At 46.1% G+C, this 70,099-nt stretch overlaps 3 protein-coding genes across 11 annotated transcripts in view; all 3 read left to right on the top strand.

Moving 5' to 3' along the window:
- The window catches only part of FCGR2B (Fc fragment of IgG receptor IIb), a 20,621-nt gene extending 13,560 nt beyond the window's left edge, over positions 1 to 7,061 (top strand). For 2 of the 6 annotated variants that reach the window (XM_038586275.1, XM_038586271.1), the window contains 5 exons: positions 1,522 to 1,776; positions 2,466 to 2,588; positions 3,883 to 3,939; positions 6,382 to 6,419; positions 6,502 to 7,061. In XM_038586275.1, coding sequence (XP_038442203.1) covers positions 1,522 to 1,776; positions 2,466 to 2,588; positions 3,883 to 3,939; positions 6,382 to 6,419; positions 6,502 to 6,582 — 554 coding nt within the window. In that variant the 3' untranslated portion in view covers positions 6,583 to 7,061. Of the gene's footprint in view, positions 1 to 1,521; positions 1,777 to 2,465; positions 2,589 to 3,882; positions 3,940 to 4,798; positions 4,929 to 6,381; positions 6,420 to 6,501 lie in introns of all 6 variants that reach the window. The other 4 variants (XM_038586273.1, XM_038586272.1, XR_005385809.1 and 1 more) reach the window with 3 other exon arrangements.
- Positions 7,062 to 25,191: 18,130 nt separating this feature from the next.
- Positions 25,192 to 31,878, top strand: FCRLA (Fc receptor like A). Its single transcript, XM_038585925.1, has 6 exons — positions 25,192 to 25,327; positions 28,396 to 28,452; positions 28,695 to 28,847; positions 29,633 to 29,899; positions 30,364 to 30,648; positions 31,524 to 31,878. The coding sequence occupies exons 1-6, from the start codon at positions 25,195 to 25,197 to the stop codon at positions 31,820 to 31,822; spliced, it is 1,194 nt and encodes a 397-aa protein (XP_038441853.1). The 5' UTR covers positions 25,192 to 25,194; the 3' UTR covers positions 31,823 to 31,878.
- A 6,239-nt stretch (positions 31,879 to 38,117) lies between these two features.
- Positions 38,118 to 44,492, top strand: FCRLB (Fc receptor like B). Of its 4 annotated transcripts, none has more exons than XM_038585923.1 (8): positions 38,118 to 38,284; positions 38,377 to 38,473; positions 39,354 to 39,418; positions 39,740 to 39,760; positions 40,078 to 40,332; positions 41,864 to 42,130; positions 42,690 to 42,968; positions 43,481 to 44,492. In XM_038585923.1, exons 3-8 carry the CDS (start codon positions 39,388 to 39,390, stop codon positions 43,894 to 43,896), a joined length of 1,269 nt encoding a protein of 422 aa, XP_038441851.1. In that variant the 5' UTR covers positions 38,118 to 38,284; positions 38,377 to 38,473; positions 39,354 to 39,387; the 3' UTR covers positions 43,897 to 44,492. The 4 variants fall into 4 exon arrangements, with proteins under 4 accessions (XP_038441851.1, XP_038441852.1, XP_038441849.1 ...); XM_038585924.1 differs by having other exon boundaries at positions 38,361 to 38,473; XM_038585921.1 differs by lacking the exon at positions 38,377 to 38,473 and having other exon boundaries at positions 38,135 to 38,284.
- Positions 44,493 to 70,099: the final 25,607 nt, after the last annotated feature.

The following is a 70,099-nucleotide window of genomic DNA, read 5'->3' as shown; positions in this document are numbered from 1 at the left end:
GCTTCTCTGCAAGGCTTCCAGGAGGCTGCAGAGGAGTTTCGTTCCCAGACTGATGGATGCTTGAGGAACATCTCATGAACGAATGCCACGAACATTAAGCTGGCCCCTGTTCTCAAGATCCGCGCCAAGACAGGTGTCCGCGGGGAGGACTAAGGGCTAAGGTCGCACAGACCAGCCGAAGGCAGACACCCCCATCATCCGGGTTGTAACTGGTACCAGCAGAGACTTTGCAGGGAAGGAAAGAGCCTTCTGATGACCCACGTCTTCTACTGCGGGATGGCCGAGGCGGAAGAGAAGGGCAGGAATTGGTTGCTGGTGCTACGTGGCAACTTCGGCATCTTCTTTGGGTTCTCCCTCATTTATTCTTTTAAAAGATTTTATTTACTCATGAGAGACACAGAGAAAGAGGGAGAGAGAGAGAGAAAGAGAGAGAGAGAGAGAGAGAGGGAGAGAGAGGCAGAGACAAGGCAGAGGGAGAAGCAGGCTCCATGTAGGGAGCCCGACGTGGGACTCGATCCCGGGTCTCCAGGATCACTCCCTGGGCCGAAGGCAGACGCTAAACCGCTGAGCCACCCAGGGATCCCCTAATTCTTTTTTTTTCTAAGATTTTATTTATTTGAGAGAGAGAGGGAGAGCGAGCATGAGTGGGGGGAGGGGCAGAGGGAGAGGGAGAAGCAGACTCCCCACTGAGCAGAAAAGACCGGACCCCCATCCCAAGACCCCAAGATCACGACCTGAGCCAGAGGCAGACGCTTAACCAACTGAGCCCCCAGGTGCCCCCCTTCTAATTCTGCTCTTGTCTTGTACCTCACCTCTCTTTCCAATTCCAGCTCAGCGCTGGCCTCCAGCTTTAGGGTAAAGATGTACATGAGCTGAGGTCAGCAGTACAAATATCCCCCTTAGGCTCTATTATACAACAAAAATACTATTTTTTCTTCCTTGGTAAAAGGATAAAAATTGGGAGGGAAAAAGTACACAGTAGGGTGATGACACACTTTCAAAGACCCTGCTGCAGTGAAACTCCACATTAACCAACATACACCCAACAACTTGTTGGATCTCCGTGACTTCCTACTCTCCCGAAAGACATGTCTCTGCTGTGTCCCCTCACCTGTCATCTTCTAGGTCAGACTGGGTCCCTCTCCTCCCTCCCCCAGGGAAGGACTGTACCCAGGACTCTCTTGTATCCTTCCTGCATGAGCCTATTGGGCAGGACAGGGCTGTTGCTGCCTTCTCCCAGGACAGGAAAGAGAAGACAGGCATAACCTGAACTCCTACCCTGTGCCAGGCACGACTGTAGATGCCTGGTATTGTTATGTCCATTTTCACAGAGGAGGAATCCAAGGCCCAGAAGAGGCCCAAGACCGTAGAGCTCCGAAACGCTGGAGCCAGCATTAGAGGCCAGAGCCACTGGATTCCAAACTTAAGCTCTTCCCTCCACACACTGAGTCCCACTGGTAAGGATGGTCTCAGAGTTGAGTCAAGACCTCCCGGGTCCTAGGGTCCCTTTGTGTCTTTCAGACTGGCTGCTGCTCCAGACCCCTCGCCTGGTGTTCCAGAAGGGGGAGTCCATCAGGCTGAGGTGCCACAGCTGGAAGAACAAGCTTCTGTACAAGATCACATTCTTCCAGAATGGAAAATCCAAGCAGTTTTCTTCTCTGAATTCCACATTCTTCATCCCAGAAGCAAACCTCAGTCACAGTGGCCACTACCACTGCACAGGGATGATAGGGCAGATGCTGCGCTTGTCACAGCCTGTGGCCATCACTGTCCAAGGTGGGAACTCTGTTGCGATGAAGGAAGGATGATGATCAGGGGTCGGACAATTATGGCCAAGGTCATATGGGCCTACTTGGAGGTCTGAGAAATGCCATGGCCCAAACAGTTGGCCACTGAGGCAAAGCGGGGAGGACTGGGGGCCTTGAGAAATATAGGCCCTGGGCAGCCATAGGGGCTGGGGCTTGGAGCCCTCAGCTTCAGGCCACAGGTGGAAAGGCTGTGTGCCCCTGAAATGCAGGCCCCATGCTAGGGACAGGGCAGGGGTTCCTTAAGCTCCCGGGCGTTCCTGAGACCTGAGGTTTTCTTGTTTCTTCTTAGGTCTCACGTTAGGCCCATTCGCTCCCCAAGGCCTGGCATGTCCCTGACAGTTCAAGGCCTTGCGGGATCCGGTTGTGGTGCCTCCCCCTGGGGGAGGCTTCGGGTCCCCCTCCCTGCTCTCTCGGAGGGCTGACAGAAGCCCTTGCCTCCACCCCTACACCCTCAGTAGCCTGCCTTTACTAGATTAGGGGAGACACCTGTGGGGGGAGGCACAAGTCCAGTCCCAGCCCGGTCTGTGCAGGTGAGGTGGGGGAAGGACCCAGACAAGGGACAAGGGACCCGGACACAAAGCAGCTCCCAGGGAGGAGCCCTGGGCAAGAGCACGGGAGGCGGACGGTACAGCCTGTCCTGAGGTCTGTCTTCCTCAGGATCCGACTCGAGTGACTCCTCGGTGGTGATGACAATTGTGTCTGCGGTCGCTGGCACGGCCGTCGCGGCCATCCTTGCTGCTGTAGTGGCCTGGCTCCGCCTCAGGCGAAAGCAAACTTCAGGTTTGTGGCTTCTCTCGGTTCCTCTTGCTGTCAGTTCCTACTGGGCCAAGACCCTAACCGGAACATTGCCATACCCTCCTCTTTGGGCCAAGAGAATCCTTATAATTCAGACATAGCCTCATATTTCATTCATTCATTCATTCATTCATTCAACGAGGCTTGAAAACACTTGCGTATGTGTCAAGCCCTGCGCTGGGCACGGCGGCTCTCGAGGAGGCCAGTCTCCACTCGCAAGGAGCTCACGGTGCAGTGGGGGAGACAGGGGGAACACGAGGGACGCAAGAGCCCACGCCGAGCCTGGCGTGAACCCAGGGAGAAGCTTGCAGCTGAGGCAGCCGAAGCACATGTGGTGGGACCCCCCGGCCCCAGTTTAAACCTCAGCGCCGCAGCGGGGTGACCTTGGGGGAGTTGTTCAGGGTCTCTGGGCCCGTGTTTCTTCATCCAGAAATGAGGACACTAAGAGAACCCCTAGGATTGTATGAGGGCGAGTGATGCTGAGCTCTTAGCCGGGCCTGGTTTGTAAGGGACAGCACACGACAGAGCCGTCACCCTTTTGGAGGAGGTGACATCTGAGGGTAGCGGGCAGCTGCGAAGAGGCTGGAAGAGCATTGCAGGCCCGAGGACCAAGGCAGGGACGCGGGGAGCGCGGTGGCCACGGGGCAGTGTGGGTGGGGAGGCAAGGAGGGTGTGTAAGGCGTGTGCTGCAGGCACACGGGCCGGGGGCCAGGTTAGAGCAGGAGGCTGTGCTCTGGGGCTGGTGAGACTGAGGTGGGGGGACCGGGGGCAGGGGTGGGTGGGAGGAGACCTGGCTCACTGGCCTGGCACCCGCACAGTTTGCCCAGCAGCCGGAGGCACCCTGAGCTCTGCTCTCAGGGGTGCCCCGCGAACTCCGGCTCCGGAAAGCTGTCCTTTGCCCCTTAGCACCGACGTCAAGGAGCGCAGGGAGCAGGCCAGGCGCTCTGGAAATCTAATAAGCAAATTGTCACAGTTCATCGCACTGGAAAGCGAGCTTCCTGGAGACAAAGTCTAGAGATGCCCAGAGAGAGGGGGGAAAAGACCCCGCGCCCCTGAGGGAGAAAGGCCTACTCCTAGTACCTCCCAAAGACCAAGCACCTTGGCTTCGTGCACCTGCCCTGGTTCCTGATGCTCCGCAAATAGGAGATTCGCAAGGAGGGGAGGCGTGTGTGGGGGAGGGAGCCCATTGGTTCTAACCCAATCCTGCTCCTGGGCCTTGCCTGAGGACTCAGGCCTCACCCCATAACCCTACTAACCTGCTCTGTGCCCCTCCTCGTAGCTCCCCTGGGAAGCCTCGAGCACAGGGAAATGGGAGAGAGGCTCCCTGAGGCAGCAGGTGAGTGCCCTCCCTGTGTGGGGGCTGCAGGTGCCAGAGGCCTGTGTGAGTTGGGCTGGGGGCTGCGAGCTGGGAGTGGGAGGGGGCGGCGGGAGGAGGAGGGGCTCCAATCGCTTGGTAGCTTCTGAGACTAACTCCTTGGCCTGTGGCAGATAGAGAGGGCAGGGCTGTGCATTTGGGAGCCAGGGATGCTGGGGGCATTTCCAGGGCAGGAAGTCAGGGAGATTAGGGTCCCTCTGTGGGGTTGGGCAGAGCTGGCACAGGACAGAGGTTGGGAGTGGGAAGACAGACCAAGGGGATTAAGAGGAAAGAGAGGGAGACCGAGGGAATAATCCCCAGACGTGTTGAGGAGCCTGTCTCCGGGTTGATGGGGTACAGGTGGGGCATTAGGAGGAGATCTGAGATGGAGAAAATTCTAGGAGCCTGGGTGCACTAGGGGGCTTCATTTTTGGGCAAAGTCTGTCTCTGATGCCCGCGTGCATTAAGTTTATTAAACATGAGCCTGGCCCTGGCTCTGTAGTGAAGCTGGAGCACGAGGGAACCTGGAACTTTCCAGAGGCGCTCCTGGACAGCAGAAACAGAGGGACAGGAGGCCCTCGAGGACCCTGTGTCAGATGGCCGGAGTGTGACTCAGAGTGGAACCAACAGATTCGAGAGCTTGAGCAAAATGCCACTTGTCGCGCTGTGCTTTGAGCCAGGCCCTTGTGTTCTTGGCCACGTCCAGTGGGGATGGGGGCCTGAGGCCCCACCAGGCCAAATCAGATCTAGAGAAGAGCCCAAACACCAGGAGAACAGCCCCTTGGAGTTTTGGCTCTGTCTGCACTGGCACGAATACGTTTCATAAGCACTTATGTCACAGCCAGGACCGGGGCTCATGGCTTCCCATCAGCGAGCTGGGATCGTTGAGAAATGCATTGGAAGGAGAGTTCGGGAGGTGGTTTGTTCCAGAATCTGGAGCATGGCAAACAGAGACTCTCTGTGTCCAGGGGGTGAGTGGAGACACTAGATGCATTGTCTCACCCCCTCCCACCCCCGCCTGAGGAATGCTGCTTTGCAGATACTGGGACTACTTTTCACACTGGCAAAATGAATTCGTTGGCAAAAAACATGTGGGAAATTGATGTGTTTTAGCTATTTACCAGGGAAAGCCCTGGCTTGTTTGCTTGCTTCCCTCTTCCTCCCTGGCTTTCACTGTTGCACTTTCTTTCCTTTTAATGTCAGGGAGCATCACATTCTTCAAAGTGGGACAAAGATGCGCTGCATCTGGCCAGGGCTAAAGCACCCCCCATCCTTGTCTTCTCTCCCTGAAGACCATGGTTGGCAAAAATCTGGACTTTACTTCCCTGTGATGCTGAATATCCAACCCCCCCATCTCTTCCCCGACATCTCAGATCCCTAAAGCTGGCTGTTTTTTTAAATTTTTAAAAATTTTTTAATTTATTTTTTTAAGCTGGCTGGTTTTCTTCGAGAAAAAGTCAGCCAGCCATTCTCTGAAAACTGCGCAGCACAGATGAGGGACTTCCTCTGCCAGTGTGGCCGGGGTGTGACTCATTCTCTTGCACCTCCTCTCCCCACCCCCAAACCCGGTTATTATCTAAATTCATCTTATTTTTTTTTAATTTTTATTTATTTATGATAGTTACAGAGAGAGAGAGAGAGAGGCAGAGACACAGGCAGAGGGAGAAGCAGGCTCCATGCACCGGGAGCCCGATGTGGGATTCGATCCCGGGTCTCCAGGATCGCGCCCTAGGCCACAGGCAGGCGCCAAACCGCTGCGCCACCCAGGGATCCCTAAATTCATCTTATTTTTAAGAAAATGTGAAAGTTAGCCATCTTTGGTGACAGTTTCCTTTAAATCGCTTGGCTGTCTTCAAGTATAACTCGAGTCTGGGCAGCGCACGAAGCTCTTGGCCTACAGGTCCTTGTTTCATGTCTGTTCGGGCTCTGGTTCTGTGGCCTCCCTGCCAGAGTGGTAGGCCCTCTTCTGCAGTGCCCTGCAGTTCTTATTTATTCATACATTCGCTCATTCATTCATTTGAGATAGAGGGAGAGCACGAATTCATGCGACCTTGAGTGCAGGAGCAGCGGAAGGAGGGGTCGGGGGAGAGGGAGAAGCAGATGCCCCCCTGAGCAGAGGGCTCGACCCCAGGACCCTGAGATCATGACCTGAGCAGAGGGCTCGACCCCAGGACCCTGAGATCATGACCTGAGCAGAGGGCTCGACCCCAGGACCCTGTGATCATGACCTGAGCAGAGGGCTCGACCCCAGGACCCCGAGATCATGACCTGAGCAGAGGACTCGACCCCAGGACCCTGAGATCATGACCTGAGCAGAGGGCTTGACCCCAGGACCCTGAGATCATGACCTGAGCAGAAGGCAGATGCTTAACCGACCGACCGAGCCACCCAGGCGCCTCTGACCTCTGTCCTTTCCGCCCACAGCCAATGTCACTGATACCGAAGAGGCTGCCAAAATTGAGGTGAGCCACCCCAGCCATCCCCCCTTGCCCCTCCTCCCCTGCTGCCTCCACCCCTGTGACTGCTCCCTTCTGCCATCTCCAGGCTGAGAACACCATCACCTACTCGCTCCTCCAGCACCCGGAGGAGGAGACAGAGGCCCCGGATTACCAGAACCAGATTTAGTCTCCATCGACTTGCCTGAGACCCGGGGAAGAGAATCCGAGAGACGGGGATGCAGGCCCGAGTTCCCCGTGGGAAAGACAAGAGGATGCCACAGCTCCAGAGAAGGAGGGGGACCCTTCCAGGGTCATCTGCGTGAATCCTGAAGGCTCCCTGTCCTCAAAGTCACAGACTGTACTGGTTCCTTCTGTGTCTCAGCACCTCTCGCCATCTAGACTCTTCTCCATACATCCACAAAGCAGATACAAATTACTTGGATTAGGAGATCGTAGCAACATGGGAAAGGCTTATGTTATAGGTTACCTGAGAAAAATTATGTAGGTGTATATGATTCAGGAATGTTGAAACAGACTGACGTTTGCCAACAACTTAGAAGTGATGGTTTCGGGGTGATGAGATTATTGGTGATTTTCATCTTCTTTCTTTATTTTTCTGTACAGATCATGTATTACATTTTATAATAAAATACTAGAAAAACAGCATGCCCTTTGCCTTCCAAAGGCTGTGTGGGTTGGAGTGTGGACTGACCTGTTTCTTCTCAAGGATAAAAATCTTGGGGAGGTGGTAATGGGTAGGACGTGGGGGAGAGGGAAGATTTGGAGTATAGGAGAGTGTCCCTCTTCTTAAAACTGAATACTCTTGGGGCCCCTGGGTGGCTCAGTGGTTGAGCATCTGCCTTTGGCTCAGGTCATGATCCCGGGGTCCTCGGATCAAGTCCCACATCAGGCTCCCCGCAGGAAGCCTGCCTCTCCTCTGCCTATATCTCTGCTTCTCTCTTTGTGTCTCTGATGAATAAATAAACATAAAAAAATTAATACTCTTCTTCCAATGGATTTGTCTTCTGGTTCCCATGTCTTCTTCCTCTTCCTCCCATGGCAAAGAAAACAATCACTTTGTTTTGCAAAACCAGTTCTCAGGAAGCCAAGCTTCAGATGAGTCCTCCATGGAGATTGCTGACTCTTCCTGCGCCTCTTCTATTTACCAGAAGGATGTGACTTTCTCAGAGAAGCCATCCTGGCAGGTTAAAAACATGACTAACAGCTTCTCTGGGGGTTTGGTGGGTGCCCTTGGAGAAGCCTCGTTTTCCTGGGACTCTCACGACTTCCTTGTGGGACATTCTTGCTTTCAGAATTTAGCAGCTTCCTTTCCTGTATAGTTTCCGTAGCTTTCTATGATACTCACATTTTATTTTATTTTTTTAAGATTTTATTTATTTATTTGACAGAGAGAGAGTGAGAGTGAGCATGAGTGGGGTGGAGGGGCAGAGGGAGAGGGAGAAGCAGACTCCTTGCTGAGCAGGGAAATCTACTCGGGGCTGGATCCCAGGACCCTGAGATCATGACCTGAGCTGAAGGCAGTCGCTTAACTGACTGAGCCACCCAGGCGGCCCAATACACACATTGTATTCTATTTTATTTATTTTAAAAGAGAGAGCAAGAGCGTGCATGCACATAGGTGTGTGCAAGTGGAGTGGGGAACGGGCAGAGGATCTTAAGCAGGCTCCATGCCCAGCAAGAAGCCTAATTTGGGGATTGATCGCACGACCCTGAGATCATGACCTGAGCTGAAATGGAGTCAGTCGCTCAACAGACTGAGCCACCCCGATGCCCTTGTGATACATTTTATGGCCCCACAATCAGATTTCATACTCACGTATTGTTATTAGAAGGAATAAGTAATAGGTTTATTAGGTTATTGAGGGCTTACTTTGTGTTCAACTCTGTGCTTTAGAATGTCAGCCATTCATATTTCTTCTTTTGTGATTTTCCTGTTCACATACTCTTACCCATTTTTTTTCTTTTTTAAAGATTTTATTTACTTATTCATGAGAGACAGAGGGAGAGAGAGAGAGAGAGAGGCAGGGACACAGGCAGAGGGAGAAGCAGGCTCCATGCAGGGAGCCCGATGTGGGACTCGATCCTGGGTCTTCAGGATCACGCCCTGGGCTGAAAGCAGGAGCTAAACCGCTGAGCCACCCAGGGATCCCCTATTCTTGCCCATTTTTATAGTAACAATGTATACCTGTTTATAAATTACAAGAGAGCAATTCATTTCCAACAGGAAATAAAAGTTTCTATGTAAATTGTTTTACTACACTAATACTCTTTTTTTATAAAATTGAAAGGCAGATAAGCAAGAGATAATTAAGATCACCTATAAGCCTGTAAACCACAATCAACCCAACACTTAAAGCGTGCCCATCTGTGCTCCTGTCCGTAGCAATAGGTGCATGTATTTTAAAAATTGGATCATGTCATATTTTTACATGTTCATAAACACACATAAGCAGAAATTCACACTCACTGTAAGCATGTAGCTCAAATAATACGCAACTACAGGGCGTCCGGGTGGCTCAGCGATTTAGCGCCGCCTTCAGCCCAGGGTGGGATCCTGGAGACCCAGGATGGAGTCCTACATCCGGCTCCCTGCATGGAGCCTGCTTCTCCCTCTGCCTGTGTCTCTGCCTCTCTCTCTCTCTCTGTATCTCCCATGAATAAATAAATAAAATCTTAAAAAAAAAATACAGAACTACAAAGAAGTAAAAGTGAATGTTCCCTTTCACTGCCTCTGGTCTTGTTCTCCTTTGTATGGGTAACTACTGTTGAACATTTGGTGTGGATTTGGTTCTGGACTTTTTGGTATGCATCTAACACATATTTGTGGTTTTTTAAAGACCATAAGTGAGATCATATTTTACATATGGTTATGCAGTTGGTTTCTTTTGGTTAACAATATGTTATGGAGCACTTGCCATGGAATTTTTCTTCTTTTTAAGGATTGTATGGTATCCCATAGCACAAATACTCTATTTTATTTAACCAATACTTTATTTTATTTATTTTTAAGATTTTATTCACTCATTCATGAGAGTCACAGAGAGAGAGAGAGGCAGAGACACAGGGAGAGGGAGAAGCAGGCTCCATACAGGGAGCCTGACCTGGGACTCGATCCCGGGCCTCCAGGATCACGCCCTGGGCTGAAGGCGGCGCTAAACTGCTGAGCCACCCGGGCTGCCCTAACCAACACTTTAAATGTTACCAATTGGTCGGTGTTATACACAGTGCTGCAATAAACGTTTTTGGATGATATCTTTGCATGTGTGACTATTTTTTAAGATTTTATTTATTTATTTAACACAGAGAGCACAAGCGGGGGAGGGGGTAGCAGAGGGAGAGTGAGAACCAGGCTCCCCAATGAGCATCAGGGAGTCCACACGGGGTTCGATCCCAGGATGCTGGGGTCATGACCTGAGCCAAAGGCAGGTACTTAACCAACTGAGAGACCCAGACACTGAGTCCCACGTGTGACTATTTCTGAAGGATAAATTCCTAAAGTAGAATCACTGCCTCAGAGGATACTCCCATATTTTCTCTAAAAAAGTAGCTTATGTGTCCTCCCAAAGCATATCAGAGTGCCCATTTCCTGACATCCTCGTTAATGTGGGGCACTTTAAATTTTTGCCCATTTGATTATAATGGACTCTGTTCCTGCTCCTTACCCAGCATGAATTTCCTCTGATTTTAGTAACAAAGATTGCTTTTGCTTTGGCAAAACAGCTCTACTGACCTTCTCAGTTCATGTGGGTAGGCGGGCGGAGTTCAAACCTGATTCTAGAGGAGAGCGTGCATCCAAGCTGGTCAAGCAGGTGCTGGTTCCCTGGAATTTAAATCTGGAGCAAATTAGACCATGACTGAAGGCCGGTGAAGTTCATTCATCCCAATGGTACCACTGGGGTGAGACCAACTTCCTACATCCTTGAATCTGCCCTGTTTCTCGTAGTTTCTAAGGTCTGTCAACTTCCCCTTATAGTAGATAATTTAAGTTTGATAGACTCATCCTATAATATCATAGGGGATTGATACCTTTTTGGGGGGGTAGATCTTTGACAAACTTTCGTTTCCTGTCATTATTGGTCTCATTAGGCATTTTTATCTCTTTTGGAGTCAAGTTTGAAAAATCACCCATTTTACTGCTATGTAGCTGTACACTACATTTTCTTCTATTTTTTGGTAATAATTCATGTGTCTGTATTTACATCCCCCCTCTCATACCTAGCTTTTGGGCTTGCTTTCTTCTATCAGTTAGATGATTTCAGCTGGAAATAACAGGAAAGCATGATTCAAATTGGCTTAAACAATAAGGAAACGTATTATCTCACATAACAAAAAGTCCAGAGACAGGATGTCTCCAGCACATCGGGACTCTGGGTCCAGTTTTCTGCAACTCTGTGGGCACTGCCCTTGGGCTGGAGGCAAGATGATTATAGCAGCTCTGAGTATCATACCCAAAAATCCAGAAAAAGAAATCCAGAGACAGAAAAGGACTAACTACCTCTTCTACGTGCCTCTTTCTTAAGAGTGTTGAACCTTTCTCCTGCAGTCTTGCCATATCATATATATATATGGTCAGGGCTGAGTGACATACGCATTCCTAATCAATCACTAGAAAGGAGAATCACCCACCATAACCTACTGAGCTTAATCATCCTGAGGTGGAATGATTGCTGGAGAGGCAACGCCCTTGACCACTTCATCTGTTTATCTTAATCAGACTGGCCAAAGGTTTGTCTGTTTTATTAGGCCTGTCACGGATTTTGTCTTATGGGTCAGATGTTGGCCTTTTGTTTCCTAATGCATTCTTTCTTCTACTTTAGATTAATTGCACTATTCATTTATTTCTAAACTTCTATTTACAAACAAATCCACAAAGGCTGTAACTTTTCCTCCTATTGTCATTTTGGTCACATTCATTAGATTTTTCATACGTATCCCTGTCATTGTTACTTGTTTCTAAATAATCTAGAACTTTAGTTTTACTTTCTTCCTTTCAAAAAAGGTTTTACTCATTTATTTGAGAGAGGGAGAGGGAGAAAGCGCGAATAGGGGGAGGGGCAGAGAGAGAGAGAAGAAGCAGATTCCCTGCTTAGTGGGGAGCCCATCCCAGGACTCCGAGATCATGACCCTAGCCGAAGGCAGATGCTTAATTGATTGAGCCACCCAGGTGCCCCTAGTTATTTTTTCTTCTTTTTTTTTTTATTTATTTTTTTAATTAATTATTTATGATAGTCACAGAGAGAGAGAGAGAGAGAGAGAGAGAGAGAGAGAGAGAGAGAGAGGCAGAGACACAGGCAGAGGGAGAAGCAGGCTCCATGCACCGGGAGCCCGACGTGGGATTCGATCCCTGGTCTCCAGGATCACGCCCTGGGCCAAAGGCAGGCGCCAAACCGCTGCGCCACCCAGGGATCCCTCTTTCTTCTTAAGTTTGATATAGAAGGCTGTTTTATTTTCTTGGTTCATTTTATTCCCAAGAGGAATAAGCGTTATCTTCTTTGATGTTATTTTCCACATTCACTGCATGGTGATGTGGTCTAGTGATTTCTCTGTATGTAAATTTCTTTAAATGTGTATGTGAAGATAGTGCTTTCTTTCATTTTTATTTGTATTTATTTTATTTTATTTTATTTTGCTTTCTTTCATTTTTAAATAATTTTTAAAATATCCTGTTAAAGTAACACGTACACAATTTGAATTGTATAATAGAACTTAAGGCATATAATAAGAAATAGCTGGGATCCCTGGGTGGCTCAGCGGTTTAGTGCCTGCCTTTGGCCCAGGACGCAATCCTGGAGTCCCGGGATCGAGTCCCGCATCAGGCTCCCAGTGTGGAGCCTGCTTCTCCCTCCTGTGTCTCTGCCTCTCTCTCTCTGTCTATCATAAATAAATAAATCTTTAAAAAAGAAATAGCTGTTTTAGACCCTTTCCTTGCATCCCCTCTGTCCTATTCCCCTGGGGCAATGCTTTTCAACAATTTTAACCATGCCTTCTGTTAATTTAGCTCCATATTTCCAAATGACATAATCTGCTGGGATGCCTGAGTGGCTCAGTGGTTGAGTGTCTGCCTTTGGCTCAGGTCATGATCCAGTCCCTCATCGGGCTTCCTGCAGAGAGCCTGCTTCCCCCTCTGCCTGTGTGTCTGCCTCTCTCAATCTTTCAATCAATCAATCAATCAATCAATCAATCAGATCTTTAAAAAAAATCTGCTGCTGCTTGTTCTTGATTTTTCAATATTAGATAATATCCATTTGGGATGCCTGGGTGGCTCAGCGTTTGAGTGTCTGCCTTTGGCTCAGGGTGTGATCCCGGAGTCCTGGGATCGAGTCCCACATTGGGCTCCCTGCATGAAGCCTGCTTCTCCCTCTGCCTATGTCTCTGCCTCTCTCTCTGTGTGTCCCTCATGAATAAATAAAATATAAAAAATAAAAGATAATATCCATTTGATTTTCTACCATAGAATATGAAGACCACTCTTATCCATCATCACTCACTTCCCACTTTTCTTACCCACTGTTCCAATGCAGCTTTATCACGATTTTACAACTGTTTATTACTGAGACACATAGTGTTTTCTGATTACACTTCCTTTCCTGAACAATCTTTTCCTCTCTAGAGATAATAACTGCTTCATTTTTATCTTTGGTTAGTTGCTATGTGCCTATTATTAGCTTTTCCCAAAATTTTCAAAAACATTCTGAAGCAATTTAGTACTATTTCCCACGTGGTCAAATGCTCTGAGAAGTCTTTCAGCTTTTCTTTTTCTTTCTTTCTTCTTTCTCCACCCCCCCACCGCCCCCCATCAGCATAAGTCTCTTCTGGAATCCTCTGTTTTTCGGGCACCAATTTGGATTGTTTGATCTCTAGGCCTCCCTGCATTGCTGTTTTCCTGGGACTTCCCTGAATCTGTCTTTTGTATTAAACCTCCTTTTTCCTGAATCTTACATCTTCCTATTTCTTGGTTTATTTCCTTGCTTGGCTGAAGCACCTTTACCAGGGCATCCTGAAGAGGGGTGCTTGGGTGGTAAACCAGATGCCACTGATGCCTCATCTCATACCTACTCAACTCACCTGATTCCACTTGCACTTGCCAGCTGGTTCAATTTCCTTTGAGATTTTAACTATTGCGGTGGGAAAAATTAGTTTTCTGGAAATACCCATTCCTGTTAGGTACGAGAGAGGCCCTAAGTGTCTAATTTCTCCTCATACAGACTTTCCAGCTATCCTTTTATTTTCAAAGTCATTCCTGATCTGTATCTTCTGTTGTACCTAATTTCGCCCATTCCTGAACCTTTCTTGGGATCTTTCATGAAAAGTATCATCCTTCTTATCAGCATTTTCCTCTTTAGGGAAATAAACTCAACTTCCTGTAACTCAATTTTCTACAACAAGAGGACCAAGATTTATGGTTATCACATGACTTCATAGATATTAAACAAAATATTGTTGTTTAATGGTTGAATGCTAGAGACGTTGTGATACCTCTGTTTATCTTAATCAGACTTGTCAAAGGCCTATTTTATTTACTGGGCTTTTCACAGAATTAACTTTTGATGTTTTGTTTGTGTTCTGTCTTATACATTGTAATCTTTTCTATTTGCAATAACTTTTAGTCATAAATAATATCCCCTTTCTTAATTCTTTTTTTTTTTTTTAATGATAGTCACAGAGAGAGAGAGAGGCAGAGACACAGGCAGAGGGAGAAGCAGGCCCCATGCACCGGGAGCCCGATGTGGGACTCGATCCCGGGTCTCCAGGATGGCGACCTGGGCCAAAGGCAGGCGCCAAACCGCTGCGCCACCCAGGGATCCCCCCTTTCTTAATTCTAATACTTTTATATTTTTTAAATACCAAGGAGTATGTATATATTTAAAATTATCTAAGATATTTACCTCCCTAGTGCAGTCTCTATGTTTACTCCTGTGTCCACTAGAATTAAATCCTCCTTATTTCTCTTATTTTTGTAAAAGCACAATTTCATCAATGTTTAAACTATATAGTAAATGTCAACAAGATTATTTAAGACTTCTCATCAAACACCTTGTAACATATATTTCTATAACTACTCTTAGTCAAATAAGTTAAACCCATCAATTTATGATTTCTACATATCCAATGAAAGTCTCTGTCTTTTAATAGATCATGCTTTTGGTATCATGCCTAAGAACGCTTAGCACTAGATTCCAAAAAAAATTCTCGTGTATTTTTCTAAAAGTTTTGGGGTTTCACATTTTGGGTTTAAGTCCATAATCCATTTTGAAGATTTTTTTGTTTGTTTTTGTATTTTTATGAGATGTGAGTTTGGGTTGGGTGTTTTGTTCTTCGCCTTTGGAAAACTAATTACTTCGGTAACTTTTGATGAAAAGACTGCTTTTACTAAATTTGAGTTACTTTTTCTCCTTTCTCAAAAATCAGTTGAGTATATTTGTGTGGGTCTAATTCTTGTTCTCTATTTCATACCATTAGTCTATTTGTCTATCCCTGTACCAATACCACAGTCTTGGTTACTGCACCTATACAGTAAGTTTTGAAATCAAGTAGATTGATTTCTCCCACTTTATTCTCCTTTTCTAAAAATTATCTTAGTTCCCTTGTCTTTCTGCATACATTGTATAATAATTTTGGCTATATCTACAAAAAAATTCTTGCTAGGGTTTGGACAAGAATTGTATTAAACCTCTATGTCAGTTTGAGGAGATATGACTTCTTTGCTATGTTGAGTTTTTAAATCTGTGAACATGGCATATCTCTACATTTATTTATATTTTTAAAATTTCTTTAATCAGTGTTATGTAGTTTTCATTATATCAATCCTATACATGTTTCATTAGAGTTATGTGATTTCTTTTTAGTGATTTTAAATGGTATTGCATTTTAAATTTTAGTCAATGTGCTTATTGCCAAATATATAGAAATATAATTGAAATTCGTTTTGTTTACCTTGTATTTTGCCGACTTACTGGATACTTACTTAGTTTTGGTTTTTTGGAGATTCTTGAGATTTTCTACATATGTGATAACATTGTGTACAATTAGGGATATTTTTGTCTCTTTCTCCCCAGTTTGAAAGCTTTCTCTTTTCTTACTCTATTGAACTAGCTAGAACTTTCCACATTATGTTGAATAAGGGTGGTGAGAGCAATCATCTTTGCCTGGTTTCTTATCTCAGGGGGAGAGCATGCAATCTCTCACTAGTAAGTATGATGTTGGCTGTAGGTTTTTTGTAGATGCTTTTTATCAAGTTGAGGAAGTTCCTTTCTCAACTGCTTGCCTTTTTTAGAGTATTTCATGAATGGGTGTCGATTTTATCAAGTGCTTTTTTGCACTGATTACCATTATCATGTGACTTTCCTTCTTTAGCCTGATAATACAGTGGATAGATATTGAACCATCCTTGCATCCAGAATAAACCCTCCTTGATTATAGTATATAATTCCTTTTTTTTTTTTAAAGATTTTATTTATTCATTCATGAGAGACACAGAGAGAGAGAGAGAGAGAGAGAAAGAGAGGCAGAGGCACAGGCAGAGAGAGAAGCAGGCTCCATGCATGGAGCCCTATGTAGGACTCAATCCCAGGTCTCCAGGATCACGTCCTGGGTTAAAGGCAGGTGCTCAACTGCTGAGCCCCCCAGGCATCCCTATATGTTAATAAATTCTATTTGCTAATATTTTGTTAAGGATTGTTGTATTTATATTTATGAGAGATACAAATCTGTGATATGTGTGTGTATGTGTGTCTTTGTGTATGTGTTAAGCCTGTACTTGTTTTGGCCCAGATATGGTCTATCTCTGAATATGTTTCATGGGCACTTAAAAATAACATGTATTCTTTTTTTAAAGATTTATTTATTCATGAGAGACACGGAGACATAGACAGAGGGAGAAGCAGGCTCCACACAAGGAGCTGGTTGTGGGACTCAATTCTAGGACTCCAAGATCACACCTGGAGTCAAAGGCAGACGCTCAACCGTGGAGCCACCCAGACATCCCGAAAATAACATGTATTCTTTGTTTGACTTTGCTATCAGGATAATACTAACTTCCTAAAATGAATTGGGATGTGTTCCCTTTTCTTCTATATTCTGAAAAGTTGTGTAGAATTGAGATTAAATAAACTTTTGGCAGAATTATCCAGGAAAACTATTTGGGCATTGAGATTTTTTTTTTTTTTTTTGGCATTGAGATATCTTTTTTTTTTAATAATTTTTTTTTAAAAGAGAGACAGAGACACAGGCAGAGGGAGAAGCAGGCTCCATGCACCAGGAGCCCGACATGGGATTTGATCCCGGGTCTCCAGGATCGCGCCCCGGGCCAAAGGCAGGCGCCAAACCGCTGCACCACCCAGGGATCCCGGTATTGAGATTTTTTTGGGGGGAGTTTTAAAATTATGAATTCAATTTCCTTTATAATTATAGGATTATTTGGGGTACTTGGATGGCTTAGTCGGTTAAGCATCTGCCTTAGCTCAGGTCATGATCTCAAGGTCCTGGGATCAAGCCCCATGTCAGGTTCTCTGCTCTTCAGGGAGTTTGCTTCTCCTCCCTCTGTGTGCTCTCTCTCTCATTCTCTCTCACTCTCTATAAAGCAAGTAAGTAAAATCATTTTTAAAAACTATAGGGTTAAAAAAAACTATAGGGTTATTCAATTATCTAATTTTGGGTGAATTGCGGTAAATTAGGCTTTTTAAAGAATTGGCTCATTTGATCTAAGTAGTAAAAAATTTTTATTGGGTATAATGGCCTTTTTAAATATAAAATTTATTTATTTATTCATGAAAGACACACAGAGAGAGGCAGAGACACAGGCAGAGGGAGAAGCAGGCTCCATGCGGGGAGCCTGATGTGGGACTCAATCCCGGGACCCCAGGATCATACCCTGGGCTGAAGGCGGTACCAAACCGCTGAGCCACCCAGGCGTCTTTCTTAAAATTATTTGTAGTATATCCTTACTTATATTCTTTTTGATATCTGCAGTTTCTGTAGTAGTATCCTCTATTTTGTCCAGATATTGGTGATTTATATCTTCTTCCTCTCTTTTTTGTCGATCTTGCTATAGGTTTGTCAGTTTTATTAATCTTTCCGGGAAAGATTAATTTTCTCTTTTTTTAAACTTCATTGATTTTTCTGTTGTTTTTCCATCTTCAATTTTATTGTTTTTCTGCTCTTATCTTTATTATTTCCTTCTTTCTTCTTGTTCGGATTTACTTTGCTCTTCTTTCTCTAGGGAGCTTAGATCACTGGTTTAAGATTTTTCTCTTTTCTAATGTATTCAGTTAATGCTATACATTTCTCTCTCAACACTACTTTAACTATTTCCTACAAATTTTGATATGTTGTATCTTCATTTTCACTCAGTCCAGTGTATTTTTAAAAAATTTCCCCTGACTCATGGATTATTTGGAAATATGTTGCTTTTAGTTTCCAATTATTTAGAGATTTTTCTGTTCTCTTTCCCTTATTGATTTCTAGTTTGATTCCATTGTGGCTGGAAAACACATTCGGTATGATTTTAATTTTTGAAACATTGTTGAGTTCTTTTGGCCCAAGATATGGTCTATTTTAGTATATATCCTGTGGACACTTAAAAAAGAATGTATGTTCTCCTCTTATTGGGTAGGGTGTTCTATAAATATTGATTAGATCTTGTTGGTTGATGGTGTTGTAGGTTCTATATCCTTGTTGATTTTCCATCTAGTTGTTTCAACAATTATTGAGAGGAGTGTTGAAGCCTCCAACTATAATTGTGATTTTGTCAACTTTTCTATTCAATCATTTTTGCTTCACATGTTCTGCAGCTCTATTGTTTGGTATATATGCATAGGAGACATCTTTTGGTGGATTGATCATTTTATTATTGTGTAATGTCCATATAATGGTCTGTGATAATTTTCTCCACTCTTAAGTCTACTGTTGATTTTTCTAATATTTTTGTTTTTGTTTTTTAAGTTTGCATGTTTGTTTTAGTAATCTCTATACCCAACATGGGGCTCAAACTCATGACCCTGAGAGGAAGAGTCTGACTGAGCCAGCCACGTGCCCATTTTCTAAGGCTTTTGTGAGTGGTGGTGGCTGTTAGTGTTTTCTTTTGATGTTGCTGACGTAGAACATTTATTGTCTAAATGTTTTCAATCATGCTAAACTGTCCCTTTTCCAGTCCTTCGGTTGAAGAGAGCAGGCTTTTGCTGGGGACTTCTTTTTTTCTGTGCCACTGCATTTCTGGGTTGCTAGCTTTTTCAGCTCCAAGTCTGGGATATATAAAGCAAAAAGAAAACTCAGAGAATTTACCATCACTTGTTCCTTGTTCTAAGATCCCTAGCTGATTTACCTTCTTCTTTACATTTTTAAGGGTTTTATTTTTATATGTAATGTCCAGAATTTTTAGTTGTATTTGGTAGGAGAAATAAGGAAGAATATCTTTCCTCCACATTCCCTACTCCAGACATCTAGAGTTTTAGATATATTTTTTAGAGTCTTATTATTTTGTAAAAGATTTTATTTATGAGAGACACATAGAGAGAAGCAGAGACATAGGCAGAGGGAGAAGCAGTCTCCCTGTGGGAAGCCCGAATTGGGAGTTGATTCCAGGACCCGGGAGAACAGCCTGAGCGGAAGGCAGACACTCAACCACTGAACCACCCAGGTGCCCCTAGAGCTTTATATTTTTGTTTGTTTGTTTGTGAGGGTTTGTCTTGTTTTGTTTTTAAGTAGGTTTCATGCCCACCATACAGGGCCCGAACTCACTATCTGAGCTGAAATCAAGAATTGGACACCCAACTGACTGAGCCACCCAAATGCCCCTAGAGCTTTATGTTTTTAATATACATATTTAAACTTATATTTTCTACCAGTACATAAAATTAATCATAGTCTATGTTTTCCCCCTGAGGTTGTTGGGTGAGGGGAACACCTAAAAAAAAAAACCAAAAACAAAACCCAAAAAACCAAAATATCAATAGGAAAAGTGTCTAGGTAGAAGAATTGCAAATGATTTTTATTTCTTTATTTGCTATTTCTGTATTGTTGCAAAAAACATTTGGAAGCTTTATGTTCTATGTGCCTTATGTTGTTATATTAAGTCAAATCTTATTCGTTTCTGCCAGTAAAAATAGTTTTATAAGCCCTCTTTTTGCATACAGTGATAACTAATAAAATTGTAGGCTCTAAACTTAAAAATGGTTACAGTTATAACCAGTAAACTGCAGGCTCTTTGTAACTAATAAAATGAGTCTTGAAAGAGATGAAAGACGTGTCCCTTCTCTTCTGAATCAACAGAGGGAGCATTATCCTTCTGCATCATAAAGCTGGCCCAAAGAATCCAATTTGATAGGGTGTTAAAGACTTTTATGAGAGTATCAATCTTGTTTTCTTGAGCAAAACAGAGACTTGTGTGACTATTCATAATTATTTACCAACTTGTTATATTAATCTGTTTTTGGAAGTAAAACTTGACTAAACGGGCCTTGTAGAAGAATTTCTTTTAAAATTGCCATGTTGGGGTGCCTGAGTTGGCTCTGTTGGTCTCTTCTGCCTTCAGTTCAGGTCATGATCCCTGGGTCTTCAGATGGAGCCCCCCACGTCGGACTCCCTGCTCAGGGGGGAGTCTGCTTCTATCTCTGCTTCTCCCTGCCTCCCCGCTTGTGCTCTTTCTCTCTTGCACTCTTTCAAATAAATAAAAATCTTTTTAAAAAATTGCCATGTTCAATGAGGATCACCTTCAAAAAGAAATCCATATTTCTGTTTGCTTATCTTATTTTAGAATTTGTTGTCTGGGCAATACTGGTGTAATGGACATCTCTGTAGTCCTGCACAGAATGAATACTTGTAAAATTACTCTGTCAAATAAGCAGTTACTAACACTTTCACGTTTTCATTCATGTATGTTGGGGCAGGGGGAAGCTTGTGGTTCTGCTAGGTAGTCTACTTCAACAAAGAAACTGAGAGACGCATTTCACTTAATTAACAAATTACATGAAGCAATACACTGAGCAGCCGAGAGCTGAAGGTTGTGCTCTGTGCTGACAGGCCCATATAAAGCAGCAAAGAGAAGGGAGATAGAGGGTCATCGTGGGTCCCAGCAGGAGAATGTCTGTCTTTGTGATGTATCTCTTGCCAGCCCAGAATTACTCTGCTTTGCTGGATGAATCTGCAGACCCACCACAAAAAGAATAAAAAAAAATTTTTTTTAATTGTCTGTGGCCCAAGAGCCTCAACTAGAATTAATTTCTCAAGGAGAAAAAGCTCAGGGCACTATCCTCTGCGGAATAGCCTTAACTCTTTAATTTGCTGCCAGCAGTCAAGTTAAAGGAAAGGCTCGGGGCACTATCTTCCAGGAAAATGTTCATTTTCCTTATGAAAACAAGAGCCACCTGGCAGCTGAGCGAGTTTCTCATACTTCTAGTGTCTTGGGGGTGTATGCTTTCTGAATATATGTTCTAAACTCTGTGCATGAAAAGCCTGCATCTAAGTCATGTCAATTCATATTTGGCTTGTCTGGACACTTCCAGCTTCTACTGGAGCAATCTGAAACTAGATCTGAGTGTACTCTTTCTTTTTCCTCTCCTGTGTCTCTCTCTTCTTCTCTTCCTGCTTTTTTCCCTCCTTCCTCCCCTTTCCCCCACACTTCTTTCTCTCTCTCCTTTTCTCCCTCCCTCCCTTTATTCCTTTTGTCTTTTTTTTGGAAGAAATGAACAAGCAACTAAAAGTCTCCTACACTGTTAGTGGGCATGCAAAATGGTTCAATGACTTTGAAAAGACAGTGTGACAACTTCTTAAGTAGTTAAACATAATAGATTTAAAACTATAAAACTCTTTTTAAAAATAGGGCAAAAGTTTCATGGATTGAATTTAGCGTTGGTTTCTTGGATATGTTACTAAAGGTACAGGCAAAGAAAAATAGAAAAATGGGACTTTATAAACATTTAATATTGTGTGCATCAAAAGACAATATCAACATAGTGAAAAGAAGACCCACGGAATGACTGAGAACACTTGCTAATCATAAATCTGGTAAGGGATTCAGGTCCAGAACACATAGAGAACTCCTAAAACTCAATGACAAAAAAAAAATCAAATTTTAAAATGGGCAAATAATTTGAATAGACATTTTTCTAAAGGAGACAAACAAATGACCAATAAACACATAAAAAGATATTCAACATCACTAATCATTAGGGAAATGCAAATCAGAACTATAATGAGATACTATCTTATACCCATTAGGACAGCTACTAGTAGAAAAATCTAGAAAATGACAAATATTGTTGAGGATGTGGAGCAATTAGAACCCTTGTACACTGCTGGTCAGAATGTAAAATAGTACAACTGCTGCAGAAAATGTATGGTGCTTCCTCAGAAAACTAAAAATAGCACTATATGTTCCAGAAGTTCCACTTGAGGGTATATACCCAAAAGAATTGAAAGCAAGGTCTCAAAGAGATATTTGCACACCCATGTACTTAGCAGCATTATTCACAGTAGCTAAATTGTAGAAGCAACCTAGTTGTCCATCAATAGATAAGGAAAATGTGGTATATACATACAGCGGAATATTTATTATTCAACTTTATTATTTTTAAAATATTTTACTTATTTATTCATGAGAGACACAGAAAGAGAGAGAGGCAGAGATACAGGGAGAGAGAGAAGCAGGCTCCCTGCGGGGAGCTCCATGCAGGAATAGATCCCAGGACCCCGGGATCACGCCCTAAGCCAAAGGCAGATGCTCAACCACTGAGCCACCCAGGCATCCTATTATTCAACTTTAGAAAGGAAGGACATTCTGACATAAGCTTCAACATGGATGCATCTTAAAGACAGTGAACTAAGTGAACGAAGCTAGTCCCAAGGAAAAAATACTTTATGCTTCTACTTATCTGAGGTACCGAGGGTAGTCAAAATTATAGAGATAGAAGGTAGAATGGTGGTTGCCTTTCTACTGGAGAAAATTAAGAGTTCTTGTTTAATGGGGACAGAGTTTCAGTTTCATAAGATGAAAGAGTTTATGCAGATGGATGGTGGTGATGGTGGCACAATATTATGAATGTACACTTAAAATGGTTAAGATGGTTGACTTTATATTACATGTTTTTATGATAATAAAAATTATGGAAATACACATATAGTACACATTTACATAAAAAATAAAAATAAAAAAGTTAAATATACACCTACACCTCTAGGTGTAGGAGCCGGCCAATCTACTCTGAGTTGCTCAATAAAATGAGCAACTAATAAAATAAAAATGAGAGCTAATAAGTCCTGGGGATGTAACTACAGCATGGAGGCTCTAGTTGATAATGCTGGATTGTATATTTGAAAGTTGCTAAGAGAGTAGATCTTAAAAATTCTCATCACAAGAAAAAAAAAATGTGTAACTATGTGTGGTGATGGAAGTTAATTAGACCTGTGGTGGTCATTCTGTGGTAGATACAAGTATTGAATAATTATGTTGTACATCTGAGACTAATATATGATATAATATGTATTATACATGTAAAAAATACAAAATTATTACAACTATAAAATAAAGGGGGCAATAAAAAGAAGATCAAGGGTATGGATGATTATCATGGGGAAGGAAGAGAATGTAATCAGAAGGAACCCACACCATACTTCCAGGATAATGGTATTATTCTATTTCTTCAACTGGGTGGGAGGGCACATAATTGCATATTGCACCATTCTTCTTTTTTTTTAAAGATTTTATTTATTTATTCATGAGAGACACACAGAGAGAGGCAGAGACATAGGCAGAGGGAGAACAGGCTTCCTGTGGGGAGCCCGATGCGGGACTCGATCCCAGGACCCTGGGATCACGACCTGAGCCGAAGGCAGACGCCCAACCACTGAGCTACCCAGGTGTCCCACAGCATTATTCTTTAAACCTTCACATCTTTTGTATATATCTTTATTAACTCAATCAAAAACAAAGAAAAAGTGAGCATCAGCCCACTAGTGACAAGCCAGGTATAGCTGAGAATGGCAACAGCCCAACTGGTGTTGGGATGGAATGAGGCAGGGACTTGCCCCAACTCTCCATGAGAATTCTGGGATGATCCTGATGGCAGAGCCAACTCCATGAACTGGATTTCAGTCTTCATAAGCACATACTAAGCAAACAGCATTGTCTTGTTCTTCTACTCTAAATAGTTCGTTGATCAGGCTTCAAGTGAATAAAATCTCCCAGAGGCCTTAGTAGGAATTTAGATGTGAAGATGATGATAGTTTCACCCCACCCTACACGTTCAGAGGCCTTCTTGCCTCTGAGATCTTGTGAGTTGATGCAGATGGTACAGAGGGTCTCTAATCAGGTATGACAGTGTGGTAAGGGCAGTTAAAGGGAAGGGGTGCATAAGAAGGGAAAGATTTTTGTGGTTGGCTTAGCAGACCCTTAAAGACCTATTCAACCCTGAGACTCTGTTCTAGGGAGTGTTAGGAGTGGAGGCCCATGTAAACACATTTTCTTGATTTTTATCAAGTCCGGCCAAGAATTTTCTTCCTCTTCTGAGGCTGCTGGGTTGGTCTTTCACATTGCATCAGCTGCAAGACTTACTGCCTCACTGACTCTCCCCACACCCATATTCAACCCCCACTGGATTCCCTGGGGCCACCTGCACAAAAATATATGTCTCTCAGATAATGGAAAATTTATTCTAAAAGCTTATTTTAGATTGAGAAATATCCGTTCTTTCATGCCCGTGTTGCTAATATGTCTGCTCTGACCTGTGGTTTTTGCACAGCTGAAGGGTCATGCTGGCCCTCCCTCTGCCTTCAAGAGGGACTGCTTTCTCCCATTTCTCATAATCTGTTTCATCTCGTGGTGGGTGTTATAATGGGGAGGGGTAGGGAGTGTGGTCCCTGTGACAGAGGCATGAGCCCTGCCACTAAGGAGGCCTTGATCAAACAGCAAACATTCAGAGGCAAGGACAATGGTCCCCATGAAGCTACCTGGAGCTGAAGAGAGATGCTATAGCCTCCATTATGCCCTTATTCCTGAGTCTCCTTAGGTTTCTCTAGCTATCAGATGCTGTCTCTAATTTCCTCAGGATCAGTGGCTCAAGCTTTGGCCCTGAGCCTGAGCCCTGGATTTATGGCTGAGTCCTCTGGAAGTCAATTTTCTTCTTTCCTCTCCTCTTTCCCAGGGGACTCTCTCTGCCTCATACTCAGATATCCTCTGAGACTGAATAGCCTTAATCTTGCTGCAGAAACAAAGAGCTGAGACATGAGTCTAGAGAAATTTGCGTACAGATTCGTGTGGGCTTTGGGTGGTTGGAGCCGACAAGGGACTAATCTGATTACTAATTTAATTATTTATGTTTATGCCATTACCAACCTGCTTCCCTCTCTGACAGTATGGTCACTAGAAACATGGAAGCCTTGGAGCAGGATAAGGCAGGACATGTGAATTCTCATCACTGCTCTTCCAGTGAATTTCTGTGTTGCCCTCAAGCAATTCCTGCCTCTTGTCCCCAGCAGCTTTACCAGTGAAATGAAAGGTACATTAAGATGTAAAGGTAGTTGCACTAACCTTTCCCAGAGTGTCATGAAGGCCAGAAGCTGTATCAGACAATTATGTGCTTTGGAAGGTCTCTGAGCATTACGGGGGAGATCTTGAACAATTGAGAGTATTCCTGTATTACTTACAACCCTAAGGATGTAGATGATGCTGGGGCCAATCTAGTCAAATATGAATGATGAAAGCCAATCACAAAGTTGAAAATAGGCTCCAGATGCAAGGAGATGAGACAGTTAGATTTACTTCCTCTTTTCTAATTTGAGAGGTTTCATGTTGAAGAAAATCAGTGTGTTAGAGGCTGCAGGAGACCTAAACACAGTCACCATGAGGCTGGGTTGTGTCCTCACAGCTGGGGTCCTCTACTTTTCTCCTACTGTGCTCTGGGCAGCCCAGATGCTACTAGGTAAGTGATACATTTGAACATTGGTGTGGGAATGGAGATATGCCTGACTTTGATCAATGGAAAGATACGTGGACTGACTTTGGCCCAAAGAAGCAATGTTCAGGTGGGAAATGAAGGGTAGATATTTGAAAACGTGGTATGCTGGATTGAATGGCTCTTTCTGAATATAAAAATCTTCAAGATTTTCCATTCTCAAAGCCCCCTTGACTATGATGCCCCATTTAGCTACCATCTCAACTCTTTTCCTTCCTTTTCTCAGATTTCTTGAAAGAGTAGTTGGTACCACCTACTTTGTCCACTTCCCCACTTCTCACTCATACCTCAGCGCACCCAGTCTGGCTTCCAACAGAATCAGTTTTGCCCAGGGTGTAATGATCAACTATGCCATTACCCACCCTTTAGTTCTTCTGCTGCTGGATTTTTCTGCTGCATTGGGCAGTGTTGGTCACTTATTCTTTCTTGGCATTCTTTGCTTGCCTGAGTTCTATGCCATTTTCTCCTTGCACTCTATGTTCCCGTCTTTGTCCCTTTGATGGCTTCTGTTATCTTCCCCTTAAAGATTTGTGTTTTCTATTGTTGTTATTCCTGCCTCCTTACTCTTCTTTCTTTACCCAATCTCCTTAGTGAGTTCATGTATCTGCATAATTTTTACCTCTACAACTATTACTTAAGAGTTCCAAGTCAAATCTCCAACCTTAATTGTGCTTTTTAGCTTCATAGTTGAAGATCCAACTTTGCACAGGACATATATCTGCAAGTTTCACAGGTATCTCAGCACAAAACTGAATTCATCTGTCCCCTTGGTCCCTACATCTCCTAATTTCATCTTTCACTGTGTCTGATCTCACTTCATGGCATCCACCCAGGCATCCAGGCCAAAAACTTGGAAGAAAACCTAGACTCCTTCCTCTCCCTCCCCTGGATATGATTCATTAGCAAGTTTGGCAAAATGTAACTTCTAGACTGTTCTTAGAGACAGTCCCTTCCTTGAGACAGAACTAATAGTGTATGCTAGGAAAAGCTCTCATCATTGTCGACTTTGGATAGTCCGATAATTTCTTAACTAACCTCCGTGTCTCAGTCTTGTGCCCTTGAAATCGATTCTGCACTCTGCAGCTGGTGCACACAAGGCACACCATAGCCTGGTTTCTACTTAACCTCTGCAGCCTCTGCTTTTACCTTGCAAGCCCTGCAAATTATGTTGTAATAAACCCCACCCTGCTTGTATTTATCCATTCACACACCAGGTTCTTTTTTTTTAATTTTTTAAAATTTTTATTTATTTATGATAGTCACAGAGAGAGAGAGAGAGAGAGAGGCAGAGACATAGGCAGAGGGAGAAGCAGGCTCCATGCACCGGGAGCCCGATGTGGGATTCGATTCCGGGTCTCCAGGATCGCGCCCTGGGCCAAAGGCAGGCGCCAAACCGCTGTGCCACCCAGGGATCCCCACACACCAGGTTCTTACCTATCTCTAAGCTTCACTCATACCGCTACCTCTGCTTGAAATGAGCTTTCTCCATGGGCCCCATTTCCTCCTACTCACAAACTTTTAGGCATCCCTAAAGATTCCATATAGGTGACATCTTCACCAGGGAAGCTTCTTTGAAAGATTCCCTTTCTTTCTGCCCCAATGGTTGCCTGTCATACATCTTTGTTATTATTTTACTCCTCATGCTGAAATAATCTCCTCATATGGGTGTGCCATCCACTAAACTGAGTTATTTGTAGACAGGGACAATGCTTGTTTTTGTTTTTGTTTTTTAACCTTGTCATATTTATGTTTAATTCTTTAGCATCTGCATTATCCTTGTGCAAAAATGTTGTTGAATCATTTTACTGAACTCATAGAGACAGGACTTGGTGACTGTGTGAAGATACAGCACTGGTATTATGGCAAGAACTCCTTTTCTATTAACTAGCTGTATGTCACCTGGAAAATTCACTTTTTATATCTCTAATTCCATTTTCTTATTCATAAAATGAGACTAACACCTACCATGTAATTGAGTGAAAGTGCCTGGCAACTCACAAGCTCATTTTCAAAAAGGAGTGGAAGCTGAGTCCAGTTGAATAATAGCAGAGGAACTGAAAAAGGTAGCAGCAGTAGTGGTGAAGGGAGCTGAGGGAGGATCTAAAGAAAACACCTGGTACTGATATAATGAGAATTAGGAAGTGGAAAGAGGCCTTGCTTGGGGAAGTTACAGAGTTTTGGGCCTTTGGGAATGGAAAGGAACAAAGGCAAGTGGGTCGGGAAAGAATGGAGTGAAGAATTGAGGATATGTGAATGGCCATGGGGCCAAAAGAAGGGGAGAGGGATTGAGGGACAAGAAGCAGTCATGAAGATGGGAAAAATGGGAATTATCTTGCCTGGGTCAACGATGGAGCTAAGTGATAGGTTGAGGAGATACATTGAAAAATCCTTAACTCTAAGTTTTAACCTGGAAGCAAAGAAAGAATTGTTCCATAGTTACCATTACAGACTGGGAGCAGAGGTTTGGAGTAGAGAAAAGGACATAGGAAGGGCTCTATTGTTGCCATGGAAAATTCAAGGGACAGAGGACGTCAAGGTAGAGAAGGCTGAAAAAATGAAGACTGGAAAGAAGGAGAAAGGAAGGAGGAGACACTGCTAGGTACTGAAAGCTAATTGGTAGATAATATATTCATGGATGAAGAACAAAGGGAATTTTGAGAAAATGAAAATGTGGAAGAAACCTTCCAAGGAAGATCTGAGACCTGCAGTTGATCAAGTCTATAAACAGTGAAGTAAAAAGAACACTGATTTTGGATTCAGACATAATTTCTTTTCTTGCTCTGTTCCCTACTTTTTTTTTTCAAATTTTGGGTAAGTTAATGAACTATTCTAAGCCTGTTTCTCTAAGACTTATAAAATTGGGGGTGAAATTACATACCTAGAAGTCTTGTCAAGATTAGGTAAAATAATGCATAAAAGTGTCCAGCAGTGTGTGGTACGTGTTAAACACCCAGTGGAAAAAAAAAATAAACACCCAGTGAGTGTTAAAATCTGATCATCTCCCTTCCCCTTTTATCCTACGCCTGCCTGCTCAGGGGTCATCATTGCCTTAGGCCTCTGGTTTCCTGCACCAGCAGCTGGATGTCATGCTGGTGAGTTCACATTCTGCCATTGTCTCCCCACCCTCTTCCCCAAACCACGTCCATTCCCTGAGAGCACCTGAAAGCCAGCGGATCAAGTTACAAGTCAATAGACCCATGTGGGTTTTGGAGTCTCCCCTTCTCACTCTACAAAGGATGATTCTCCTGGAGATTCCCTGGTGGAGGGCAATTTTCTGTCTTCTTCCTTCAAGTCACAGCTTTGTTTTCTGCTTCTCAAACCATGCCCTGCTCAGCCGCCCCTTTTGAGACGCTGCAATGTGAAGGACCTGTCAGCACCCAGGACAGCAGCTGCGATACCCAGGAGGACTTGATGGGCCCAAGGGAAGTTGACTTCCAGGTCAAGGGCTACACTTTCAGTAAACCCTTCCATCTGATTGTGTCTTACGGTGAGGTCTCGGGAAGGACTGACTAGTGCAGACCTTCTCTTTTTCCCATTTCCCAAACCTGCTCTTTCAGCCTACTAGCCCAGTCACAAAGTTGCCCCCAGTAAATTGGCTGTGGGATGAGGTACGGTAGCCCTGCCTTATCCATGAAGGATATGTTCCAAAACCCCCAGTGGATGCCTGAAACTGCAGATTGTACCAAAGTCTTAATATACTAAGTTTTCCCTATACACATGTACCTATGATAAAATATAAATTAGGCACAGTAAGAGATCAGTAAGAGATGAACAACAATATCTAATAATACAATAGTTATCACAATATACTGTGGTAAAAGTTATGTGAGTGCTCTCTCCCTCCCTCAAAATACCTTATTGTACTAATATGTAACTATCTGGTGATGATGTGAGATGATAAAATGCTTACCTGATAAAATAAGTGAGGGGACTGACAGAAGCACTGTGAGGCAGTGTTAGGCTACTACTGATCTTCTGATGATATATCAGAAGGGGGATCATTTGCTTCTGGACTGCAGTTGACCATGGAAAGCAAAACTGTGGATAAAGAGGGATTTCTGTACCTTCTTCCCTATATTCAGGGAAGCCTCACAAAAGCCCTACAAAAATTCACTCACTCTTTGGCCCTAGAGAAGTTGTTCCAATTCCCAACCAGGGGCGAGAATTGTGTGGACCCTCAGAGAAAGGTGAGAGGGCAGTCTGTGCGAGTAGCACTGGGGGAACTCCCAAGGGAGGCAGTGGGTCACACTCAACTCTTGCTTTGGGCCACAGACTGGCTGATCCTCCAAGGTCCAGTCAGCCCTATATTTGAAGGAGACCCACTGACTCTACGGTGCCAGGCCTGGCAAGACTGGCCACTGGCCCAAGTGACCTTCTACCGAGATGGCTCAGCAATGGGTCCCCCTGGACCTAATAGGGAATTCTCCATTGCGGTGGTGCAAGAGACTGACAGCGGGCACTATCACTGCAGCGGCATCTTGAGGAGCCCTGGTCCTGGGAGCCCAGAAACAGCATCTTCCGTGGCTATCAAGATCCAAGGTGAGCGCTGGAGGGAGTGTGGTTGTTGGCAGAGGCAGGTGGGGAGACACAGAGAGACCAAGACTGTCTCTCAATAAAGGTGACAAGATCACTGAAGGCTAAGAGACAGGTTGCTGGCAAATGCTTGGGCTTCAGGAGGAGCAGCATCTCCGCATTGCATTCTCAAGTCTTCGAGTCCTCTCCAAGTTCCGTGTGCTTCCCACACTTCCATCCCCCAGATCCACGCTTCCCAATGTTCACTGATTGGGTATCTGGACTCTTGTAAGATTTGCCCACCTCTGAGTCTTTCCTAATATTGTCTAGTTAAAGAGAGAGAAGATTTGGAAGTTTCAATGCAGCTTTGCTAAGACTGCTCATTCTTAATGGGAATGGGGGAGGAAAGTGCGACCAGATACTTTGCCTGGCATGGGTCCACCTGAATGTAGGATGGCTGAGCTCTTCTTTCTCACTTATCTCTCCCCCAGAACTGTTTCCAGCCCCACTTCTCAGAGCCACCCCCTCTGCTGAGCCCCGAGAGGGGGACCCGGTGACCTTGAGCTGTCAGACAAAGCTGCCCCTGCAGAGATCAACCACCCGCCTCTTCTTCTCCTTCTACAAGGACAGCAGGACAGTGCGCAGCAGGGGCCTCTCCCCGGAATTCCAGATCCCCACAGCTTCAAAGGCGCACTCTGGGTCTTACTGGTGTGAAGCAGCCACTGAGGACAACCAAGTTTGGAAACAGAGCTCCAAGCTGGAGATCCGGGTGCAGAGTAAGTTAGTGTGGATTTGTCTGGCTTGTGTGAAAAGTGAGGGAAAGGATTGTACCTGTGAGCTGGGATTTGGTATGAACAGGTTAAGTTAGGACACAGAGGAGGAGGGAACAATAAACCAGAGTCCCCGGGGAGGGAAAAGAGCACAGTTATGGAACTTCTCCCTCGGACCACAGTGCACACCTCACCAAACCAAAACCTGAGCCAGCTCCACAGCTGCTGCCCCATAGACCCTATGCTCCCTACATGAATGCTGGACATCTGCAGGAATATAGTATCTAGAATGAAGGTGAGGTAGTCGGGAGTTTATATTCAATTCTCAATTAAAAAGGCTGCACTTGACCTGAAATAATATATCCAGAGGGGGTGGTAACCCTAATGAGGGGGCTTGAGATCATGTCATAAGAAAAATAATAGGAGGTGATTTTGAAGATGAGGTGATACAAGGAGCCAGTGGAGGTGTTCTTGAAACACTGAAGGCTGGAACAAAGATGAGGAATTGCACTAATGTCATATACAGTAAAGAGGTTGACCTAGGACCACTGACCACCTCCACACTGTAGGGAATTAGGTTCTGCCTTTATAGAGGAAGAATTGGCTAATATCTATAGCCCTGTAATGATGAAGCCTCATCACTGAAGATTTTCAAACTGAGGTAGCCAAGCTTCAGATTCAAATTTTGATCTTGAGGGAGTCCTTAAACCTCTGCTGGCATTGGACCCCACAGCCACTTTCAGAAAACAAGAAAGACAGGTTAGGGCCAGAGTTAGGCTTCACCCTTATCTGTACCATGAATATGAGGCTAGGACCATAGTATGAGGCTAGGGCCAGAGTCAGACTTCGGTCTTATATGTTCCTCTTATCCCATAATGCAGGTCCCTCCAGCTCTACTTCGTCCCGCACCTTGAATCCAGCTCCTCAGAAGTCACCTGTTCCAGAATCTACTCCAACAGCATTCCCTGGACCTCAGCCTCCACTGTCCACCCCTTCTAAGAACCCAGGCTTCTCCTCTCCTCTACAGGTGCCAGACCCCCATCTGTATCACCAGATGGGCATTCTTCTCAAGCAAATGCAGGATATGAGAGCTCTCCTTGGTCACCTGGTCATGGAGCTGAGGGACCTATCTGTCCGCCTGAAGCTTGAGACCATAAAGGGTCCTGTTGAATACGAGTAAATAATTCATCTGCAGTATTGCTCAAGTACTCTGAATAAATTCAGCTTTTTCTACTTTTGCTCTTTCTGTCCTATACATACACATAAATAGTCTTACAAATTGCCCAGTATTTTGTTAGAGTAACAGAGATAGGTGAGTATAAATAAATTTGCACAAAGTGATCCTCAGAATTTAGCTATAATTACATATTCTCTCATAACATGACGTAACAATCCTGCTCCCTCTAGACCAGCTGTTGCCTTCTTTTGCCCAGGCCAGAATCTGGCGACTAAAAGAAAATCAATGAGATGCACTTAATGCAGCAGTCTCAACTGGAGGCAATCCCCCACCCCCACCAAAGGGGACATTTGACAATGTCTAAAGACATTTTGGGGAGTGGGGCTACTGGCATCTAGTGAGTAGAAGCCAAGAATGCTGCTAAATATCAGGTAACACACTGGACAGCCCCCACAACAAAGGATTATCTTGTCCAATATGTCAATAGTGCCAAGATTAAGAAACTTCAACCTTGTGGAAGCTAGGTGTTAGGCTCTAGGGTGGACCTTTGTTTCTTCTTCTTGCTGCCTCCTCCAGCATCATTCAGCAAATATTAATTACATGCTGGTATTTCGTTGCCTCTACTACATACCAAGGTTTGTTCTATGTTAAGGAGGCTCATAAAATAGTGTCTCTGTCTATAGAGGGTTTAAACTTTGTGATAGAGGAAGAGTAATACCCTTTCCCATAAAATAATAAAAGCGGGATATGTAAAAATTTCCCACAGGATCCGATTAGACTCAGACATATGTGATCAAGCATAACATTGCCAAAACAGCAATTTTTTATTTTATTATGTCTCTGAAGCATTTTTCTTTAAAAATATACATAAGTCGGGGCAGCCCGGGTGGCTCAGTGGTTTAGCGCTGCCTCCAGCCCAGGGCCTGATCCTGTGGCCCCGGGATCGAGTCTCGCCTCGGGCTCCCTGCATGGAGCCTGCTTCTCTCTCTGCCTCTCTCTGTCTCTCTCATGAATAAATAAATAAAATATTTTAAAAATATATACATAAATCTATTTTGGTACCAGAATAATACTTTTTTCTACATTTGGACTGCTATTGTACATTCACAGCCAATGAAAGCTTGAGAGACTCTACAGTAGACCTTTGGTCAATGAGTTAGCACTCGTTTTAGCTCAGCCAATGAGCATTCTATCATGTTATTCTAACATCCTAAATCACGTGGTATGATATTTTCCACCATATTCTTTCTTTGTGCCATTTATTCTGTGCAATATTGAGTCACAGTAATTTATAAAAAATGCACATGTGATCACTTCAGACATGCCACAAAGAAACAAAGGAATAAAATCATGCTGGATATTAAAATTTGAGTTTTTAAAAAGGATTTTATTTATTTATTCATGAGAGACACACAGAGAGAGGCAGAGGCACAGGCAGAGGGAGAAGTAGGCTCCATGCAGGGAGCCCAATGCAGAACTCGATCCCAGGACTCCAGGATCATTCCCTGAGCCAAAGGCAGATGCTTAATCGCTGAGCCACCCAGGCGTCCCTAACACTTGAGTTTCTTGATAGTTCCCATCATTCTCTAAAAGGTGAGTTTTATGGTAGTTCCTAACACCTTCAAGGGGAAGGACCAGGAGGCAGTTGGGAATTAGTAAGAGCCTGTAAACATCTTTGCAGCCTGGGAGGATTTAACTCACAACGGTGTGAATAGGAGTTGCAAGAAATGATGACCAGAGGTATTTCATGACTTTGGTGGATTTGAAAACACAGAAGCTCAATTGCTAGAGGACTATTCTGGATATACTTCTTATACCGTGTTACAGCCATGCCACATGGAGTTGAGTTCAGTTAATGGTACCATTTTCATGAACACATCCTGCAAGCTCTCATGCTAAACAAGGAATTCATGTACAGATAATAAAAGCTATCCACGATCAGGGAAGGAAGTCATAGATGCAGCTGGCTAAGATAAATGTCACCTCTGCTCTCCTCGTCCATGTGTCTGTGTGCACCTCTCTCATCCCACCACATCAGAACTTTTTAGTATCTTATTTCTATTCACTGGAGGGTGAGCTCTTTGCACCACATTGACTCTTTGGTGTTTAGTTTAATGAGGCATAGTTAAGCTCTAAAATTCTGTTTAGTTGAATTGAATGAGCCAGCATAAGGGAAGATACTTTGAAGAAGATGGAAATTAACCTGGACCTTAAGGGATGAGTGGCATGTGTGGCATCTGCAAAATCTCCAGACTCTGCCCAGAGGATCCAGCCTCGTCAAGTACTTGGAAGCCTCAAGGAGAGGGGTGAGGAAGGCAAGAATAGAGCAGAAAGAATGGGTGGGGGGTTTACTTGTCTCCATCTGCCCATCTAGCCTGGGGTTTGGGAGGAAGTGGGGAAAATGAATTGTTACACCAGGTCTGGTTTATGGCCCTGTGCAGTTTAGACCCACAGAGGTCCCAATGCAGCCACGCTAGATTTTGTCTCCGAGGTCAACGCTAGATAATACGTCCATTATCTTATAAAGTAGAATCCAATGTCCAGGTGTATATGCCCAAAATAAATTCTAGTGTATGTGTATTAGAAGATAGATGTAATAATGTTCATAATAGCACTATCTGTAAAAGCAAAACTTTGGAATCAATTCAGTTATCCACCAACAGAAAAATGGATACATTGTGCTTTTTCCACAGAGTAGAATACTATACAAAGTAAAAATTAGTAAACTATATATAAAATAAAGCAACATAAAAAATATCAAAAATACCAGCTTGAGAGGAAAAAGCAAGTCCCAGGGGATACCACATAATACGATGCCCTTATACAGAGTTTAAAAACAAGCACAGCAAAAGAATATATTTTTTAGGCATTTACACATACATAGGATAAACCTTTTAAAAGAGCATGATAATGGAAACACCAACGTCAGGATAGGAGCTACCTTTGAGGGGCTGATTTGGAGAGACCATGAGGGAGAAACACATAAGTAGATATAAATTATTAGTAACTTAAAAGATCTTATCTGAGCAGGGATTTAGGCCTCCTTTAAATATATATATTTCCCTAAATCATCTTCAAATGCCTGTGTGGTTTCTGCCTTTTTCTTTTCTTAGAGGTAATAAAAACCTGAGTTTATCACCTCCTATGTGGAGTAGTTCTTTCCTTTATTGATCTTCAAGTAAACCATTCCAACCTCTTAAAGACTACTCCAGTGCACTCTCAGTATTGCTGGATTTGGTGAACCTTTGTTTGCTTGTTGACCTGAAAGCCATGATGATGTGTGTTTCACACGTTTTCCCCAGCCTTAATCAGGTCAGACAAAATAGCTAATTTTTTTCAGTACTGAAGAACCTTCATTAATTTGACATTTATGTACCGAGTATTGTGTTACTAGAAAAAAAGAAGGTGCTATAGAAAAAAAAGAATATGAGTTTAGCATGATCTCTGCTCTCAGAGAAGAGTTTATAAAGTCTAAAGTCTTAAAAAGTCTAAGTTGATTGCGCTATGTGTTCCTTTATTCTGTAACACATCTTTGGGAAAGTAAAACAACAGCACAGGGTAGCAAAGGAAACAGTAAGAAAAAAAAAAAGAAAAAAGAAACAGCAGAGTGAAAAGGGAACCTATGAAATGGGAGAAAATATTTGCAAACCATATACTTGATAAGGCAGTAACATCCAAAATATATAAGGAACTCATACAATTAAATAGAAAACAAAACAAAATAAATAGAAAAAAACCCAAATAACTTGACTTAAAAATGGGCAAAGGACCTGAAGAGACATTTCTAAAAATAAAACCAACAAATGGCCATCAGGTATATGAAAAGGTGCTCACCATCACCCATCATCAGGGAAATGCAAATCAAAACCACACTGAGAGATCACCTCATACCTTTAGAATGGCTAGTATCAAAAAGCAAGAGTTGATGAAGTTGTGGAGGACAGAGAGCCCTGTGCACTGCTGGTGGGAATGCAAACTGGTGCAGCCACTGTGCAAAACAGTGTGAAGGTTCCTCAAAAAATTAAAAATAGAACTACCTTACGAGAGGTGCCTGGGTGGCTCAGTCAGTTGAGCATCTGACTGTGGATTTCGGCTCAGGTCATTATCTCAGGGTTGTGAGATTGAGCTCTCTCTCTCTCTTTCTCTCAAATAAATAAATCTTAAAAAAAAAAAAGAACTATCTTATGAAGAGGTATATATCTTCTGGGTATGTATTCAAAGGAAACGAAACCAGTATGTCAAAGAGGTACCTGCACTCCCAGGTTCAGTGCAACACTATTCACAATAGCCAAAGTATGGAAACAAACTGAATGCTAAATGTCTATCAAAAGAATGGATGAAGAAAATGTGAGGTGTGTGTGTGTGTGTGTGTGTGTGTGTGTGTGTGAGAGAGAGAGAGAGAGAGAGAGAGAGAGAATCCTGCCATTCACAACATGGATGAACTTGGAAGACATTACTAGGCTAAGAGAAATAAGCCAGATACAGAAAGATAAATATTGCATGATCTCACTTATGCGTGGAATCTGAAATAGTCAAGACTCATAGAAGCAGAGACTAGAATGGTGACTGTCAGAGGCTGGGAGAGAAAGAGAGAGAGAGAGAGAGAGAGATATGAGGAGTTGCTTCATGAGATTATGGAGGCCAAGAAGTCCCATGCTCTGGCATCTGCAAGCTGGAGACCCAGGAACATATAATTCAGTCTGAGTCTAAAGGCTTGAAAACCAGGAAAGCCGATGGTGTAAATTCCAGTCCGAGGGCCAGAGGGATGAGATGAGATATCCCAGCACAATCATAGGTGCAGGAAAATTATGGGGGTGGGTAACCAAATTCCTCTTAACTCTGGCTTTTGTTCTGAGAGAGAAAATAATACCTAGAACACAATACCATTTATGTGAATCAATAACAGGAGACATTACTCAAGGATAAACATACGCATGTATACAAGTATATCCAGTAAGCATCATACAATGTGTACTCACGTGGAGGGTAGTGTGCATAGAGGTAAGAAAAAATAATAGAACAAGAGAAGGGACCTGAAAAGCCTACGATGACAAACTGCCACGAGCAGCGGGGAGAGGGAACATATTTTGGAGTGAGATGGACTTCTACTCAAATCCCAGCTCTATCACCACCGTTACTAATAATCCTTCCTCAAAGGCCCCCTGTTGGGATTAAATGCAGGGACATGGGGTTTGCCCCCGGTTCAGTGCTCAGGGCTTCAGCACTCACGGAGTGTGAGCTGGTGCCAGCAACAGTAGTTGAAAACATTTTAGTCATCAGGACACTTAGCAGAAGATGGCATATCTTGTCCACAGATTATGCCATGACAGGCTTCAAAGAATTGCTCAGGTAACAAAGGGTAATTGCTACCTTTCTCTGCATTAGCAAAGGGGTGAAGAATTAGAAATTCTGCAGGGAAAAGTCTTGGATGTAGAAAGAGATCCAGCTTGGGGGAAATGCAGAACAAAGCCTAGAATAGAATAAAGATCCGTTGGGTGGGAGAGTCTTCAGGCCAGATTCTGAGCACTGTATGATGGGAACCCTATCGATGAGTCTAGAGATTTTCAGGAAGACTATATACATCTCATGAACTTTTGGTGTAATCAGGTGTCTTGTGCAATCTGGTAAAAAGCCTGAAATCTGTGTTCTGAGTGATAAGAAGTCAAACAGAGACTGTTTGTGTGGAGCTAGGGACAGCTGACAGGTGCATCACATTCTTACTGTAGACGTGGTGGCCTGGGGCAGATGTCACAGTCCTGGGGCATGACATGGGGAGGCTGTGGATGACGCAGGGAGGCCCACGCTGGCCCCGGGGGAGGAGGCGGGTGGAGTGTGGGGAAGTCTGGCAGCATGGTCTAGCCAAGACACCCCTAAAGCAGGCAGTTTATAAATCTCTGTTCTTACTATCCAGTTCCTCTCTCCCTCCCTCCCTCCCGAGCCCCTTATCAAGCACCTCCTTGCTTTTCAGACCCATATGACTATCTATCTTTTTAAAAAACCCCGCTCTCGGGACACCTGGGTGACTCAAGTCAGTTAAGTGTCTGCCTTCAGCTCAAGTCATGACCCCAGAGTCCTGAGGTGGAGCCCAGCATGGGGCTTCCCGCTAGCAGAGAGCCTACTTCTCCCTCTCTCTCTGCCCCTCGTGCTTGCTCTCTCTGTCTCTCTTTCAAATACATAAATAAAATCTTTAAAAGGAAATTACAAAAATAAAAACCTGCTCTCAAACAGGATCTGAGGTGGCCAGCAGAACTAAACAACCAATCACATTTCCCTTAAGAGGCATTTGCATTTTTAACAAAAACTGTCATATTAAGAGAAACTCTAAGGGGATTCTCAGAATGGAGCTCTGGCCATCAGCAAGGAAGAGGGAGGAGACTGTCTTTAAGAGACTTGACAGTGTTTGATAGTCCTTTTCGTCCACCAGAGTTCCAGAGGAAGGAGGCGCCCCAGGACCGTGCGGCCCAGGTGAGGACAGGACACTGGTCCAAGGAGACATACAATCAGGTTGGAAAATTCATTAAGTATTTACATGAGAATTCAGGTTCCCCATTGCTCAGGGTATGATCGCATGGCTCAGAAAACACCAGAAGTAGAGCTGGGAGGTGGGATCTGCGAAGTTTCTGAGGGGCCGATGCAGTGACTTCTCTGCCACAGGTGAGGAGTCCTGGAACTGGGGCATGGCTGGGGAAGGCTTGCGGGGATGGCTAGCAGGAAGGCGGGCAGGCACGAGTGAGTGGAGATGCCATAGGGTGAGATCCCTGGGCTGCGTAGGAAAGAATGTTCTCATTTCTGAGGGTTTAAGTTTTCAGGAAGGGGAACCACATTGCATTTTTTTCCATTCTTCACGATAACTTTGGAAGACAGTGATACAGAAGGTGGTCGGTGAATCATGCCCTTCTGTCACTCACCTGTGGGAAGCTGTGAGCTCTGGGTGCAGGGAGCCCAATGTCAACCTCTCAAGGCCTCACACTCCTGTCATCAGGGAGTGAGCAGAACAAGGGCCCCAGGTAGACCTTCAGGACACGGGGAGGTATTTTCCTCAATTGAGGCTTATAGGGCCACCTGAAAGGTGGGGATGATGTGGGACAGAGGTCGATGTCAATGGGAGCCTGAAGGTGGCTGTGTCACCTGCCACAATCCGGGGTTCTACATGGCTTTCTTGGGCTGCAGAGGGCAAAGGCTCTGCTCAGCATACCTCCTCTACAGGGGTTGGGGTTGGCCTGAGATGTGAGGTGGCCGTAGGGGTGCTAGTGGGACAGTGCCTGGTGCCTGGGACACCTGAGAGCTGACACTTATCCAGCCCATGTCCTGCTGTCTCCAGTCTCCCCATTTCAGGAATTAGGAATGGGTGGGAGAAGCAGCAATGTCTTCCAGGGCTCAGGAGTCAACACCGGTCAGCATTTCCAGCAGTAACATAGGGACAATAATTGTATCGGTCTCTTTGGTTGTTGTGAGGATGAAAAATGAATTACGACACATTGCTAAGGGAAAAATAGAGCAGCAGTTGAACAAAGCACTTAAACATTTATTGCAGACATCGTGCTGCAGCTGCTGTGGGCCGGGCCAGCATGTGGCCACTGACAGCCCTTCTGCTCCTGGGTGAGTCCTCAGTGCATGGACAGCGGCAAAAGGACTTGGGCTGTGGGGTGAGTGTGGCCCAAGGCTGTGTGTGCATGTGTTTTGTGCATAGTGTGTGCATGTGTTTTGTGCATTGCACGCGTTGGGGAACATTCCTCATTTCCAAACAGCAGTTCATTATCTATTTTTCGAGGATCAAGAGAAGGGGGTTTTCTCAGAGCCAGGAAAAGTAAAGGCAAAAGAAAAACAGGTCTTGAGACTCCCAGAGCTTTTCCTATGGTCAAAGGTCCCTTACTTTCCTCTCATCCCCAACATTCTTCTGCTTCAATTCTCATTCTGCAGTTCCAAGCAGCGGGCAAGCTGGTGAGTCTCCCCCATCCCTCAACCCAGTTTCCTACATTTTCCACACCAACCCCCCTGGGTGACCTGCTTGGATACTCCCCACTTCTCAATGTCTTCTCAATCCCCATGACCCCAGTTTGCCTCTATGCACCTCGAAATGGGTACCGGTGGATTGTAGTCCGGTGCGGTGTCTCCTCCCACGGGGATGGTTTAGCAATGTGGGCCGGATCCTGGAAGCCGGGGTTTTCTCAGAGTGGCCCACCCCAGACCACATCTTGGGCAGCTCATCTTGATTCTCTTCCCCGCATTGCCCCCTCTTACACGCCCCCCCCCCCCAGCTACTCTGGAGAAGCCCATATTGTCTCTACACCCACCCTGGACCACAATCTTCAAGGGGGAGCGGGTGACCCTGCGATGTGATGGGTACCACCCTCTGCTCCTGGAGCTCCGGCCCATCAGCACTCTCTGGTACTTGGGCCACCTACTTCTGCCCTCTCACAAGAAGAGCATCGAGGTGCAGACCCCAGGGGTGTATCGATGCCAGACACGGGGAGCACCTGTCAGTGACCCCATCCACCTCTCTGTTTCCAACGGTGAGTGCTTGAACATGGGGGCAGGGGCTCCAAGCATCTCCTCTGGCCGTATTGGTCCCCCAATGGGAGAGAACACTGGGGCACTCCCACTGGGGTGGGAAATGGGGATTATCTTGAGTCTCTGGAGCAGGCAGCGCCCTGCGTGGCACTCTGTGTGAGAGACACCATGAGGCTTGCCTGGCCCCAGAGGTCCCCTTGCCCCTCTGCCATAGAGGGAGGCAAATAAACGTTTGTGCTTATTTATGAGACTAGCTCAAGACCTGGGATACTGGATGGGGAGCCATGGGGGAGGGGTCAGGGATGGAAAGGGCAAAGCAAAGGGGTGGGGAGTGAAGGTTCCTGTGTAGACTGGGTGCAGCAGGGAGAATCACTCCTGAATGAACAGCAAGATGCTTCTCTGCGCTTTCCAGCAGCCACATAGGGACAATGATTGTATCTGTCTTTGGCCATTGTGAGGATGAAAAACGAATTATGACATATTGTTAAGGAAAAAAGAGAGCAACAGTTGAACAAAGCACTTAAAAGTTTACTGCAGGCATACACGTGTACATAGGCGTCAATTCAGAAGCTGACTTCTTGGGGTCACTTAAAGGATTTCAAAGCAGGATAAGAAAATAGCAGTAGTTTGTTCTTTAGCTTCCGGGATTAGCTACTTTGTAGGGAATATTATATCATCTCAGCCTGATAGGCCACAATTTGTATTCAGAACTCAAAGATAATCACTTAGCATTTACACACATTTCATGTGCATACTCTGCGGTTTCTTGTTTGGAAACTGATAGTACCGATAAGATACTGGCCATGAGAGGAGGTGGTTACCATTTGTGGAATAGAATAGGAAACTGATTGTGTCTGTTACTTGCAGAATTCTTTCTCAAAGTAAAATTCCTAAAAATGGCATCCGGAACATGTTAGGGTTATACAAGGGTTAGCTCTGCTGGGTTGGGGAAGCTTTCTGGAGGAGAAAAAGTTGAAGGCTAGATCTACAGGACAAGTAGGCCTCAAGTAAAACAGGTGTGTGTGTGTGTGTCTTGGTGGGGGGGGGTCTTATTGACAGGTGCAAAGGCCCTGGGCTCACAGCAGGTCCAGTGCTCCCAACAGGTATATTGGGTGTGGCTGGACCTAGCTTGCATTAGGAGTGGGAGGTGGGGACAGTGAGGGAGACACTGGGCAGGTGACAATACTGAGATGGTGCTGGAAAAGTAACTAGGGGCCAGGTGAGGAAGGCATCCTGAGCAGTGTAATGCCATTCTGATGGCCGTTACTCTGTGATGAGGCTGGAGCCAGCTGAGAACCGGGCATCTTTGCCTTCCTTCCTCATCCTTACTGGAACACGGGGGTGGGGGGTTGGGGGTTGGGGGTGGGGGGGGTTGCTTTACCTCCCCCTCACCTGGCAAGGCATCCAGCTCCGCCCTCCTGGGCCGCCTGCAGCCGGGAGGGGGGAAGCCACTGTGCAGGGGAGGGGGAGAAGGGTGGGACCCCCCAGGCCTGGGCTTCTCCTGGAGTCAGGCCTGCCACGGTGACTGTCTAGACTGGCTGATCCTGCAAGTGCCCTACGCTGCGGTGTTCGAGGGCGAGCCGCTGGTCCTGCGCTGCCGCGGCTGGTACGACAAGCCGGTCTACAAGCTGCACTACTACCACGAGGGCCGGGCGGTGCGCTACTTCCACGCGAGCGCCAACTACTCGGTGCCGCAGGCGCGCGCGGGCGACAGCGGGCGCTACCAGTGCTCCGGCACCATGCGCCTCCCGGTGGAGAGCGCGCCCATGTTCTCCGCCAAGGTGGCCGTGACCGTGCAAGGTGGGCGACCCCTGCGGCCCGGGACTGGGCAGACGAGCCCTGGGCACTTCTGCGGCGGGAGCCCGGCCGGGCAGGGAGGCTGGAGGCTCATTTCTCCCCTAGTCCATGCGCGCTCTCGCTCTCCTCCGCCGGGAAGGCGCCCCTGATGCGCAGCCTGCGTGGGACGAGGGTCCCTTCCCTCCCGCGCAGCTGCGGCTCCTACTCCGGGTGTGGGGGCCCTAGAGCCCGCCGCGGTGTCCAAGCCCCAGCCGGAGGGCGGGGCAGCGGTAGGGGTCCCTGGGGGGGCGGGGGGCCCGCTCGGAGCGCACCCCCCTCCAGGCCGGGGGCCCCGAACTGGGTGTCCCGCGGGATGGGACGGGAAGCTTCGGGCCGCTCCCCCTCCCCCTTGGCAAGCGCTCCCCGTCCTCGCAGGCTCCCTCCCTCCCCCCCCCCGCCCCCTCTCGGTGCCCTGGGCCGCGGGGTCCCTCGAGGGAAACCGGCGGTGCCGCGGCGCGTGGACACGCGGGCCCCCCGCGCCGGCCCACGGCGCCCCCTGAGCGCCCGGCGCCCCTCTCCGCAGAGCTGTTCCCCGCGCCGGTGTTGACGGTGACCGGCAGGGCGGAGGCCCGCGGCGGGGTGGCCGTGCGCTGCGAGACCCGCCTGCACCCGCACCGGCGCGACACGCCGCTGCAGTTCGCCTTCTACAAGTACAGTCGCCCGGTGCGCCGCTTCGACTGGGGCGCCGAGTACACGGTCCCCGAGCCCGAGGTCGACGAGCTCGAGTCCTACTGGTGCGAGGCCGCGACCGCCACGCGGAGCGTCCGGAAACGCAGCCCTTGGCTGCAGCTCGCGGGGCGCGGTGAGTGAGCGCACCCTCCCCGGACGCCCCCCACCCCTGCTACCCCCCGCGGGCCGCCCGGCCCGCGCCTCCGCACCCTTCTCCCTCGCGCCACCCGGCCCTCCCGGCTCACCGTCTCCTCCCTCCCCTCCCTCCTCCCCTCTCCATCCCCGACCTCCTCCCTCTCCCTCCTCCCTTCCCCTCTCTCCTCGCCACCCCGTCTCCTCCTCCGTTCTCCCTCCTCCCTTCTCCCTCCTCCCTCTTCCCTCCCCATCCCTTCCTCCTCCCTCTTCCCTCCTTCCCTCTCCCTCCCCATCCCCTCCCCCTCCTCCCCTCCCTCCCTTCTCTCCTCCCCTCCCCTCCGACCTCTCACCCTCCTCCCTCCTCCCCTCCCTCCTCCTCTTCACCGGGTCCGCCGGCCGTCCTCCCGCGCCTTCCCCGCGCTCCACCCCGGCCCCTACCGCCCTGGCCCGCGGGCGCCGCAGGGTGGGAGAGTGAGTGCGGCCGTGGGTCCCGCTGTGCTGCGCCCGCAGGGTCCGCGCTGCCCTCGGCGTCCAGCACCGCCCAGGCTCCCCGGGCCGCAGCGTTGGCGCCGGGCGGCCAGCCGCTGTCCTTCAGGAAGCCCCCGGTGTCCAGATCGGCCCCGTCGGTCACCTCCGTCCCCAACGCCACGTCGCCGGGGCTGCAGGGCCCCGCGGGCAGAGCCCCCACGGCGAGGCCACCAGCCTGCGCCCTGCCGGCGCCCTCGGAACCGCCCGCTGGAGCCCTGAAACCCGACGTGGACCTTCTGCTGCAAGAAATGCAGCTGCTCAAGGGCCTTCTGAGCCGCGTGGTCCTGGAATTGAAGGAGCCGCCGGCCTTCCCAGAGCCCAGGGCAACGCTCCAGACCCCCGCCCCCCGCTTCGCTGCGAGCCCGGGAGCCCCCGAGACCACCGCGGTGGAGAGCTGAGGCCGGGGAGCCCCCCTCCAGGCTCCCGCGCCTGCGTCTCCCGGCTTCCCACCCGCGGGGACCTGGCCAGGCCTCTCTGCTCCGCGCCTTTGGCGGCCTTGGTGTGGGCGGGTCTCCGTGTCCCCGGGCGCCCTGGAGCATCCCCGTAGGCCTGTCCTCGGTTCTCCTCCCCTCCCAGGACTCCCCTTCTGTCATTTCCTACCTGGAGGTTTGGAGGTTTATGTTGGCAAGTTTTAGGCACCCTTAGCTTTTCAGAGGTGCCCACCCGGTACACATTTCAGCACAGGCAATATCGGGGTATTTAAGGTCATTGAGATAATAATGAACCCTTTGGAATCTTTGAGGGTCAAGTTGGAACTATTCATAATGGATTTAATGTTAATTTTTAAAAAAGACTTTCAGGGGCCTCTCTGGGTGGCTCATTCAGTTAAGCATCTGCCTTTGTGTTGGCTCTTGATCTCAGGGTCCTGGGATAGAGCCCCACCTTGGGGGACTCTCTGCACAGGAAGGAAGTTTGCTTCTCCCTCTCCATCTGCCCGCCTCCCCCACAATGCACTCTCTCTTTCTCTCAAATAAATAAAAATATTTAAAAAGTATATTCTTCAAAAGCATTGATTTAGGGGGGATCCCTGGCTGGCTCGGCTGTTTAACGCCTGCCTTTGGCCGAGGGCGCGGTCCTGGAGTCCCGGGATGGAGTCTGGTGTCGGGCTCCCAGCATGGAGCCTGCTTCTCCCTCCTCCTGTGTCTCTGCCCCTCCCCTCTCTCTATGTCTATCATAAATAAATCCTTAAAAAAAAAAAAAAAGCATTGATAGAGGAAAGACATTGAGGTTCAAAGCTGAAGGCTAAGAAAAAATTGTTGAGACGTCTTTGGTGCAAAAAGGTGATTTTATTTAAAGCACAGGGACAGGACCCGTGGACAGAAAGAGCTGCACCAGGGTTGTGCGGAGTGGCCCATTATATACTTTCAAGTTGGGAGAGCCTTAGGGAGAGCATAAGTCTCTGAGGAATTTTGGAAGCAAGGTTTCCAGGACCTTGAGGGCGACTAGCTCTTGTTGGGAAAAGATCATTTATGACCATCTAATACAGCCTGAGTCATGAGACCCTTCAGATGTACATTGGTGGACCATATTCATGGGGGATGGTCGCCGACACATATCTTGGGGTGTAGAGATAAAGGAAATTTCTAAAGGAATTTTTATATGTTAAAGTAGACTCACAGGATCCTGAGGGTCGGGCTAGGATTGCCATCTTGCCCTTAGCAACTGTCAACATCAAGGTAGTTGAGTCCCTAGAGGAAGGTCACTCTGTCTGCTTCAAGGACCTGTCAGTGGGCTGTGAGTAGTAAGGAAATGTACTGATTTTTCTTCTCCCTTTGTTTTCCACATCAGCATCATTTAAAAAAAAAATAGAGACTTTCAGTTGTATTTCTGATGAGTTTATACCCCAAAGTTCCAGATTTCATATAGTTTTAGAAGGAAAGGTATTTGTGTGGCTTGCTCAGATTATAAGAATCAGAGTTCTGTGAGACTCCCCCAGATGTTCCTCCTGCCCCAGTGGAGCTGAACAGACTGATAGGCTCTAGTAGCAGCAGACAGGCCAGGCTCTCTTTAGCCATAACTTAAAAAAGTGATACTCTTTACATTTCGAAATTTCTTTGAATAAAGTTTTTTTTTCTTTGAAGAAAGTTTTAAGACAAATCCTTAAAATTGAGGAATTCTAGTTTTTAGCTTTTTTTTTTCTTTATTCCCCTACCAGCCACTTCAACCCTAACACAACCTAGACACAACATGACCTGATCCCTATTCCACCCTGCCTGGTGACTTTATTGTTACTTGAAGGTTAAAAGCAAGATGCCATGTCAGTTGTAACCTCAGAGATGTGTTCACTACAAGCCCCATTTTCATGAGTCCCCCATCTCCCCGCCAGAGCCCTTCCTTCTCTGAAGGGCTGGTGTGACTTGTTTCCAGAGGGTCACTGGGTTCATACCCTTCATCAAGTAAGCGGCACTGATAGCAGCTCTTTCACTTCTAACTTGAACTTGGTCACAACCTAATTTCCCCTTTCTTGTTGAGTGACTAACCAGAATGACATCAATATCCTTCATCATATTCTTCACCATATTATTAAAAAATCACTGACGTTTTATGGGGAAGAAGGCAGACAGGTACATACATAAATTACAATGCCATGTGATAAGTGCTCTCTGACACATTATGGGAATTCAGAGGAGGAAGATGAATCTTGAAAGAAGAGTAAGAATTCAAATGAAGATGTGACAAAAGGTTGAGAGTAGGGTAGGCTGTGGACACAAACACATGGAGACTTGAAAGACCTTCTTGTGTTTGTACAGCTGCAAATAATGGAGGGTGGTTGGAGAATTGTGTGTGTTTCTCTGCAGGGAGGTGAATTTTAGGGACAAGGGGACGGGAGATGAACATAGAGAAGTAAAGGGGGATCAGAACTTGAAAGTCTTGTTAAGAAGTCCTTCACCATGTTGGATATTTGGGATGGGTATTTGGAAGCGTTCTTTATTGAAGGTATCAATAAGCCTAATTGGAGGAGATGTCAACTTAAAATCAGAAAAAAAGAATCAATTAAACTGATCTCAGTGAACATTTGCATTTTCCTGAGAAGGCATGTCCAGGCCCCTATAACCCAGCAGTGGGTTCTGGTTTACAAGAATCTTTGTAGCTCTGATTTCCAGCTTTCTAAAGCAGGCTCAAAAAATAAAAATTAAAAAAATAAAAATAAAAAAATAAAGCAGGCTCATCTCTCTTCTCAGAACTCCCGAGACCATGATTTCCCTGGCTAACCTCATGCTACTCCGGGGGTGAGACTCCTTCCTCCTTCTGATTTTGTTCCTTGAAGTTTCTGCCATCTCTGAATTAGATAGGAAGTGACCAGTTTTAGTGCCAAGAGGCTTAGTAATCAAAGGATCGCAAGTCAACCCTCCCCCAAAACCAAAGAAACCAGTTGATTATTTTTCAAGAGAAAAAATTGAAGACAGAACATGAGAGATTCCTAACTCTGGTAAACGAACAAGGGGTGATGGAAAGGGAGGTGGGCAGGGGGTGGGGGTGACTGGGTGACAGGCACTGAGGGGGGCATTTGATGGGATGAGCACTGGGTGTTATGCTATATGTTGGCAAATTGAATTCCAATTAAAAAAAAAAAAAAAGGAAAAAAGGAAAAAATTGAAATAGGCCCTCACAGGAGAGCTAGTATGCCAGGTATCTCCTTTACTCACTCCCTGTTAGCAGTCCCAATACCTTTCTGTTTGTCCTGCCATCTACCTCTCTTTTGTACTAGAGATGTGGGAGATAGGGAGGAACAAGAACTTAAGGGGGGGTGGGAGAGCTCGACCCATCTGCCCTCTAGAACACTTTTAAGTCCCCAGCTCTCATAGATCACCCCCAACAACACCTGTTACTGATCTCCAGGAAGGGTTACACTATAAAAATAGCAGGAAATACCAGACAGGCAACTAACTGGCCATGCCAGTCTGCAGGAAGAAATGACCCCATCCAGCCTCTGGTTGAGGTTCCAACATGCATTTAGGGAAACAGAGGCTAGTTGGCCCAGGTTGCCCAAGGAGAACTTAGAGCTCATTCTGAAGCAGAAAGATAGCTGCAAAATGCTGGAGAAGCCTGGGGAGGAATTTGCTTCTCTCTGGTTCTCTGATCAGTTCCATGCCTCAGACTCAGGTCTCAGACCCTAAACCAGATTCCAGACCGGAACCCGGATGTCTGACCTCAGAGAGCAGAGAGGATCCTAGCAAGTTGCCCCATTTTGGATCTCAGCCTCCTTGAGTCTCAGTCTCTTGTCTCGTCTTAAGTCTATGGAAAGAGGGAACTCTTTGAGTTCTTACACTTAAGGACTTTTTCCTTAAGAGATTGAATCAAAACCTCTGGGTTAGAGTCCAAACTCTCTATCATGGGCTATGGAGCCCATTAGCCCTGTACTGCAGTCACACTGACCACTTGCTCTCTCCCCAACACACCAGCCCCTTGCCCACCTCTATGCTTTGACATAGACTCTAGCCTCAACCCTCTGGAGGGCTGCTCAGGCCTTCTGAGCCCAAGAGTCCTCATCTGCAAAATGAGGGAAATAACAGTAACCTTTCGGGGAGAGACAGACAGATTCTTTCCTTACTAGAAGTTTTAAGATAGAGGATGCTAAGGTGCTTAGAAGCACAGAGGATGGACAGTAAGCCCCAAGTGGTGGTTCACAAATTATTTCTTGGGGAGATGACATCTGCTAGTCTCCAGTGATGGAGTATTAGATTGTTTCTAAAATTTTGCTGGTTTACATTATACTACACTACCCCTATATCTTTATTTTTTTTAAAGATGTATTTATTTATTTGAGAGCAGGGGAAGGAAGAGAGGGAGAGAATTCAAGAAGAATCCCCACTGAGCCCAGAACCCTACACGGCTTGATCCAGCTTGAGATCATCACCTGTGCTGAAATCAGGAGTCAGATGCTTAACCAACTGAGCCACCCAGGCACCCCACCCCTATATCTTTAGGTATGTATTTGACTATATCTGTGGGACAAACGCCTAGAAGTAGAATTGCCAGATTTTATATTACATTTTAATAGATATTGTCAAAGGATCCCTGGGTGGCTCAGCAGTTTAGCCCCTGCCTTCTGTCCAGGGCGTGATCCTGGAGTCCCACATCGGGCTCCCTGCATGGAGCCTGCTTCTCCCTCTGCCTGTGTCTCTGCCTACCTCTCTCTCGCTTTCTCTGTGTCTCTCATGAATAAATAAATAAAATCTTTAAAAAAACAATATATTGTCAAATTACTCCTTAAAGAGATTGTAGCAATTTGAACTTCCACTAGTTATGTATGAGAGAGTTTGTTTCCCATACCCTTGTCAAGAGAGCACACCATCATACTTTTATTTCTTAATTAGACCCAGAGAACCTCTTAACTCTTTATCCACTGTTCAGTGTTCCCACTGGATCCTGAACCATTGCTAACCTTGGGTCATGTAGCAGCCCAGCTATACGGTCCCTCTGGAGTCAATGCCACTGTTTGTAATGCTGCTCATCCATCTTCTGAATTACTTGCTCATTGGTCCATAGTTAACTAAGGGAAATGCACTCCTGACTATACTTACTCATTAAGTGCAGCCTTTCTGCCAAGAAGAGCTCTTATTTCCAACACACACTACAGTTAGCCCATATTGATTTAGCTTTGTCCTCCAGCCACTGCACTTGCAAAGAGAATTGATTTCAATGCTTGACATCCTCCTCACAATAAGAGGCCTCATATAATTGTCTATCCCTGATCCAGCTAACATCTAAGGCAAAAGAATAGGAGTGATACACTTTTATTTTTTTCAGTTCAAAGGAGCCAATCTTATTGCAGTGATGCTGGAGATGATCATTCTCTGACTCCCTTAAAGTTAATATGCCCCTAATGTAGCATGCTAAGTTATAATAGCCGCGCTAATTAGCTTTGGACCTGAGGTAGCAGAGGGCAGAGATTTAAAATCCTGTCTCAGGAGTTCAGACTTGAGTTCAAATATAATTTTTATTACTTACCAGCCATGTAGCCTTGAGCAAGAGACTTTGTTTCTGAAGTTCTGTTTCCTCACCTGTAAAGCAGAATAGTAATAATATCTGCCTTATAGGGGATCCCTGGGTGGCGCAGCGGTTTAGCGCCTGCCTTTGGCCCAGGGCGCGATCCTGGAGACCCAGGATCAAATCCCACGTCAGGCTCCCGGTGCATGGAGCCTGCTTCTCCCTCTGCCTGTGTCTCTGCCTCTCTCTCTCTCTCACTGTGTGCCTATCATAAATAAATAAAAAAAATTAAAAAAAAATATCTGCCTTATAGAATTGCTAGAAGGATTAAAAGTGATTATGCAAGCAACCTATCTATGACATAAAAGCAGTAAATTATTATGACTGTAATTCACTAAATCTAAAACGACACTGATTTCAGGATGCACCGTTAAAGAGAACACTAAGAAAGGAAATCACACCATCTCATTGCACATTGGCCTTTAGGTTTAATTAGAAATTACATATTTTAAATATTATAAATCATTCTTATACAGTCATAAAAAGGAAAATATAAGGGAAATAAACTGGGTAACATATTCCTAAAACTTTTCACTTTCAGAGTCTGACATTTCTTTTTTAAAAGATTTAATTTTGGGACGCCTGGGTGGCTCAGTGGTTGAGTGCCTGCCTTCGGCCCAGGGCGTGATCCTGGAGACCTGGGATCGAGTCCCAAGGTTGGGCTCCCTGCATGGAGCCTGCTTCTCCCTCTGCCTGTGTCTCTGCCTCTCTCTCTCTCTCTCTTTCTCTGTGTGTCTCTCATGATTAAATAAATAAAAATCTAAAAAAAATTAATTTTAATTCCAATATGGTTAACACCTGCAGAGTCTGACTTTCCTAAATCACCTTTTGACTCAAATTCATCACTGTCCATATTTTCCTACTCTCATAACATGTTCTTTCCTATGAAGAGCATTAGTAATGCAGTGTTCTTTAAAAAGAAGCCCCCCAAAAGAGTAAAGATCATTGTTGCCAGACTTTTAAGCTGGTTTTGCAATTATCTGGGGCTGACTTCTGACTTCTGCTTCAGGAATGTTGCTAAACTTGTCTGATTAATCACTCACTTTACCTCTCCTCACAACCTACAATTGTTTCACTGTGGTCTCTGGCTTTTCTGAGCACATCTCCAGCTGTTCTACATCTGGCTTAACATGTGGGACTTAGAACTGACTCTAGTGCCCCAGGTGGGTGTGTCTGGGGAGAATAAGACAGGAAAGCAGAATTTTATTTTTATTTTTTACAATTAAGCAATTGCACTCATGACAGGATGTCAAAGCGATATTTCGTGATACAATAGACGTGAAATTCTGAAACCAGATTATCACATACACAATTTACAGAGGAAATGGTGGAGGATCTGTTCCCTGACTTCTGGACTCTGAAGTCACATCCAGGAGATTAAAAGGGGTTGGAGCACGGATAAGAGAGAGGACGTGTAAAAGAGATTCCTTTGGCATGATGTGAGTTCCCATCACAATTCTTTGTCATAATGACGAGGTGTGGGAAGCTCCCCACATCTCCCTCAAGCCTAATGAGGAAGATGTCCATGGGGTCACCCAAGGAGGTCTGAAATGTGTTCCCTGGCTTTGGGAGACACCCGGACGGCGCCTGACTCACCCCTAAGAAGGTTAAGGTGAGCCATGGCTGTTGGATAGACAAGCTGGTTTGGGGATCAGCCTGTGCTAGAGTACCCCGGAGCAAAGCGGGTCCCTGCATTTCCCTGGTTCCTGAAAGACAGAGCCTGAAACCGGCAATCCAAGGGTTAATAGGACTAGTCCCAGCTACAGAATACATTCAACTACAACTGTGCTTTCCTTTGCCTTTAAGTATCCCTGACTCTCCTCCCTGGGGAGGCAGAGATGTGGCTTGCCCTCCCTCCCGTAGTTGTCCCCTCATTTGGCTGCCCTGTGGAATAGATCCTTTCCCTGCTGGATACCTGTCTCAGTAATGGTCTTTGTTGTGCTTGGACAGAGGAACTTGAATTTGGTTACAAGCTGGCAGGCAGTTGTCTTGGTTCCTGTCCATAAGGCCACTGGGAGGGATTGACAAAGTCACCAAAAAGCTGAAGGTGAATCTGAATTCCAGGAGCTGAGGGAAGAGGTGCAAGTGAACACCTGGAGGCGAGATGCACAAAGCATCTGCCCTGAATACGGACAGGACCACAGGAGAGCAGTCCTCCGAAATAAACATCTCCAAAAAGTCTACAGAAGTACCTGAAAAAGACATTAGGTTTTGAAGCTGGTGGCCAAGAAAGAATTCTTGAGACGCCTTTGGTGTAAAAAGGTGGTTTTATTAAAGCACGGGGCGGACCCGTGGGCAGAAGGGCCTGCACTGGGGTCGTGAGGAGTGGCCCATTATATACTTTCAAGTTGGGAAGGGGCTAAAGAGAGCCTGTAAGTCTCTGAAGAATTTTGGAAGCAGGGTTTCCAGGCCCTTGAGGGGGCTAGCTGTTGTCGGGAAAGGGTCATTTATGACCATCTAATACAGCCTTAGTCATGAGACCCTTCAGATGTGTGTCAGTGAGCCAACTGCTTTGGGGATGATCACAACCTGTTTGTTGCAGGATAGAGATAAAGGAAATTTCTGAAGGAATTTTATGTATTAAAGTAGGCTTACAGGATCCTGCGGACCGGACTAGGATTGCCTTTTGTTCTTAGCAAAGTATCAACACCGAGGCAGTTGAGTCCCTAGAGGAAGGTCACTCGGCCTGTTTCAAGAACTTGTCAATGGGCTGTAGGCAGTAAGGAAATTTAATAATTTTTCTCCTGCCTTTGTTTCCTGCATTAGTACCCATGGGAAAAAGCATCCGATTAAGTGACCTGCCAAGTTCAGAGAGCAGAAAACTGCCCAGGTACATAAGAACTTTCTGTTTCTTTACCCATCTTCTCTCCCTTCCCTCTTCTCTCCAACTCTGGCTTAGGTGAGAAACAATGGAAACATCCTAATGAGAGAGGGAGGGGGAGGAGGTGTGGGAGGAGAAGAGGGGAGGGAGGCCAACTAGCTCCTTTCCCAAGTCTGGCCCTCAGCTGGGTAAGTAAGAGGACTAAGATCTATCTTTGAATTAAGACTGAAGTCTGACTAACATGAAGCTCTGGGCATCCTAATTTATAAATTAGAATTATGCTTGTGACCTAAAGTCATTATAGGACTATCCATTTCCAAGAGAAGCAGAAAAATCATGAATTGTCTCAAACATGAATGTACATGTGAACCAGCCAGTGTTCTTCTGCAGAGGCAGGTTATGATTCAGTGGGTCCAGGGTGCGGCCGGAGATCCTGCATTTCTAACCAGTACTGCTGGTTCTTGGGCCACACTTCAAGTAGCAAAGTGCTGCGAGCAGGGAAAGATTACCCCATTGAATAAAGTTTAAATGGATTTTGAAAAGATTAAGAAGTTGCATTTTGATTACGACACAGGTTGTACTTTCAACATACAAGTCATCCACTTTCTTTAATTTTTTTAAGCAGAGCATCAGGAGGGAATATATCGTCCCTGTTTTTAAAAAGTCGTCGTATATAGCAAAATGTTCAAGTCAACTTTCAGTTGCCGCCTTCCCACTCCCTCGGTGGTTACAGAGGTCACTGCTGTTTAACAATTTGGTGTGTACTCTTCTAGGCCTTTAAAAAACCAAAAGTATATTGTGTGGATCAGAATTCAATTTTGGAGAACAGAATCCACTCCAGCTGGATTAAGTAGGAAGGAATTTATTGTATAGTATTTAACAGCCTACAGAATAGTTGGGAGAGATGAAGAAACATCCTAATTTGAGTTTTCAGCAAAGCCTCCCAGGATCAGGCCACTATAGGACTCGCTGTTGGTCCAGGATCAGGAAAGTACTACTCAAGGACCACTGGGACGTGCTATGATCAGAGAAACAGCCAAGATAAGAAAGAAGCTATGATTTCTGGGAGCACCAGGATGGAACCTTGTCTGCTCTACAGTCCAAGAAGTGGATGCCCAGGGTCCTGCGTCTTTGCACCACTGGGCTGGATCCCAGATGCTGGGATCTCTGCGGTGACTGCTCCAGAAAACTCAAAAGCCTCTCCAGACCCTGCTCCCAGAAGTGACAAAAGCTGCAGAAGTACAGCCTCTTCTCCGCTTTCACCTTCCACATGTTGTCCAAAGGCTTCTGAGTGGCCAGACCAAAGCTGGGCCCCACACTTCGTGGCAAGGGGAGCTCTCCATCCCTTTCAGCTTTCCAAGCTCTGCTGCTCAGAAAGGCACTTGAGGAGGTAGTGAAGTGAACATTGACCCCATGTCCAGAGATGGCACAGGGGTAGGTGAGTCCTAGAATTTACTGCTGCAAGGGACCTGGAGATTTAGTCCAACTTGTTGATTCTAGAGATAGGGATGGAGTTCCGGAGAATAAAGGTTCGTGGTGGGGGTAGAAACAGACATGGGGTTTTGGGGGCAGAAGGACAGCAGCTTTTCCAGGGCCCCAGTGATTTTGTCTAGCTTCATTAAGTTTTCTCGCCTGCAAACCCACCTGCGAGATTGTTTCCATCTGCGGCATCCTTCTTTGCCTCCCAACATATATTTGGGTAACCAAAGTGCAGAACCTTATGCTTAACTCCTTGGAATTTTTTTTTTAAGATTTTATTTATTTCTTAATGAGAGACACACAGAGAGAGGCAGAGACAGAGGCAGAGGGAGAAGCAGCCTCCCTGTGGGGAGCCCCCTGGAGACTCATCCCAGAACCTCAGGATCACATCCTGAGCTGAAGACAGATGCTCAACCACTGAGCCACCACCCACGTGCCCCATCTTTTTGGAATTCTGTCTTTGTTAGCTTCATAAGATAATTTTGGATCCCAGTGTAGTTCCTCTCGGCTATAACACACTCAAATTAGGTAAGCAGGTCTTCCGTACCCCAACTCAAGTCAATCCACAACAACAAAAAGTTATATAAAACAGATGAAAGAAATGTAGGCGAGGGCTCTCTCTCTCTGGAAATTCTCTCCTTGATCCATTTCTGTCCCTTCTGGTACAATTGTTTAACCAACTACCGACATCAGCCAACTACTCAATTGACCTGGTATCAGCCTATATCTCCTTGTCCACAGGAGATGTGTCCAAGAGCCTAGAGAAGTACAGATTCAGTGTGTGAGCAGTCCCCTTACCCTGCCTCTGTTGTCCTCGGGTCAGGAAAAGAACCGGCTGTCAGGGCAGGCTAATCTTGGTAAGCTCATGCTGGCCCCTAGTGGACACTGCTGCTGCTGCTTTTCAATAGAGATGCAATAGATATGTAACAGTATATTAGTTTTGGGCATAGAATGGAATGATTCAATATTGACATGTATTGTGAAATGATCACTTCAATATCTAGTTAACACCCATCACTACACACAGATTTTTTTCTCCTTGCGCTAAGAACTTTTAGCATCTACTCTCTTAGCAGCTTTTAAGTGTTCAGTACAGCATTATTAACTATAGTCACCATGCCCACCAAATTATTAACCGTAGTTGGTAACCACGCTATGGTTAATCACACTGTATTTAGTATAGCTGCCTATTTCTGTGAGTGCTTATAAGCCATCCAGGCAGTAACTGGCTCTAGAATATTGTTTTGGATTAGAAGCAACCTCACTGGTTTGATGGCCTAAAGGTATAGCTGGAGATGGGGGCCTATCCACTTAGTACCCAGTGGATGGGCTGCTAAGGGATTCTGAGACCCTCAGTGACCGGCGACTGTGGAAACATGAGGCCTCCACAGGGGCTCCAACTCCATGTGGCTGCTGTTAGGGCTGGATGTGGCCAGTGTGCCTGAATGCACGTCTCAGGACGGCTTATGAAGTCTGGCGAATGGCCCCTTTAGTTAGCCAGACTGGGTAGGCCTTACAAGACAGTCTCAGGTGTCAGCCCTCAGATATGGGGGCATCCTCCTCCCAGCTCTCTCTCCCCCCGCCACCTTTTCCCCTCATCTCCTTCACCTGTGGGAAAGACCCAACTCAAATGCCACCTTCTCAGAGAGTTTCTCCCAGTTTCTCCCAGCCAAAATGAATTCCTTTTTTGTCTGAGCCCCAAGTGTTTTGTGTGTACGGCCAGTTTAACACAAGTTGGGTATCTGAAGCCCTGTCTACATAGTGCAAACGTAACTCTGAGGTCTTCGTCTGATTCCATGCTACAGTCCCGTTGCTGAGCAAGAATGAATCAATGGAGATAAAATCAAGTAGTGTTTCATTAAGTAATTCAAAAAAATATTTCACTTTGAGACCATATGAAAGTGCTTCTAGGAACATCCAAATCTAGTTCTGTTTTTTTGTTTTGTTTTGTTTTTTTTTTTGTTTTGTTTTGTTTTTCTCCTTGGGCTTTTTCCTCCTGCCAATCTGAATGTTTGTAAATGGCCCATCTCTACTATCAGTTCTGACTGGGGAGGAGTAGATTCCTGGTAGGAGCAGACAGAGAAATACTTCTGGGAAGAGGTGAGATAGCAAATATGAAACACTTAGAAGTGGAGTATATTTGGTGGTAAGGAGGGGCAAGAAAAAGCATTTTAAGGGATTTAGAAATATTTTTCTGATTGGCCAAAAGTTTATAGGATTTATGATTTCATAGGTTAAGCCCTCTGGGGAATGCTAAAGGAAGCATCATTAGCCTTGTCTTATGCGGATGGAGACACTGCAGTCCAGAGGGTTTAACTGGCTTGGCCAAGTCACACAACCAACACATGACAGACTAACACTTATGTCTAGGACTTGGGTGCACCTATCCAGAGCTCTCTCCACTATAACTTGCTGGACGAAGTTTGGGCAGCAAAAAAGCTCCAAAGGGAGCACTGGGAAGGGGCCTCTAGGCCATTCCCTGCATTTTGTTTGTCTGCAGAAGAAGTGCTGCGGTGGGGAAGGAGTTCTGCAAAATGTAAGCCAGCAAATCCCCAATGTGCAAGAGGGAACATCTTGTGGTCTCCTTTGCTCTTTGTTTACCAGTTTCTCTTTGAGTCAAAAAGAAACTGAGATCAGTTCCTGCTGCAGCATTTCTCAGGATAGCTGCATGAGGCCTGGTAAGTTTGCAAATGTTGTGGGGTGGGAAGGGGTCAGGAGTAAGACAGGGAAAGTTGTAGGGTCAGTTGACCACGTTGTCCCTACACAACAAGGATGCTCCAACTCCATTCTGTCCTCTCTGGTCCCAGGGTTTGTAGAGCCGAAGTTTCTTCTCAGAATCTTGACAGTAGGGACCCCTCTGGGGAAGGAGAACACATCTTTACAAAGTTACAGACTCTAAGTGAATAAGTGAGCTTGCTTAAGGATGTGGTTGCAGCATGGTAGGTGGTTAGGATCCACTTTCCTCTAATCTTCATGACCACGGAATTCCTGGACAGATCACAGTCCATGATTCATCTCAGCTCAGCAGCGTCAGCAGAACGAGCCATCTGCAGGCATCTCCCTCACCACAGCTTAGCTCCTCTCTCTGAAGCCCCTCCGAGGTTCAGTGTTCAGTGCAGGATATCTCTCTGCCCCTAGTAAGACATGCTGCTAAGTTATGTAATATGTCTATAATCGCTCCTATTTTGCAGATGAAGAAACGGAACTTTCGGGAAATCACAGAACTTTCTGGAAGCACATGACCACATGTTGATGGGTACCAGGAGCCAGGCAGCTCAGGATCACACTTAGGTTTTCTCTGGCTTCAGACTGTCCCCACCAGAGCAGTGCCAACTCCCAGCCCATCGCTTTCAAGATATCTACTTTCTTCTCACAAACGCAAGCCAAATGATAGGATTATGTCATTATCACCCATTTATGTTTTTTTCATTTTTACTTGGCCTCACAGTACATTTCACGTGGATCTTCATAACCATCTTTGATTTTAAGTCCCATGAAGAACATAACTGACAAATACCTACCGATAACTCCTTGGGTATAGGAGGGCACAGGAAATGTGATGGGGATAGAAAGAGGAAGTTCGTCTTTGGACTTTGGTGGGGAGGTAATGGGGCAGAAGAGGGGAAATTTCTTTGCTCGTGGCTCAGCACAGACAGGCGTTTACAGAAAATATATTTTAAAGATGAAAATGATAAATTTTCCATGTGACTGTAATCAAAAATTTCTGAGAAACAACCAAAGAAGGGGAAGGCTGGGTGATGTGTATTCTCATATGATCACGTTACATAAAATGGGTAGCTCTTAACATGCAGGTCACCACGTACTTGACTATCTCTTAGCAATTATAAGAGTTTTTGTTTAATCCATATTTATCAAGGTTGCAGGTTTTCTGGTGATACAATGAACAGACAAATGGCTTTTGTGTCTGTGGTGATGGGGGTGATGGGGTGCCGATGGGTGTACCACTCCTAGGACAGAGAGCCTCTTTTCTCTTTGACAGACCATAATCCAGACCATAATCCAGACCATAATCTCCCTCTCTAAAGCCAGCATTTCCTCTCCCAATATCCTGCTTTTCCTTACAGATTACCATATTTATTTTTCCCTATTGGAAGGGGGGGTGTGGGGCGGGGCGGGGTGGGGGGGGGAGGGACAGAAAAATATATCTCGCCAAAAAGTCAATGGTGTCATCTAGTGGTGAAGAGTACAAATGCAGAAACTGGTAAGTACCTTCAGCCTCAAGGCTCTGGGCATTTATCCAGTTACAGGTATTTACTGCCCCAAGCTGTTTAATAACAATTCAGATGTGTCTCCTACTCCCATCCTTGAAGGAGCTTATGACCATTTTAGATAGTTGAGAATCTAAAGCTCACTTCCAACAGAAAACACTAAAGCTGAGGGAATGATTCAGATACCGTCATAAAATGTCCAGGAGGTGAAACTTTGATAGTCGCCCCCCTTTCTCCAGGATGTAGATATATATAATTGTTAACAATGGATCATTTTATTATTTTTTGAAGTGTATGAAGACCGTCACTATGTCTCTTAAGTCAGCTCCCAGAAATAACTGCTGTTAAATTTGATATACCTCTATCTATCTCTCTATCTATCTATCTATCTATCTATCTATCTATCTATCTAGGCTGAGACATGTTTTCTATTCCTAAACCAGCTTTAAGAAACCAACTGTAATATAGCTAGCCTTGGCCATTTCCTTTGTTATGAGATAGTTGCCTAGTAGTTCATTGACTGGATACAACTTCTGTAACCAAACTATTACCTGTAGTCATTTAGATATTTCCAAACTTTTTTTGAAGTTTTTAAGTAATCTCTGTATCCCATATGGGGCTCAAACTCATGACCCCAAGATCAAGAGTCACATGCTCTTCTGGCAGAGCCAGCCAGGTACCCCTACAATGAATTCTAAGATAGTTGTAGAAAAAAACAAACCCAAAACCAACTATATAGGATGAAGTGTATGATAGGCTGTATTTCCATTTTCATTTGTTTCAAGATATTTCTTGATTACTTTTCATTTCTTCTTTGACCTGTTAGTTGTTAACAGCGTGTTGTTTAATTTCCACCTATTAGTGGATTTTCCAGTTTTCCTACAGTTAGTTATTGGTTTTTAGTTACATACGATTGTGGTCAGAAAAGATATTTGGTATAATTTCAATCTTTTTAAATTTGCTAAAACTTGTTTTGCGGCCTGTAATATGATCTATCCTGGAGAATCTTCTGTGGGTCCTTGAGAAGAGCATGTATTCTCTTGCTTTTGGATGGGATGTTGTGTATATGTCTGTTAGGTCCATTTGGTTGAAAGTATGGCTCAATTCCAACATTTCCGTGTTGGTTTTCTGTCTGAATGATCTATTGTTGAAAATGGAACATTGAAGCCCCCTACCATTAGTCTATTGCTATTTATTTCTCCCTTTGTATCTGTTACTATTTAATATACAAGTGCTCTGATTTTGTGCACATAAATTTAATATTGTTAAATATTCTTGATAAATTGACCCCTTATCATTATATAATGACCATATTTGTCTCTTGTTACTGTTCTTGGCTTGAAGTCGATTTTATCTAATATAAGTATCCCCACACTTGCATGGAATATCATTTTCCATTTGGTCTCTTAGAGCCTTCTTAAAGCACAAAGGACTCCCTTGAGGCAGCATATACTTCGGTCTTGCCTTTTCTCCATCCAGCTACTCTATGCCCTTTAACTGGGGAATTCAATCCATTAACATTTAGAATGATTATTGAAAAGTAAGAACTTAATACTTCAGTCTGATTAATTATTTTCTGGCTGTTTTGCAGTTCTCTTGTTCCTTTCTTCCTTTCTTGCTTCCTTCGTTAGTGAAGTGATGATTTTCCCAGTGGTATACTTTGATTCCCTTCTTTTTATCTCATTTGTATTGTATCGACTGTAAGTCTGTTTTGTGACTACTATGAGGCTGACATAAAACTTCTTAACTGTCTATTTGGCACTGACAGCTACTTTAATTCATACAAATCTCCACCTTTTTAGTCTCCTCCCCCTTTTTATTTTCTGATGTCACAATTAACCTCTTAAAAAAAGAGATTTATTTATTTATTTATTTATTTATTTATTTATTTATTTGAGGGGAGGGGCAGAGGGAGAGAAAGAATCTCAAGCAGACTCCCCACTGAGCACAGAGCCCCATGTGGGGCTCTATCTCAGGATCTCGAGACCATGACCTGAGCTGAAACCAAGAGTTGGACGCTCAACCAACTGAGTCATCCAGGTACCCTAACCTCTTTTTATATTGTGTATTCATTAACAAAATATTATAGCTTTAGTTACTTATAATACTCTCATCCTTTAACCTTCATACTCGAGTTGAGTGGCTCCCACACCGCCATATTACTATGGTATTATTCTGAACTTGACTATATACATACCTTTAACAATGTGTTGCTTATTTTCATGTTACTAAATAGCATCTTTTTGTTTCAATTTGAAGAGTTTCTTTTGGCAAAGGCAGGTCTAGTGGATTCTCTCAGCTTTTGTTTTTCTGGGCAAGTCTTTACTTGTCCTTCATTTGTGAAGGATGACTTTGCCCAATAGAGTATTCTTCATTGGCAGGTTTTTTTCATTCTGTCTTTCAACACTTTGTGAATACCATTGTTTTCACTCCTGGCTTGTAAGGTTTCTCCTGAGAAATCTGCTGACAGCCTTATGGGGATTCCCTTATAAGTTACGAGCTGTCTCTTTTCTCTTGCTGCTTTTAAGATTTTCTTTTTGTCTTTGATTTTTCACTATGTTATTATAATGTTACAATGTTATAATGTATCTTGATCAGGATCTCTTTCAGTTAAGTTTGTTTGGTAACCTATGAGCTTCATAAATTTGGATATCCAAATCCCTTCCCTGATTTGGGAAGGTCTCAGCCATTATTTCCTTAAATAAGCTTTGTGTTTCCTTCTCCCCCTTTTCTCTTTCTGGAACTCCAATAGCTTCCAAATTATTTATTTTGCCAATATCCCATAGATCACAGAGACTTTCTTCACTCTTTCTCATTCTTTTTCCTTTGTTCTCCTCTGACTGGATAATTTCAAAATTCCTGTCCTCTAACTCACAGATTCTCTCTTCTGCTTGATGCACTCTGATACTGATACTCTACTGCATTTCTGTACTTCATTAAATGTGAAAGCTACAGAACTTGATTAGTTTTTTTTTAAGATTTATTTACTCATGAGAGACACACAGAGAGAGACAGAGACATAGACAGAGGGAGAAGCAGGCTCCCTGTGGGGACCTTGATGTGGGAGTCTATCCCAGGACCCCGGGATCACGACCTGAGCCAAAGGCAGATGCACACTGAGCCACCTAGGTGCCCCTGATTGGTTCTTTTTTAATGATTTCTATCTCTTTGTAAAACTTCTCATTTTGTATTGTTTTCTTGATTTCGTTGAATTGTCCTTGTGGTTTTTCTTGTAGCTCCCTGAGTTTCCTTAAACAGCTGTTTTGGATTCTTTATCAGGCAAATTACAGATCTCTATGTCTTTGGGGTTGGTTATTAGAAGATTATTTTGATCCTTAGTGGCACCATGTTTCCTTGATTTTTCATGTTCCCTGAAATTTTGCATTGTTGTCTTTGCATTTGAAGTAATAGTCACCCCTAGTCTTTACTAACTGCCTTCAGGAGAGAGATACCTTCCATGAGCCCCACTAAAGATTCTGAGGCTTCTTCAGACCTTCAATGGGTACACCTACTCTGTGCTTCTTGCTCCCTCTTGTGGCAGATTTCTTAAGCTTGAGTGCCTTCTCAGATTGGGCAACACACCAGGCCAAATGCTGACAGCTTCCCTCATTTCATTTTCCCAAAGGTGGCACTCAGGTTCAAGTCTGTGGTCTCTCACTGGTTTTTTGCAAATTCAGACTGGCTTTCTACACATTCTCACTTGACACTTGCCGAAACACCCTTGCCACCACCTTTGGGAACATCCACAGGGAGTTGGCCACAGGGTGGAGATAAGTGTGTGGGTGAGGTGCACAGAGTACTAGGGGTGCCATGGGCAGATGGGGGATCCAGGGGCGAGGCCTCCCTAGCAGCTCCTGGGCAGGCTTCTTGATGGAATCAAGTGATTCTGTTGAATCACTTAGCAGGATCCACTTTAGTGCGCTCTGAGAGTCCTCTGTGTGGCTCTCTCAGCGTCTTCCCTCCATCCCCTCCCTGATCTTGGAGCTCTTGATTCAGTACTCTGCATGGGGCACGAGAGCAATGAGCCTCTTCCGTGGCATTCTGCGCAGCTGGGGAAACCGGTGCACACTCACATGCTCTCACTCCCTCACCCCTACCCCCTTCTGCCCCCCCAGGATAAAGCTCAGGCCCAGGAGACCTTTCTTGTTCCTGAGCTGCGCTGCCTTGGGGAAGGAAGGAGTTATGTGAGGAAAGTCCTCTTACACTCTCTGATGAATCCAAACATATTTTTTGCTCCAATTGTCTGCTAGAACTTCTCTGCTGGAAACTTGGGTTTTCACAAATCTCTCGTTTCCCAGTTGATTATCTAAGTCAGTGATTTTCTGCAGGCTCCCTGCCCAGAGCCAAGAGGGAAGATGGTTCACAGGCCACTGTAGGGTCTGTAGCCAGGACTATGGTCTGTGTGCCTAATACTTCACACGCAGGTCAGCAAGGCTCCTCCTGGGACCCTTGGCATATGGTGCAGGATCTCGCAGCTCCCAGGCCTTTTTTGCCTGTGGATGGATGTCAACTTGTTCTTGGGGTGGGGGTGGGGGCCACAGATGTGGAACGTCTTATTCAGCCATGATGCCCAGATCACTCAGGTAGAGTTCCTTGTATTTTCTGTATATTAATTTCTTTTTAGATATATGATTGGCAATTATTTTCTCTCATTCCACAGGTTGCCCTTTTATCCTTTTATTTCCTTTGATGTGCACAAACACCACATTTTGACATAATCCTATTGGTCTATTTTTTTGCAGCTGTGTCTAGAAATCATTGCCAAATCCAATGCCATGAAGATTCACTTCTAGGTTTCTCCTAGGAGTTTTATAATTTTTTTTTTTTTCAGATTTTATTGGCCTACGCCAGGAGCGTGCCTTTTTGTGGCAAGGTCTCATTTCCAGGGGTCGCTGAGGGTCCTCGAGGCCGGGCGTGGAGCTTGGAGGCTGCAGGTGGTCAGGCTTGGGGCGCAGACGGAGGCTCCGTGGGCCGGGCCTGCGCCGTCGGAGCTCTCCACGCTCAGCTTGATGGCGCACCTGGAGCGGGTGGGCAGTGCCGCGGCCGTGACACCCTCTAGGCCACGTGCAGCGGGAGAATTAGCTATGCCAAGGCCGAGGCTGGGGCTGGGGTGCAGCGTGGAGGCTGGGAGCCTTGGCCGCAGAAAGGCAGTGGGCGCCCGGGCGTGGCAGCATCGGCTCCCCACCCCCTGGCGAGGAGAAGGCATTGCCCACGGCTCCCACGAGCTACCACTACATGCTGCGCCCGTGAAAGTGCAGGTGCAGGGCCTCAAGGTGGCACTGACGTCCAGCTGGCCCAGGATGACCTTCCCTACTGCAGAGCCCCTGGAGCTGTTGACCTGGGGGTCCCCCAGGACTTGACTGTGCTGGCCTGCTCCCGCCACCGGGGTGACTCCGTGCTCCTCGTGGACCTAGATCACGAAGACGTGCCTCAGAACGTCGCGGCGGCCACCACCCGGCTCAAGGCCTTCCCCCTAATCCGGGCTGCGGCCTGACCTGGTGCAGCAGGCGTGAACCCCAGATCCTGGGCCTGGGCCTGCAGACAGAGCCTTCCTGGAGGAGAAGCTGCTCTGGCGCTGCACGCCCCTTCCCCCTCTGCCTACCCCACCACGACCTCCCCTGAACCCTGATCCTGTGCACTCTGGGGCCTGTCAGCACCCTCTTCCTGGACCACTCCATACCAGGGGCCTGCTCTGAGCCTGCCGGAGCCCCTGGCAAGCTTGGGAGCCACGTACCCACCCAACCCTCTCCTCCCAACAGGAAGCGAATTCCACACACACAGTGGCCAGGCAGGCATCACTACCAGGAAGGGGCAACACGGCGAGAAAGCTAGACAGAACCCTGGCCCCAATTTTCTCTTTAATTTTGAAGATAATTTTATTTTTTAATTAAAGAAGAGAAACAGAACAGCTCATTGCCATTTTGTAAATACTTCTACTTGGCAAGTCCAGCTCTTTCCTCAGTGCTAGTTGTTGCTGGGTACCTCTCTCCTCAAGGGGCAACCTCAGAGCTGTTTATAGCAATGACCCTGCCATCAGCTTTCCCAGGATGGGTCAGACTCCAGGAGCATGCAAAGGAGCGTGGGCACTGCTGTCCCTAGGAACCTGTTCCCAAGCCCTGTCACCGAGAATTCACCTCCCTGATGGCGTCTAGGGTGCCCTTGGTCATGGTCCTACAGGCCAAGCAGTGGGTTTGAGTCTACAAATAGGAAGTGTAATCCTGAGCTTTCATCATAATGATTTCCCCTAAGCAGGGCCTGAAGCCACATCAATACATGAGAAAATAAACACATTTGTAAAAGAAAAAATGATTTATTTATTTATCTATCTATCTATTTATTTATTTATGAGAGTGCAGGTAGAGGGAGAGCAACAAGCAGACTCCGTGCTGAGAGTGGTGTCCAGTGCCAAGCTTGATCCCATGACTCTGAAATCAAGAATTGCATGCTCAGGGATGCTTGGGTGGCTTAGTGTTTGGGCACCTGTCTTTGGCTCGGGTCATGATCCCTGGATCTGGGATCGAGTTCTGCATGGGGCTCCCTGTGAGGGAGCCTGCTTCTTCCTCCGCCTGTCTCTCTCTCTCTCTCTCTCTCAGTCTGTGTCTCTCATGAATGAATAAATAAATCTTAAAAAAAAAAAAAAGAATTGGATGCTCAACTGACTGAGCCACCCAAGCACCCCGGGATTTACAGTGTTATGTTTAGGTCCTTAATCAATTTTAAATTAATTTAGGTCCTTAATTATACTGTTTAAGGTAGGGTCACTTCATTCTTCTACATGTGCATGTACAGTTTTCTCAGCACCACTTGAAGAGACTATTTTTCCCATTTTCCCACTGGCACCCTTGTTGAAACTCATTTGAGCATATATGTGAGGTCTATTCTGGGCTCTGTATTCTGTTCCATTGGTCTATGTGTCTGGTCTATGTGCCAGTACCAGGATTGCAACCTCTTGAACATTTGCACCTGTAGCATCTCTGTAGCCTTCTCTCCCTGTAGGGAAAATGCACTGAGATACCCAATCATAGAATCACCACCACTTCCTGACTGCATCCAATCTAGAGTAAAGCCCTGCTTCCTTGGACTTTGTCCAAAATCACATAATAAAAGCACAAATCGTACACAGGATTTGTTATTGTGCTGCACAAGTATTGCACTTTTTACAAATTGAAGGTCTGTGGCAACCCTGCATTGAGCAAGTGTATTGGCACTATTTTTCCAAGAGCATTTGTTTACTTCGTGTCTCTGTCACATTTTGGCAATTCTTGCGACATTTCAAAATTTTTATTATTATTACATTTGTTGCGGTGATCTCTGATCAGTGATCTTTTTTTTTTTTAAAGATTTTATTTATTTATTCATGAGAAACAGGTAGAAACACAGGCAGAGGGAGAAGCAGGCTCCCTGCAGGGAGCCCAATGCAGGACTCGACCCCAGGACCTGGGGATCACGACCTGAGCCAAAGGCAGACGCTCAACCACTGAACCACCCTGGTGCCCCCGGTCAGTGATCTTTGATGTTACTATTATAACCATTTTGGGGTGCCACAAATCACACCCACGTAAGATGACAAATTTAATAAATGTTGTATATGTTCTGACTGCTCCACAGACCAGTCATTCCCCTGATCTCCCTCCCTCTTCTGGGGCCTCCCTAGTCCCTGAGACACAACAATATTGAAGTCAGGCCAATTAATAACCCTACAATGGTCTCTAAATGTTCAAGTGAAAGGAAGACCCACACATCTCTCACTTTATTTACTTTTTAAAAAAGATTTTATTTATTTATTCATGAGAGACACACACAGAAAGAGAGAAAAAAAGCAGAGACACAGGCAGAGGGAGAAGCAGGCTCCAGGCAGGGAGCCCGAGATACGACTTGATGCCATGTCTCCAGGATCACACCCTGGGCTGAGGGCAGCAGCTAAGCTGCTGAGCCACTGGGGCTGCCCACATCTCTCGTTTTAAAGCAGAAGCTAGAAGTGCCCGATTCGGCATCACATATCTTAAAGCAGAAGCTAGGAAAGGCTAAATTTAGTAAGGGAGGTATGTCAAAAGCCAAGGCGGGCTGAAAACTAGGCCTTTTGCACCAAACAATTAGCTAAACTGGAAAATGCAAAGGAATGCAAAAGAAAAGTGCTTGAAGGAAATTAAAAATGCTACTTCGGTGAGCATGCAAATGATAAGGAAGTGAACTGGGTTCCTGGTGGTCTTTGGTTGGAGGTTACTGCCATACATAAAATGGGATTACTATCTTCAAAGTATAGAGGACAGTATGCATCAACAAGAGGGAGATTCATGTACCAGTGGAAAAAAGTGGGCAAAGAGAGAAAAAAAGAAGAAATACAAACAAATGGCTTCATAAATGTTGACAAAACGGATTTACCCCAAATGCATGGAATGCTGCTGCTGCTGCAGCTGGTGGGATCATCATTTCAAATCTGGGTCCAGCTTCTCTTGCTGTCCCTTTCCACGAAGCCCCCACACTCTAGGCCTGGGGAGCCCCGTGTGTGGGGAAGTTTATCCTCCACCGCCAACGTGCGGGAGCCGAGGCTGGGCCTCCGCTCGGCCTCCGCTGCAGCAGCCCCTCCCCCAGGTGGGATACCTGCCCGCGGTCGCCGGGGTCCTCCGAGGGAGCCGTGCGCACCGCAGGCCGGCTCCGCCCAGAGGGAGGCCGTTCTAGCCCGCCGCCTACTCGGTGGTAGGCCCGCGGCCGCCACGCCCCCTGCCGCCGCCATGTTGGGGGCGCGCGGCGGCCATGGCTGCGAGCGGCCGGAGAGCGCGGGGGGCCGCGCCGGCCGCGCCGGGCCCCTGCTGGAGGTGCGGCCCGGGCTGTACCTGGGCGGGGCGGCGGCCGTGGCGGAGCCGGGCCTCCTGAGGGAGGCGGGCATCACGGCCGTGCTGGCGGTGGACTCGGAGGAGCCCGACCTCACGGCGGGGGCTGGGACCGAGGGTCTGCGGCGCCTCTTCGTGCGCGCGCTGGACGAGCCCGAGACCGACCTGCTCAGCCACCTGGACCGCTGCGCGGCCTTCATCGGCCAGGCCCGCGCCGAGGGCCGCGCCGTGCTGGTGCACTGGTGAGAGCCCGCGGGGAGGGGGCAGCCCGGGCTCCGGAACCTCCTCTCCCGCCCGCGCCCGCCGTGCGAGCGAGCGCCCTGCCTTCGTGACTCAGGCTCCTTTCCCTTGGCTCATTCTGCGGCCCGCGCCGTCCCCCCCTTCCCCCCTCCCCCCGTCCCGTCCCCCTCCCCCATCCCGTCCCCTCCTCCCCCCTCCCTCCCCCTGCCTCCCCCTCCCGCCTCCTCCCTCCTCTCCTGTTCCCTCCCATCCTCCCTCCTCCTCCCCCTCCGTCGTCCTTTCTCCCCCTCCCCTCCCCCCTCTCCCCTCCTCCCCCTCTTCCCCCTCCCCCCGTACCCCCTCGTCCCGCCCCCCGTCCTTTTCTCCGCCCCGTTTCCCGTCCCCCCCTCGTCCTCCCCTCGTCCTGTCCCCCGTCCCGTCCACTCCCGCGTCCCGTTCCCCCCCCTCCCCCCTCCCCCCGTCCCGTCACCCGCCCCGTCCCCCTCTTCCCCTCGTCCCCTGTCCCATCCCCCTCCTCCCCCTCCCCCGTCCCCATCCTCCCTCCGCCCCGTCCCCCATCCTCTCCCTCCGTCCCCTTCCCTCCCCTCCCCATCCCCCATCCCCCTCCTCCGTCCCCATCCTCCCCCTCCCCCCTACTCCCCCCCCCTCATTCCCTCATCCCATCCCCCTGTCCTGCCCCCCTCCTCCCCCTCTCCCCCTTCTCCCGTCTGGTCCCCCTCCCCCGTCCCCCCTCCTCCCCGGTCAGTCCCAGTCCCCCCCCCCCCGTCCCCTCCCCCCCCAGCCGGTCCCCCAAGCCTGAGTTGCTTTTTTTTTTTTAATTTCCTTTTTTTAAGATTTATTTATTATTGTCTGTAGGTGCGACGGAGAACCGGAGTGTTTACAGAGGTCTCCGTGTCGCAGCTGCCTCTCTGGCTTTAGGCTGACGTCCATGAGAGAGAGAGAGAGAGGCAGAGACCCAGGCAGAGGGAGAAGCAGGCTCCGTGCGGGGAGCCCGACGGGGGACTCGATCCCGGGACCCCGGGGTCGCGCCCTGGGCTGCAGGCGGCGCTTGGGCTGCCCTGAGAACCAAGGCATTCTCATTTTGGCTGAGAACCATGGCCCCTGACCTTGGGCCCCTGACTGCAACCTAACCACTTAAAAACGGACGTAAATCTGACCGCCCTCCTGAAACAGCTTTTTTTTTCTTTTTTTTTTCTTTTTTCTTTCTCTCCTTACGTATATTCTGTGGTCAGGAAGAGTCGGATGGAATGCAGTGGGAACGAGAGCGGGGCAACCTCGTCATCCAGGTTATCTAAAGGAACCTTTCCGCTTCGTGCCTTTGTTGTGCGACGTAATCCCAATGCTGGGATTAGTGGGCCTCAGGGAGAAGTTGGGACGGCGCAGGTCAAGGGGCCCTGTTGTGACCCGACGCCGGTTCACCTGCTTTGGAACTTGGGGGAAGGGGGGAGAAACCCAGACTCCCGTTCGTCTTTCCCCCCCCCCCCCCTTGAGCCGTTATTCTGAGTATCAAGAGTGCACATCTCAATTCCGTTTTATTGAACTGAAGCCCTCATTTTGATTTTCCACGGACAGAACTTCTCTTCAATTGTATGCAGCGCGAGATTTGTGTTGTCCTTGGCAGATTTCTTAAAGCAGTTGCTGGAATAGAACTGTAGGGCTGTCAATTTCAAGTGTTATCTTTCTGAGCCAAATACAGCGGTAATAGTAAGAGTTACCGTTTATCTGGCGCTTTATTCGTGTCAGGTATCCTGCGGCGCTTTTACATGCATTATCTTCTTTATTTTTAAAATTTTTTTTACATTTATTTGTTTATTTATTCATGATAGAGAGAGAGAGAGAGGGAGGCAGAGACACAGGCAGAGGGAGAAGCAGACCCCATGCAGGGAGCCTGACGCGGGACTCGATCCTGGGACTCCAGGATCAGGCCCTGGGCCAAAGGCAGGTGCCAAACCTCTAAGCCACCCAGGGATCCCCCTGCATTATCTTCTTTAATCCTCCCAGGAGGGCCAGTAGTTATTTATGAATTTACGGATGAGAAAACTGAGGCTGAGAAAGACTGAATGTGCAATCTTCCAGCTAGTGAGTGGCCCAAGCAGGATCAGAACCAGGTTTGTTCACTCCAGAGCCTGTGCCCTTAGTCACTATTCTATAATGCTTTCCTTAATTATTTCTGCAGATTTGATTCTTTCCAAGATCCACCCCCCCCACCCCGTTTATTAATAAATCTATTTCAGAGTATCAGGTAGTTACGATTTTTTTTTTTGGTAGTTACGATTTTTGATCAGCTAGTCAACTATTACTTTTTCATGGTATTTTCTTTTTTTTTTTAAATATTTTATTTATTTATTCATGAGGGACACAGAGAGAGAAGCAGAGACACAGACAGTGGGAGAAGCAGGCTCCATGCAGGGATCCCGATGTGGGATTCAATCCTGGGTCTCCAGGATCATGCCCTGGGTTGAAGGCGGTGCTAAACCGCAAGCCACTCTGGCTGCCCTTTTCATGGTATTTCTTCTTTCTTTCTTTCCTTTTTTTTTTTTTTTTTTTTTTTGTATTTTTTTATTGGAGTTCAGTTTGCCAACATATAGCATAACACCCAGCGCTCAACCCGTGAAGTGCCCCCCTCAGTGCCTGTCACCCAGTCACCCCCACCACCCGCCCACCTCCCTTTCCACCACCCCTTCCTTGTTCATTTCCCAGTTAGGAGTCTCTCATGTTCTGTCTCCCTCACTGATACCTCCCACTCATTTTCTCTCCTTTCCCCTTTATTCCCTTTTATTATTTTTTATATTCCCCAAATGAATGAGATCATATAGCGTTTGTCCTTCTCCAGTTGACTTACTTTACTCAGCATACCCTCCAGTTCCATCCACGTGGAAGCAAATGGTGGGTATTTGTTGTTTCTAATGGCTGAGTAATATTCCATTGTATACATAGACCACATCTTCTTTATCCGTTCATCTTTTGATGGACACCCAGGCTCCTTCTTCCACAGTTTGACTATTGTGGA

The sequence above is a fragment of the Canis lupus genome, chromosome 38 (genome assembly GCF_011100685.1).
Source record: "Canis lupus familiaris isolate Mischka breed German Shepherd chromosome 38, alternate assembly UU_Cfam_GSD_1.0, whole genome shotgun sequence".
Taxonomy (NCBI): Eukaryota; Metazoa; Chordata; class Mammalia; order Carnivora; family Canidae; genus Canis; species Canis lupus.
This window is presented reverse-complemented; position numbering and strand designations above follow the sequence as displayed.

Excerpts from the sequence above, each read along its gene's own strand:
- FCRLA (XM_038585925.1), top strand. The coding sequence starts at position 25,195 with ATGTTGAAGAAAATCAGTGTGTTAGAGGCTGCAGGAGACCTAAACACA. Across the intron at positions 28,848-29,632 it reads CCATCTGATTGTGTCTTACG|ACTGGCTGATCCTCCAAGGT; the intron begins GTGAGGTCTCGG and ends TTTGGGCCACAG. Across the intron at positions 29,900-30,363 it reads CGTGGCTATCAAGATCCAAG|AACTGTTTCCAGCCCCACTT; the intron begins GTGAGCGCTGGA and ends TCTCTCCCCCAG.
- FCRLB (XM_038585923.1), top strand. The coding sequence starts at position 39,388 with ATGTGGCCACTGACAGCCCTTCTGCTCCTGG. Across the intron at positions 39,761-40,077 it reads TCCAAGCAGCGGGCAAGCTG|CTACTCTGGAGAAGCCCATA; the intron begins GTGAGTCTCCCC and ends CCCCCCCCCCAG. Across the intron at positions 42,131-42,689 it reads GGTGGCCGTGACCGTGCAAG|AGCTGTTCCCCGCGCCGGTG; the intron begins GTGGGCGACCCC and ends CCCTCTCCGCAG.